Source organism: Mus musculus, chromosome 16 (genome assembly GCF_000001635.26).
Source record: "Mus musculus strain C57BL/6J chromosome 16, GRCm38.p6 C57BL/6J".
Taxonomy (NCBI): Eukaryota; Metazoa; Chordata; class Mammalia; order Rodentia; family Muridae; genus Mus; species Mus musculus.
This window is the reverse complement of record NC_000082.6, coordinates 22,270,058-22,342,146: the sequence shown is the minus strand read 5'-3', so window position 1 is coordinate 22,342,146 and position 72,089 is coordinate 22,270,058. Positions and strand designations below refer to the sequence as shown.

Genomic DNA, 72,089 nt, shown 5'->3' with positions numbered 1-72,089 from the left:
CCTGGTCTACAAAAAGAGTTGTAGGCAAACTAAAGCTACACAGTGAGACCCTGCCAACAAAAGAAAGAAAGAAAGGAGTGGGGGGCCCAAGGGAAAAAAGAAATATCTCTATTTACAAATACGTGGTTGTGATTGATTTTATAATAATGAAATATTGAAAATTGGGGCGGGCTATTGCTCATTTGGGAGGGTGCTTGTCGAGTTCACAATACTCTGGGTTTGATCCCGGTACCACATAAACTGGGCATGGTGGCACTTCTTGTGATCCCAGAACTTGGTGAGTAGAGATAGAAAGCCCAAAAGTTCAAAATCATCCTCTGAATTAGAGGCCTGCTTGGGAAAGAGTTAAAGTAATTCATTTAAAACAAAAACAAAAACACACCCCATCGATATATTTCCAATAACTTGCACAATAAGTTCAAGTATTTAATGAAATCTTTTGTTTTTGAAAAGTTAAATCAAATCACAGTTGGAACAGTAACTGTAGCAAACTTCTGGCAGCCAGCACGCCTCTGGTTGGCCCAGGCATCCTCTGCACACGACTGTTTTTATTAACTGGGATGCGGTCCATCTCTGTGTAACTTTATGAAATGTGTTTTGGCTTGGAGCACAGAAAACCCATTTAGACATTAATAGTCTAGTTGCGAGCTGTGTTACTCATTCATAAGAGTAACAACAGTGTGCTTGGATTTTTCCCCCCCAGCATTTCCCCTTAACTTTATTGGCTAATAAAAATCCAAACACTGAATCTTTTGCCCAGAAAGTGGCACCAAAGCAAAGCAGCTGCCCACCCAGGCCCCAAGGGACTCCCCTAAAAGGACCTGAGTACTGGATAAAGCCCAAGCAGAGAGAAGGCCTATTCTCCAGCTGTCAGGCTCCCCACAGGGTCAGCCAGGAGCTGTCTCCAGTTCCTCCTGGGGGAGGAAGGAAATCCACCCCTCCTCTCTCTACTCAGAATTCCTATCTGATATTCAAGATAGTAACATCTAACTGTAGAATGCTCCCTTAAAAAACAAAAACAAACAAACAAACAAACAAAAAAACGAAACGGTTACAGGAAGACACTTAATGATCTCACTTACTTTATAATCTCAAAAAGTTAAACCTATAGAGCCAAAAATGTAGTAATGACCAAAGGGGCAGGGTAAGAGGGACTAGGGAGTTACAGATCAAAGTGTCCATTTCTGACATAAGGGGTGAATCACGTTTGTGATCTATTGCACAGAAAGGGGAGGCTGTGAAGTTGTCTGTACATTATTTTTGTTTATTTTATTTTATTTTGTGTGTGTGTGTGTGTGCGTGCACATATGAGTGCAGGTGCCTGTGGAAGACAGAAGCATCAGGTTTTCCATGGAGCTGAAGTTACAGGTGGTTGTGAACCTCTCAATGTAGGTGATAGGAATTTAATTTGGATCCTCTGGAATGTTCACAAGCACTGAGCTGTCTTTCCAGTCCTATTAAGTATAATATCTTTTTGTTTTGTTTTGTTTTGTTTTGTTTTGTTTTGTTTGTTTTTAGAGACAAGATTTCTTTGTGTAGTCCTAACTGTCCTGGGACTGGCTCTGTAGATCAGCCTGGCCTTGAACTCACAGATATCTGCCTGACTCTGCCTCCTGAAAGATTAAAAATGTACACCACCATGTTCAGCCCACTATTAAGTACATTCCAAAGTTAGTAAGAGAAAAGCAATCAAATATTCTCAGCACACACACAACACTATGAGATGATGTAGCGTGTTGTTCCTACAACTGTGCTTTAAGCTCCAGGCAGACCCCACTGCCAACCCCGTCCATGTTCCCTTGGATCCTTGGATGAAAGAAACACACACATTAACTTATTTTTGATATGCTTTAGCTCAATGACCAGGCTCTTCTAAGCCTTCCTCGGCTAGCACTCTCTCTTTTCACTCTCAGCACAAGACCTCTAAATCTACCCTCAGCTTAATTATGTTTCTAATATCCCACCTGCTACCCCAGACCCAGTCAGGGAAGCGGCCAGTGGCCACTTCACCCTAGATCTCACATGGCTGGCGTCTCTTCCTTCCTCTGAAGCATGGTGAATCTTTTCTCTTCCCTTGTGTCTACTAGTCTGCCTGAAGGAAAACTGGAAGTCCCACCTAATCTGCCCAGCCATTAGTTACTAGCCTCTTTATTGATCGATCAAGAACCAATTGGGGAACAGGACCTTCAGTGTTCCCATGCAGATTCCCCATCAAAGCATCAGACCCAGCCCCTACAAGAGGTCAAGTATGTTAACTGTGTTTTTTAAATTGTTCCACAATGAATGCATATGTTAAAACATTGGGGCTAGAGAGAGAGCTCAATCAAGAAAGTGCCTGCCACACAAGCAAGAGGACTTTAGTTCAGATCTCAGCAACCATGTAAGAAGCCAGGTATGGTGGTCCACGGTAATCCCAACACTGGAGAGGCAGCGTCAAGATCTCTGTGTCTTACAGGCCAGCTCAGTTCTAAGTTCAGTGAGATGTTTTCATCTTTAAAAAAATGAGGAGGGCTTGTGAGATGGCTCAGAAGGTCAAAGTATTTAACAACCAAGCCTGACAACCTGAGTTCAAGTCCCAAAACCCACATAGTGGAAAGAAAGAACAGACAATGGATTCTCACAAGTTGTTCTCTGACCTTCACAACACACACACGCACACACACACACACACACACACACACACACACACACAATGTACATATACACATCGAAAATATAATTATTACGTGTCAATTAAGAATTTAAAACTTGGTGTGTGTCTGTTTCTGCTGCTGCTGTTTTTACATCTTTTGAATCAGGGTCTCACTATGTAGCTATAGCTTGCCTGAAACTTGTTATATGTACATCAAGTTGATTTTGAACTCAGAGATCCACCTGCCTCTGCATCTTAAGCCATGGGACTAAAGGCTTGTACTACCATGCCTGGCTTAAGTTTTTTTTTTAATTTAGATTAGCAATATGCCTTATTAAGTAAAGATGCCTACTGTATAAGCCTGGTGGCTTGAGGTTGCTCAGGGGAATCCATGCTAAAAATGGAAGGAAAGAGTCCACTCTGCAGTGTTGTCCTCTGACCTCCGCACATGTTGTGGCTCATCTGCCTGTCCCCATTATGCACACATGCAATCAATGAAATGTTTAAAATTAAAGTCTTTTTAGATAACTTCCCAGGCTTGTAGGTCACTCCAAGCAGAAGCTTGTAAAGCCAAGAGCTGAAACCTCAAGTCTCAGATAGCTACTCTACAGAATGGGATCTCTGGCCTGAGTGCAGAGCTGGCATTCTGAACTACCCAGAAGGCCACAGAATTACCATCTAGAGAGACTTCTAGAACAAAGACACACCATTGCCTCCTCTTCAGAGTTAATTTAGGTCTCTGTTTTAATGAATTTACAGCAGCTACATGCCACATGTGATGAAGCTAGTAAGCATTCTAGCTCAGAAGGGGAAGGGTTGCTGAGCTCCCACCTCTAATTGAGGAGGTATGGACAGTGGCTGGCTTCTGGCAGGAGTCAGTTTTCTTAAGGCTGTGGATCCTCATAGATTAACCATGCCCCAGTGGATGGCTGAAGGCATTTATGGTCGGCACAATGGGTTACTTTTTTTAGAAATAGAAAGAGGGCACAAAGTTAGTGGGTTAGGGAGAGGAGAGTAGATTTGGGAGGAGTTAAGGAACAAGTCAGGAGTGAATGTGGTCAAAATGTATGAAATTTTCAAATAATTAAATTATTTTTAGTTAATTGAGGGTCTAAAGTCAATCTCTGGAACACACAGAGTCAATGGAGAGGCCCTATTTCTCCCACTCCTGAAAGTTCTTCTGTGATACACACACACACACACACACACACACACACAGAGAGAGAGAGCATTAATAAGAAAGGAGCTGTGTATGAGTGTGGTGGTATATCCCTTTAATCCCAGCACTCAGGAGGCAGAGGCAGGTAGATCTCTGTGAGTTCAAGGCTTGCCTGTCTACACAATGAGTTCCAGGACTGCCAGGACTATGTAGAGAGAGCTTATCTCAAAAAAAGAGAGGAGAGTAGGAAGAGGGTTAATTCAAACGCACCTGTCAATCATTTGTACAGCTGTCTGTTCTAGGAACTATAGGAAATAGTATAGGGGCAGTAGAGATGGCTTGGCAGTCAGCAACACCGCTGCTTTCCAGAATATCCAAGCTGGGCAGTTTACAACCACTCATAACTCCAGCTCCAGGGACTCTGACACCTCTGGCCTCTGTAAATACCTGCTCATATATGCACATACTGTCCCCCATACCCACACATACATATAATTGAAATAAAATTAAAATCTTAAATATGTGTGTGTGTGTGTGTGTGTGTGTGTGTGTGTGTGTGTGTGTGTTTATGTATAGGCATGGTGGCATACTCATGAGGTAGAGGAGGGCAGATCTCTATGAGTTCCCACCATCCTGGACTATATAACATGTTCCAAACCAAAAGGATCAGATTCCCCTGAAACTGGAGCAAATCCAAGCCTGTGAGCTGACCAGCTGGAAAGCAAGCTCCCATCTTCTGCAAACAGCAACCCCTGAGCCATCTCTCTATCCCAAGAGCAAATTTCAAAGATCTGTGGGCTCTCGAGGACCAGTATTCTATGATCACTATTGATCGACCCTTCCTCTTCATGCGTATCTCTCTTGGCCATCTTTTCTCTTTCCATCTGCGTTAGGTTCCTCTTTGGGACTTCAGCAGCAGCTCAACTGCAGTGTGGGTATCCAGCACATGGAAGGCCCTAGGTTCGCTTTCCAACAGCACAAAAGAACAAGGCCTAAGATTCTTTCCCCCTCAACCCCCTTTTTACCCTCTATTCATTTTTGTGACTATGAGAAATCTTTTTTCTATCCGAGGTAGTTGGCCCACCAACAGCCAATAGTCCATAAAGCTACAGCAGGCATGTGCATGACAAAGAAACCTCAGATCTAGACACCTGTTTGTAACTGTGTTGCAAGCCACTGGAATGGGCCTGATTTGGAGATACAAAGTGAAACAATGCATCCAAATATCTTCTGGTGCTGGCCACCCACACACTTTCATTGTGAGCAGTCATGAGTCTGAAGAGGCAGGCTTGAGAGAAGAGTACAGGACCACCTTGGACTCGACCCAAATTCATCTGAGATTTTACTTATCTTTTTCCTGCTGTCAATAATTCTCCCAAATGTTCCAGTTTTATGGTATGGCTTTTAGAGGGATTAAATGTGAATGGCACAAAATTGTATAATTATGTCACAGCTCCATTGCAATTATCGACAGATCCAAGTCGGCTACACCATTATTAGGTAATAATGATGATGATGATGATGACAGCTCCTGTCCATACTCTGTTCACCATGTGCCAGACACAGGGCTAAGCAACAGCGGAGACAATTGGTCCACCCGCCTGATACTTCACATGCTCTACTTCTTCAGCATTAAAAAAAAAAAAAAAAATTCCAAAAATCTCAGAACCACAGAATCCTGAGGCAGATGAAGCATGCTTAGCCTCTAGACTATAGATACTGACGAATAGGCTCACGTGCCACGTGGCAGCAGCAAGCAGAGGCCCTAAAACAGGGCACTTCCTAATACACCACGGTCTACCCTATTAGGCATGTAACATGCCTGTCTTCTACGCATCCAATTATCCAGCCCCCACCCCTGACTTTATGCCTGAGTCAGGCATCTGCTATTACATGGCACAATGCTAGACAGAGTTAGCAAAGAAAAGCTGCTGTGGGCTGGGGAAGTAATTTTCCTTTGAAGATGTGGTCACTGGTGGCCCATGGGCACACAGGTAGCACTAACTGGAAGAGGAGGGGAGGAAAAGAAGATCAGGGTGAAAGAGACAAAGCACCTGTAGGACAGTGGGTCCAACAGAGTGGAAGGAGAAATAGGGGGTGGATAAAATTAAGATACATTGTATATATGTATGAAATTGTCACAGAATATATTTAAATATTTTTAAGAAGGGAGGGAGGGAAGCAAGCCTACGTTTCCCTAGCTGTTTGATAACAATTAAATCTTTCTTCTGGTAAAATCCTACACGGAGGTCCATTTCTAAACACAAAAGAAGAGCTCATCTGGCTGATGGTGGGGAAACTCCTGGAAGTACCACTAGATTCTGCTCTGTAGCCCATGGCACTTTAGGGAGTCTGGCAGCACAATTCTGGCCCTCAGTACAAAGTACAGAGTCCAAACAAGTAAAGAACAACCAACCTTAGTCACACAGCCGGTCAGAGGTGAAACACCAAATCTGTTAAAAAAAATTCAATGTACAGGGCAGCAGTGTTGCATGCCTTTAATCCCAGAATTTGGGAGGGAGAGTCAGGAGGATCTGTGAGCTGGAGCCTGATCTATCTAGAGAGTTCCAGAACAGCCAGGAATACATGGAGAAACCCTGTCCGTTTCTGAAAAAAAATTGGGACCAAGCAATAGCTTAGTTGGTGAAGTGTTCGTCGTTAAAGCATGAGCACATGAGTTCAATCCCCAGTACCTACATAAAGTAAAAACAAGTGTAGAGGCACACATTTGTAACTCCAGAGCTGGGGAAACTGAGATAGGCAGACCTCTGTGGCTCACCAGCCTAGATTACTTGTTGACAGTGCTAAAGAGGAACAATGCCTGATGTCCTCTGGCCTCCACAAGCACAGTTAACCATCTCTTTCAAGCCCCATTCATTATTCTATGCCATTAAAAAGCAGATACGAAAATTTGAGACCTGTGATGGTTTGTATATTCTTGGACCAGGGAGTGGCACCATTTGGAGGTGTGGCCTTGTTGGAATAGGTGTGTCACTGTGGGTGTGGGCTTAAGACTCTCACCCTAGTTGCCTGGAAGTCAGCCTTCCACCAGCAGCCTTTGGATGAAGATGTAGAACTCTCAGCTCTGTCTGTGCCATGCCTGCCTGGATAATGACATGCTCCTGCCTTGATGATAATGAACTGAACCTCTGAACCTGTAAGCCAGCCCCAATTAAATGTTGTTTTTTTTTTTTTTTGTAAGACTTGCCTTGGTCATGGTCTCTGTTCACAGCAGTAAAACCCTAACTAAGACAAGACCCAAAGTAAAACCCAGTTATTTATTAGGTCCAGTTACTGTGTTAATTTTGGGATTAGCCTCCTGGTTCTGTGCCACTTAGGAGCATGGCAGTGCAGGCTGGGGGATGGTTCAGTGGTTAAGAGCACTGACCCTTCTTCCAGAGCACCCAGGTTGTATTCATAGCACCCACATGGTAGCACAAACCCTGTAACTCCAGTCTCAAGGGATCTGACATCTTTTGGCCTCTGGGCACCAAGCAAGCACACATTCACAGACATATATGCAGGCCAAATACCCATACACTATAAAAAATAATAAATAAATCTTTAAGAGCAGGGTGGGATCCAAAGGATAGAGAGTTTGTAAAATGGACTTGGGAGTTGGGAACTACATCCAGAGAGCAGAGGAATTGTTAAAAAAAAAAAAAAAGTTGATTTATATTTCGACCTTAGAAGGGTAGATCTGCTGGCAAAGTGAAGCACAATTTAGAAGGAAACCAGATCCACAAGGAGTTTGGGCTGTTGACCTTCAGGGCAGGGTGTGGCTTGAACTTGGGTAGTAGAAGAGCGGAGGAATTTCAGGAAAAATTGAGGTGACTTGGCTACAGATCAGATGTAGGTGGTGAAGGACTGAGAGGCAACAACAGCAACTCCCTGGTCAGGGTTTTGTCTTAAATCAGGTAGCTGGTAGTGCTGTTTACTGAGTGGGTGAGCTAGGAAGCTGAGAACAATATGTCTGTGCCTAAAGGGCTTTAAGTGAGCCCTCCAGAACCTGCTTCACAGCCTACTTGTGGTGGTCTCTATAGTGGATGGCTCTGTCCTTATGGTCATCATCAAACCCCTCTCCTGAAGGGCTTGGTAATCATAAAAGGATTATTGAGAACTTTAAAGCTACATGAGAAAAACATACTGTGTGATATTAGGTAAAGTAATAAAAATGCAAATTAAAAAATCTATGCTTATTAAACTGGCAAAAATTTTAATTAAAATCTCTAAAATTGCAGAGGGTGTGGAAAAGCTGGCAGCCTCAGACATTGCTGGTGGCAATATAAACTGGTACAAAACTTTTTGGAAGGAATTTGGCAAAATGTATTCAGAACCATAAACCAGTTTGTATCCTGTGACCCTGAAATTCCACTTCTGGAAAACTATGCTAAAGGTTTGACTCAAAACAAGGGAAAAGCAGTCTACATACAAAGATCTTTATCTCTGCAGAAATTAGAAATAGAAGCAATGATAAGACACTGACTAAGCCATGGTGAATTTATTGGCTAACCTCTTTTACATCATGAAAACAATAGCTATAAATGCCAAGGACCAGCCTTGGCTTGGAGAGGGGTTACTGAGAGAAGGGATATTTGAAAGTACAACTCAAAGTCAAAAGATGGGGTTCAAGTTGACAGCCTTGTACTCTGCTCAAGATGGCTTCCTAGACAGCTCTCTGTCGATAGTTCTTGGTTTCTATAGTCTGCTTGAAATAGCCTTTTGCTCAAGACAGCTCCTTGCTAGAGACAGTTCTCTCAAAAAAATTAGAAAAAAAATTTAAGAGCTCTGTGGATAGCTCATGAGTTTTCCTACCAAAGTCAGAAAAGGCTAGAAAAAAAATTATTGAATTGTCTAGAAAAAAAAAATCTAAAAGAACTGTGTTTGCTCTCCAAGCAATTTTCTCTGGGTAGCTGCTAAAAAAAATTCTAAAAGAGCTGTGTTAGCTCTCTAAGTAATTATTGAGATTTCTGACCATGGTCAGAAATCCTGTAGGAAAAAAAAAACAAAACAAAAAAACAAAAACAAAAACAAAAACCCTCTAAAAGAGCTCTCCATGGATTTCCGACCAAAATCAAAATCCTGTTAGAAAAAAATTGTAAAAAATAACTGGTATCACTTCCTGCTAGCTCATCTCATGTAGACCAAAAGCCCAGTTTTATACCTATCAATTCAGTCATTTACTCCAGGTTCCTCTTGACCATCCCACAGACCAACATGCCATGGCCTCAGCTCCTTACTCTTAGGAGAAGGACAGCAAGCACATTTTTTTAAAACATTGCAAATGAATTCAGATATTTGCCTGCCTTTGTAAGCATAGACAATAAACTAGCTAGGTGGGATCCCACCCTGAGATTACCATTCCAACTACACCTGAACCTAAATTCACTCTGCCGCAGGCTGACCTTGAACTCAGGAATCTGCCTGGTTTTGTATCTTTCTGAAAAGCTGGTTCAAAGTGCAGTTGTCTCTGGTTTGTTTGTGTTTTTGTTTTTGTTTTTGTTTTGTTTTGTTTTTTTAGGTTCATGAAGCCCCTTATATAATTTATATTGCATCTTTATATTTTACATAGTTAAGAAATTGTGGGAGCCGGGCATGGTGGTGCACGCCTTTAATCCCAGCACTTGGGAGGCAGAGGCAGGCAGATTTCTGAGTTTGAGGCCAGCTTGGTCTACAAAGTGATTTCCAGGACAGCCAGAGCTACACAGAGAAACCCTGTCTCGAAAAACCAAAAAAAGAAAGAAAGAAAGAGAGAGAGAGAGAAATAAATAAATAAATAAATAAATAAATAAATAAATTATGGGCTGGAGATGGCTCAACAGTGAAGAGCACTGACTGCTTTTCTGAAGGTCCTGAGTTCAAATCCCAGTAACCACATGGGGCTCACAACCATCTGTAATGAGATCTGATGCCCTCTTCTGGGGTGTCTGAAGACAGCTACAGTGTACTTACATATAATAAATAAATAAATCTTATTTTTTAAAAAGAAATTATATATTTTTGAACTCATGTTTTCAGAGTTCTTTCCTACAGCCTTTAGGGCTATCTTGAAGGTCACAGTGCTTACCATTTGATAAGGACACAGTCACACTTCACCTCCCTGACTTGTGCTGCCTCTGCTTATCATGGGTCATTAACCTTGGTAAAGAGGACATTTCTCCGGAGGAGAAACATAAAGTAAAATATACAAACAAACCTTATAGCTAGCAACTGCCAACACTCTTGGAGGCCATGCCCTGCTGGCTCTATTCCAGAGGCAGGAACCATGTCGTATTGTCCCTTCCACATGGCCAGGCAGGACTTGGCATACAAATACTGCTCATAATGAAGGATGCTTGTGCTAGCATGATAAGTCTATGTGTACATATATGTCTACTGCTATATCAATTGTATAAATGATTTCTAAAAGAAAAAGGCTAGAAGGCAATGATATTAGTTATGAGGTAAGAAAATAAATCCACAGATAACTTCAAAGTTTTCCTGGATAAATTTTCCATTCTAAGTGTTTAAAAAGTTTATTTAATAACTGGGCACGGTGACATATATTTTGATTCCAGCACTCAGGAGGCAGAAGCAGGCAGATATCTGTGAGTTTGAGGCCATCCTGGTCTACCTAGAAAATTCCAGGCCAACCAGAACTACAAAAACCAAAACAAAGCAAAGTAGAAAATTGTATCTTTGTTAGTTACAAACAAGTATGTTAGTGGGGTGTGATGGTGCACACCTTTAATTTCAGCACTCAGAAGGCGGAGGCAGAGGCAGGAGGATCTCTCAGTTCAAGGCCAGCCTGGTCTATACAGAGAAACCTTGTTATGAAAAACAAAAGCAAAACAAATATGTTCATATACTCATGGACCATAAATGGGATGGAAAGTAAGTAAAAGAAACAATTTACCTGCTTAAAGAATTATCAAAATTCTCCACTGGAAATAAAATATTATTTATGAATGTATGTTTACTTCAATCCATTTCCTTAATTTTTCAAATCTTCACAAAGGCATGTTCATTTCTTAGGGCTTTCCTTGTCCCTGACCAAACACTATAGCTGCTTCTTTGTGCTACCATAGCACTTGGCTTTAGATCCTGACTAGTGGGTATATCACTGGTGGTGGCTGCTGGAGTGCACCTGACAGTGTGGGACTCAGGAGCTCTCGTGTAGATTCTGAGAATTTGAATGTCTAACAACTTCCCTAATGATGCAAATACTGCTGTTCTGGGGAACCTTGAGTTCTGTTTCTTTTTTGGTTGTTTTTTAGGGAAGTTAGTCTTTGAGAATTTCATATATGCATATGTAATGTGTTTTGATCAAATCCCTCACCCATTCCTTCCCTTCGGATCCCTCCCCTATTTCTCCTACTACTTTCCCTTACAACTTCAAGTGGGGTTTTTGTTTTTCTTTTGTTTTGTTATTTTTAACATACTGAGGCAATCAAGGGTGGCCTATATGTATATGGTATGGAACCAACTGGTGAAGCATGGCCTACATCCCTAAGGAAAATGGACTCTCCCAGAAGCTATCAATTGTTAAGTTTCTCAGCTAGAGTGGGACTTCATGAGCCCTTCCCTGATCCATGCTGGATTCTAGCTGATTTGTGCAGATTTTCTGTGCACAGTTACAGATGAACAGTTCATGTGTACAAGGGCCCTGTTATGTCCATTAAATACTGTTATTCTATAGGCCTCTATTCTCTTTGGTTCTTAAAATCATTACTCTTCCTCTTCCACAGTGGTCTCTGAGCCTTAGAGGGAAAGGCATTGTGATATAAATATCCCACAGTTTATTCCTCTATATTAATTGCCATCTCCTGGAAAAGAAAAAACCTCACTAATCAGAATGACAAAATGTATTAATCTATGGTATAAAGATAAGAACATATTGTCTTAGTCAAGGTCTCTATTCCTGCACAAACATCATGACCAAGAAGCAAGTTGGGGAGGAAAGGGTTTATTCGGCTTACACTTCCATGCTGCTGTTCATCACCAAAGGAAGTCAGGACTGGAACTCAAGCAGGTCAGAAAGCAGGAGCTGATGCAGAGGCCATGGAGGGATGTTCTTACTAGCTTGCCTCCCCTGGCTTGCTCAGCCTGCTCTCTTATAGAACCCAAGACTGCCAGTCTAGAGATGGTCCCACCCACAAGAGGCCTTTCCCCCTTGATCACTAATTGAGAAAATGCCTTACAGCTGGATCTCATGGAGGCATTTCCTCAACTGAAGCTCCTTTCTCTGTGATAACTCCAGCTGTGTCAAGTTGACACAAAACTAGCCAGTACACATATATAATTTATTACTGTATCTATTTAATAGAATAAAAGTGTTAGGTTCTCCCATGATGCCTATGATCTAGCTAGCCATGTGGTTTGGGACCAATTAAGGGTACTAGGCATCAGTTTTGTCTTGTGGGAAGGACTTAAATCTAATAAGAGAAAGGTTGGTTATTCCCACAACACGGTGTCACTATTGCACCAGTGAATGTATATTGGTAAGCTTGTTGCTATTGTAATTCACAGGGCTCACAGATGGATTTTTATTTGATAACCTATAGTGTTTACAGGGAGGCACTGCCCCCCCATTATAGGGGACTCCTCTATGTAGCCCCATCTAAACCCATTTTATATATGTCTATATATGTGTATGTATATGCATTTATTTAAGGAAACTACTGCAGTAGTGTGTTCCCATATCACTCTTTCAAAGGTCTTGAGTGCTGGGAACCTTAATATCATGAATGGAAGCCTTAATATCATACATGGAAGCTTCTAGCACTATGAAAGATATCTAGTAGTGATAAAGCCTCTAGTGAGCTTGATTTCTCCCTGTCCTGTGACTTATATATGTGGTGTCTCTAGCAACATAGTCTTACTATCAAATTCTGGATGGTAATAAGCAAGAGCAATATCATATAATATTTGGGAGAGAGGGGTGGCTATTGAACTAGTGATCACCAACTCAAGAAGAGGTAACATATTTGCCACTAGGATTTTTATTTGATAACCTATGGTATCTTCAGAGAGGCATTGTCCCCCATTATTGGGGGCTCCTACATTTAGCCCCACTTGCATCCATTTTATTTTTGTATACATATATGTGTATTATATGTATTTAATTAAGGAAGCTTCTGCAGTAGTGGGTCTTCATATGACTTTTTCAAAGGCCTTTGTTAGAGATTGGTTCTAATGCTTTGATTCAATCGGGAATCTGTGTGTCCATATGCTAAAGGTCCTTGTCCCCAATTGGTTTTTGATCATTCAATAAATATATCAGAGACCAATGGTTGGGTAAAGGGAGACAGGGCAGGATGCTTAAGAGTTTGAGGACTGGGACACAGAGGGGAGGAGAAGGAGAAATCACCCATGAAGCAGTAGGATACAGATGGTTGTAGAGGCTGCAGGAGAGAAAGCCAACCAGCCTTGTGAGATTTCGATAACTGGCCACTGGTCACTTCTCCAATCAGGGCTAAGGTAGCAAGCAGAAGATTAGAAGTGCCCAACCATTGAGCTACACTGCATATTAAAAGTAAGCTAATGTGTGTGTGTGTCTTTCATTCGAGGATCCAAAGATTCCCTGGGCAGGTGACTAGAAGTGCAACCTTCTGGAAGCATAGAACAGAGTACCTAAAAACTCACACAAGTCTTGAGTGCTGGGTCTTTCTCCCTCCTCCTCCTCCTCCTCCTCCTCCTCCTCCTCCTCCTCCTCCTCCTCCTCCTCCTCCTCCTCCTCCTCCTCTTCCTCTTCCTCTTCTTCCTCCTCCTCCTCCTCCTCTTTCTTTCCTTCCTTCTCCTCCTCCTCCCTGCAACCCCATGGCCATCCACACTTCTGTTCTTCCTCTTTCCTTTTTCATTCTACCTTCATTCTTTCCCCATCCCCTTGAAATTCCCCTATGGCCCCTTAGTACTTCCTTGTCATCTATGGATACTCCAATTTAACACACACATCCAGAGTGTTGCAAAACTAGCACCTGGGCTAGAGAGAAGGTTCAGCAGTTATAAGTACAGACTCCTCTTCTAAAAGATCAGGGTTTAGGCTGGAGAGATGGCTCAGTGGTTAAGAGCACTGACTGCTCTTCCAAAGGTCCTGAGTTCAATTCCCAGCACCTACATGGTGGCTCACAACTATCTGTAATGGGATCTGATGACCTCTTCTGGTGTGTCTGGAAACAGCTACAGTGTACTCATATAAATAAAATAAATCTTAAAACAAATAACATGTTTTCTAAAAAGAAAAAAAAAAAAAAAGACCAGGGTTCAAGTCCCAGCACTCACATGGCAGCTAGCAATATCTGTAACTCCAGTTCTAGGGGATCTGACACCTTCTTCTGGACTTTGAGGGCACTGTATGTATGTGATACACAGATAAAATACCCATACACATAAAACGAAAATAAATAAAAACCTTGAAAAACAAAAACTGGTGTCCATATACAAAAGAGAACATACGGTGTGGTCATTTTGGGTCTAGGTTACTTCACTTAAAATGATCACTCCAACTCCATCCATTTGTCTACAAATTTCAAAATTTTATTTTCTTTACAGCTAAGTAAGATTTAATTGTGTATATGGGCTTTATTTTTATTATCCATTCATCCACTCATGGACATCTAGGCTGATTTTGTTCCCTAGCTATTGTGAATATAGAATTAATGAACACGAATGAAGAAATATCTCTGTAAGTAGGATATAGAATCCTTTGGGAACATGCCCAGAACTGACATATATGATAGTGAATCATATGGTAGACTATTTATAGCTTTCTGAGGAAACTCTACACTGATTTCCATAGTGGCTGCACCAGCTTGCACTCCCCCTAACAGTGATTAAGTGTTCCCCTTTCCCCATATGCGTGCCAGCATTTCTTGGCAGTTGTTATCATTTTTAAACTTAACCATTCTGACTGGGTTAAGGTGAAGTCTCAAAGTAGATTTAATTTGCATTTTCCTGATGACTAAAGATGCTGAACATTTAAAAAATGTTTCTCAGCCATTTGTATTTCTTTCCTTTTTTTTTTTTCTTTTTGAGAACTCTCTGTTAAGTTCCATGACCCAATTTTAAATTGGATAATTTGTTTTCTTGGTGTTTAGTTTTTCAAGTTCTTTGTATATTCTAAATATCAAACCTCTGACAGATATATCTGATAAAGATTTTCCCCACTCTCTATGCTACTTTAACATTCAAATGATGGTGTCCTTTGCTGTAAAGAAGTGTTTTCATTTAATGAAGTTTCTTTTTGCTGTCACTATTAATGCCTGCCTTACTGGACTCCTGCTCTGAAAGTCCTTTCCCACCCCTGCAAGCTGAACTGATTCCATACATTCTTCTCTGTCAGACTTGGGGTTTCAGGTCTCATGCTGAGGTCTTTGATTCATGTGGAATTGAGTTTGTGCAGGGTGAGAGGTAGGGATCTAGTTTCATTGTTCGACATGTAGCTATACAGTTTGGTCAGCCTCTTGTTGAGGTCTTTATCTAGTTTTTTTGTTTTGTTTTGTTTTGTTTCTTTATCAGAAATCAAGTGACTGTAGAAGCATAGTATACTATAACTCAGATTTATGTACGTCTGGGTTCTCGATTCTATTCCATTGGTCAACGTGTCTGTTGGTTGCAGTATCCTGCTGGCATTGTTACTAAATTGAAATAAGGCATAGTGATACCACCAGTCATTCTTTTATTGGTCATGATTGCTTTGTCTATTTTCTTAGTTAGGGTTTCCATGACTGGGAAGAGACACTATGACCAAGGCACCTCTTACAAAGGACAACATTTAATTGGCTCTGGCTTAGAGGTTCAGAGGTTCAGTTCATTATTATCATGACAGGAAGCATGGCAGCACGCAGGCAGGCACGGTGCTGGAGGAGCTGAGAGTTCTACATCTTCATCCAAAGGAAGCCAGGAGCAAACTGTTTCCAGACAGCAAGGAGGAAGGTATCAAAGCCCACCCCCACAATGGCTTGCTTCCTCCAACAGGGCCACACCTACTCCAACACCTCCTAATAGTGCCACCACTGGGCCAAGCATATTCAGACCAACACATCTATCCTTCTTCTTTTGCATTTTTCATCTAAAACTTAAGTTCAGTGTTTTGTTTGTTTTTCAACTTCTGTGAAGAATTGTGTTAGAATTTTGAGGGAGGTTGCACTGAATGTATAAATTGCTTTTGGTGTGATAGCCAGTTTCAAAGTATTCATCAGATGGATCCAAGGGTATAGAAGTTCTCTCCATATTCTGATATCTTCTTTGATTTCTGTCTTTGGTTTCTTAAAGGTTTCACTTCCTTAGCTAAATTTACCTCCTCCGCCCTTTTTTTGAGGCAATCTCACCATTGTTTCCCTGATTTCTTTCTGATTGGTTTATATTTTGTTGTTGTTGATGATGATGTTGTTGTTGTTGTTGCTGCTGCTGCTGCTGCTGTTGAGATAAAGACAGTGCATCGATTTTTGTGAGCTGATTTTATATCCTGATACTTTGTGAAACGTACTTATCAGCTGTAGAAGATTTCTAGTGAGGTCTTTAGATCCTTTATGTATAGAACGGCATCATCCGCAAAGATGGGCACTTAGACTACTTCAGGTTCTCCTTTTGTATTTGCTCTTCTCCTCCCCCGCCCCTTTTTTCCCTCTCTTCATTGTTTTAACTAAGTAAGACTTCATGTGCTACATTGAACAGGAATGGAGAGAGTAGACATCCCTATCTTGTCCCTGATTTTAGTAGAAATGCTTTGACTTTTTCTGCATTTAGCATGATGTTGCTGTGAGCGTGCTTTATAATGCTTTTATTATATTAAAGTATGTGCCCTGTATCCATAAAATCTCTAAGACTTTTATCATAAAGGGATATTAGATTTTGTCACAGGCTGTAGTCTCTCCTCCCCCAGCCTGAAACCTGCTTGCTCAGAGGTGGAGCTTCCCCTCAATCTTTCTGCCACGCCTACTGCTGGAACCTGCCGCTTTGCTGTTCTGAAGCCATCACGTGATCACCCTGCTACTGGATTCCAAGATTATTTGGCGGGAATTGGGCCCCTCCCCCTTCCTTTATAACTGAGTGCCAAAATAGTAAAAATTAAACCTTGAGCAGAGAGCTTTGTCTTGGTTCCTTCCTTATCTCGCACAGCCCAGCCCCTCTTCTCTTCCAGGTTTCTAAAATGCCTTTCCAGGCTAGAACCCAGGTTGTGATCTACTGGCCAGACACAACAACAGGCCTTTCCTATAGCTAATTAAATGATTATGTGGTTTCTGTCTTTAAATCATGTGATAGGTTATATTTATTGATTTGTGTTGAACCATTTCTGAAATGGTTCTTCATAGTAGCGGCTGATCTTTTTTATGTTATGTTATGTTATGTTATGTTATGTTATTTATTTATTTATCTAAGTACACTGTAGCTGTCTTCAGACATACCAGAAGAGGGCGTCAGGTCTCATTACAGATGGTTGTGAGCCACCATGTGGTTCCTGGGATTTGAACTCTGGACCTTCAGAAGAGCAGTCAGTGCTCTTAACCGCTGAGCCATCTCTCCAGCCCCTTGATGTTTTCTTGAATTCAGTTTTCAAATCTTTTATTTAAAGTTTTTGCCTCTTTGTTCATCTGAGAGATTTGCCTTTACCAATCTTCTTCTTCTTCTTCTTGTTGAGTTTTATCTGGTTTTGGTATCATAATAACACTGAATTTATAAAAATAATTTAGAAGTACTCTTCTCTTTTTATTTTAGATACTAACTTAAGGAATATTGATGTTAGTTCCTTGAAAGTCTGATGAGATTTTGTGCTAAGTCCATCAGACCCTGAGCTTTTTTCTTTTTCCACTTCTCTTATTCCATTGGTTGTTAAGCGTGTATTTGAACTTTGATAGATCATATGTATCTAGAAATCCATTGATTTCTTTTAGATTCTTTAGCTTAGTAGGAAGAGGATTTTGTTTTGTTTTGTTGAGGTTATACTTACATTATTTCTTTCTTCTGTTTCCTCCCTCCAAGGCCTTCCATATACACCTCTCTTACTGTAAAGGTTTGAATATGCTTGTTCCAGGGAGTGGCACTATTAAGAGATATGGCCTTGTTGGAGTAAGTATGGCCTTGTTGGAGGAATTGTATCACTGTTGGGGGTAGGCTTTGAGACCCTCTTCCTAGCTTTCTAGAAGCCAGTTGTCTCCTGTTTGTCTTCAGAATAAAATATAGAACTCTTAGCTCCTTTAGTGCCATGCCTGCCTGGGTGTTGTCATCCTTCCCAGTGTGATGATAATGGATTGAACCTCTGAAGCTGTAAGCTAGCCCCAATTAAATGTTGTCCTTATAAGAGTTGCCTTAGTCATGGTATCTCTTCACAGCAATGAAAATTCTAAGACGCTTACTTTCTTTCAAATTCATGACCTTTTTCTTATTGCTTTTACATGCATATGTGTATATGTATATTGAGGTCTTGTCAGCCTTCTCCCATCCACTTTGGCATATCTGTTGTCTGACATCCCGCCCCCACCCCCCAGCATAGCTGTAGCCATTTTGTTCCATGCCTGCTAGTCATTAACACAGAAAAATAACTTGTCTCAGAGCAAGGTTATGTTGATCACATATCAATTTCTGTATGAAGTTTGTTAATCTTAAGAAATTCCATCAAGTTAAAGGTCAATATGAACTCTTATGGCTTGAGTCAGAACTGACCACCAGACAGAATTTCCTGCACTTGTGTATGAGCTCAATATGGGTTTTGTGGCTAACACTGAAGATTACTACAAATAAGCCAAAAATTATGATTATAATACTCATGCTCTGCTATCTCAATATTCAGAAATTACCGTGTTCACCATCCACCCACCATTCCGGTTACCTTACTCAGGACCAATCAGCTTAAAGGTTATTTGATAATGCTTTATTTAATTAGCCAAAATGTAATATTGCTCCCCTGTTTGCCTTTTAAACTTTTGAACCTGGGTTTTCCAATGATAAGCCTGCTCTGAGAAATGTCTGATGTCACAGTTTCAACCCCCGATCTGATCTATGTACTTTGCCTGACCAGTGCTAGGATGTGACTTCAACAAACCATCCCTGCCTGACTACAATTGATGTTTGTATAGTTTGTAGAGCAACTCCTAGGCCACAACAATGTCTGTTGGTGCCTTCCTTGTTCAGCTCTTGTTTAGGCAGTCATGTTTATGAATGTAGCTTCTGACATCAGTAGGAGACATTCTCACAGCAAACACCTTGATCTTTTGGCTCTTAGAATCTTTCCACTCCCTCTTCCACAATGTTCCCTGAGCCTTAGGTTGGGGAATGTGTTGTAGACATATCCACTGGGACTGGACTCCACAACTCTGCATTTTGACTGGTTGCACTTTTTCTATAATGGTCTCCATCTGTTGCAAAGAGAAGTTACCCTGATGAGAGGTGAAGACTACACTTATGTGTGGATATGAGGATAACAATTTAGAATGTTGTTAGGGATTGTGCTGTCTTAATAAAGTGGTAGCTGTAGGCTCTCCTCTAAGATCAATGACTTCTCTAGGTTCCCAGTACCAGGCATGGTTTCCCTCTTCTTGAATGGCTCTTAAGACCAATTAGAGAGTTGTTGGTTATTACCAAGGTATGTGTGCCACTACTGCACACCTAGGGTATTGTGCCAGGCTGGTCGCTGTTATGGCTCATAAGTACTACATCTGGGTATGGCTGTAGTTTTCTTCCTTCTTCTGGAAGCTTGCATGGCACCTTCTGTTACCACAAAAACTAGTCCTTAGGGAGGTGGTGGTCAAATCAGGTCCAGTTCAGGGGTCTCTGGGCTCTGTTTCTGAAGTTCATGATATCTTCAGCAATAATGACTTCTACCTTTGGGAGACAACCAAAGGCAGTAGCAATAATCTGTATTTTTGGGAGTCCCTTGAAAAACTCTGACCAACAACTCAAAAGGGCTTCTAATGCCTGGTACTGGGGGCTTTATTGGGTCTGTAGTCTTTGGTTCTTGGAGGGGCCTTGCCATCCCAAATGAGAGAAATTCATTTAAATTATATATGTATATTGATATATAGAATTATATGTATTATAATCTTTTTCAGATATCTTTATTATTATTTTACCTGCCTCCCTCTTTCTGTATTTACCTCTGTCCTTCTTCCCTAAAGTTTCCCATTTTCCACTTCTTCCCTAAACGCCTTTTCCCCACTTCCCTAATCATATTACTTGTACCCAATTATAGTTTATAAATTTTCAATTTCATAATTCTCTGAATTTCCTTAGTACCTATTAAAATATCTCCTTTTAATCTCTAGTTTCATTAATTTGAGTCTTCTTTCTCTTTCTTTTGACAGTATTAGCAAGAACTATTATATTCTCAAAGAACTTTTGTCTCCTTGGTTATTTGTATTTTTAAATTTCTGTATCATGAATTTCATTCCTGATTTGGTTATCTCTTCCCATCTACTGTTGTTTCTTCCTGTTCTCCAAAGCCTTCAGGTGCACCATTAAGTTGTTAATTGTTTGGGTGAAAACCTTCCTCTTAGAACTTTGTTGTGTTTCATAGGTTTTGGTATGTTGTTTTCATTTTCACTCAATTCTAGGAATTTTTAAATTTCCCATTCAATTTCTTCCTTGACTCAGTTGTCATCTGATTGCATGTTGTTTACTCCCATGAGTCTTTCTGTAGTTTCTTTTTTGGGGGGGAGGGCACAGTTCGAGACAGGGTTTCTCTGTGTAGCCCTGTCTGTCCTGGAACTCACTCTGTAGACCAGGCTGGCCTCGAACTCAGAAATTAGCCTGCCTCTACCCCAAGTGCTGGGATTAAAGGCGTGCACCACCACACCCGGATTTTCTGTAGTTTCTATTGCTATTGACAGCTCTCTTTATTCCACTCCTGTTCAATAGGGTGCAGGATGTTATTTTAGGTTTTCTGTGTGTGCTGAGACTTACTTTGTATCTTAATATATGGTTAATTTTGGAGAAAGTTCCATGTGCTGCTGAGAGGAATGGTATTGTTTAGCCTTTTAGTTGAATGGTCTGTAGATATCTGTTAATGTCGTTGTGTTATTATTGCTGTGAGGAAGCACCACGACTAAAAACAGCTTGGGGAGGAAAGAGTTTATTCTGCTTATTCTCCAGACCCTAGGGTACTTTCTTAATTAGTAATTGGTGAGATAAGGCCCAGCTCATTGTGAATGAGAATACCCCTGGGCTGGTGGTCCTAGGTTCTACAAGATAGCAGGCTGAGCAAGCCACGAGGAACAAGCCAGTAAGCACCACTGTTCTCCATGGCCTCTGCATCAGCTTCTACGTCCAGGTTCCTGCCCATTTTGAGTTCCTGTCCAGACTTCCTTGGATGATGAACTGTGATATGTAAGAGTAAGCAATTCTAAGACTTCACTTGCCTTCAGTTGCTGTAGATTATAATTAGAACCCTATTGTCTGTTTTAGTTTGGGGGACAGAATCTCATGTCATTCAGGCTGGGCTCAACTTGCCATGTGATGAGGGGAACCTTGAACTAATGACCCTGGCCTTCTCCTGCTTCTCCCTCGCAAGTGCCAGGATTACAGAGGTATACCTCCACATTCCACTGGACCCCCAACTCCATTCCTCTACCCAGCCTCCAATCAGTGGCTCCAATGGGGTCCTGTCTGAGATGGTCCAATTTCACTGTCCTCTTGACTGGGTTTAGAATTGCCTGGAAGAATGGCTTCTGAGAGCATTAACCGAGGAGGAAAGGCCTGCCCTGACTGGAATGGAAAGGGAAAATGAAGGCAGCAAACTCTGTAGCAGCGTTCAGCTATCTCTGCTTCCTGACCAGGGATGAGCTGTGACCACGCTTTATAATCCTGCTGTCGCAGCTAGAGCTGCCAGTGCTGCCACACCTTCCCCAGCACGGTGGACAGCACCCTCAGACAAGAAGCTCAATAAACACTGTCTTCCTGAAAGTACTTAAGTTGGGCCAGGAAGCTTTCATGAACCCCAAAAGACCACCAAGTAGCCAATTCGGATACGATTACACTGGGGTCTCTTTATTTACAAGTTCAGGCTTGGGCCACACTGCAGTCTCTGACGCAGCAGAATGGGAGGGTGCAGCCTCAAGCCCAGTTTTAGGGAAGCACTTACAGAGGCAAAAGGGGGTATCTAGCCTGGCACACATCTGATTGGGGGGGAGGAGGGGGATAATATGGAATTTTGTTGCCCTTTAACATAATCGGCTAGTGCTGGGAGCCAAACCATAAACTTAACTTCTGTTTTCCTCCTGATTGGTGATTGTTAGGACGTGAAGTGCCAGGGGCAGGCTTGCAACCTAGAGATGCAGATTTTGGGGGAAATAACCTGGAAACTGGTGCTAGACACAGGTTTTATTGTGGGGTAACCTGGAAACTGGTGCTAGATGCAGGTCTTGTTGGGGTAACCTGAAAACTAGTGTTAGGTATGGACCTATTAGTTAGCTAGAGTTCAACCTTAGGCCAGGTTCTCTAAGATGGAGTTTGAACCCATGAGATCTGGTCTCTCACTTTCATCATGTAGTTTGTCAGAGCAGCCAGGAAAGCACCCAAGATGCTAGCAATAGTTTAAGAATGGAGCGAGCTCCTTCTGCCATTGCTGCAATGGGTTGGCTCAGAAATGGGCACATAACCTGATAAAGAGAGTAGAACATTACGAGGCTTTTTGCTAATGATCCTGAGACAGAAATAATTACCCAGTTTTCATTAGACACAAACTAAGTAGGTAGCCTAGAGGAGCTAGGGGCAACTTATATTCACAAAGCTTGAGGTTAACTGAAAATAGAGTTAACCCAGGAAAGGAAGAGCTGGGTCCAGAGCCCTCCTTACATATCTTGCATGAGCCATGATCCCCAGGACTAACCAGTTTACCAGCCCTGTCTCAAGTCCTATATTCTGACAAACCCTTGTCTCTGGTAGAGCCTGGGGCTAAGGAGTAGAAAGCCAATGATTAGCTAGTCTGAGTTAGCCTAGGCAGAGGCTAACAGGCAATATCATAGTCTGCTCTCTGGACTATGGCATAAGACTCCAGCTGCCTCTTTAATTCCCTGGCCCGTCAAAATGGGTCTATGTGCAGACTTTCCCTAAGAACAAGGTAGGGAAAGCTCAGGATGGTCCTTCAGAGGGGTCCTGAATATTTTCTCCAGATAGACAGAAGAGCACTTTTTGTTCTTGGGAAGCATTGTGGGGGCCCAGCTTACCTGAATTCCTCCCTTTGCTACTCAGTGAGTTAGCTTGACCAATCAGCATGGAAACAGAAGGGAGAGAGTCTGTCTAGTTACCATGGAGGTCAGTAAGCCCAGAGTCCTTGTCTCCAGGTCTGCAGGCCTCACTGTTAGTAGAGATCGTCAGTACCTGGTCAAAATGCAGGTCTTAGCACGCCACTCAGAATTAACACTCTGGGGACATTTGGACCCGCCGTCACCCAGACCATTGCCTCTCTCCAGGCCCACTTCTCCCAGGGGTACTAACAGTCCAGGGATAGCGTTCCTGGAGATGATCATTCCAGTCAGCTGTCTGTGTGTCCGTGTATTTTTCTCACATTGTTCCTCTAGGCTGTATCATATTCCTATCTCTAACTTTCCAAAACCATCTCATAAGCCAGCATCTTCCCAACCCATAGATCCCTGCATTCCACTCCACCAATGATCTTCCCTTCTGAATGCCTACGGCAGTTTGAGGCTATCTAGGTTATATCTGCCACTTTTACCTAACTCCTACACAGCCTTTAATGTTCACTGCCACAATCACCTCCCCCAGAAAGCCCACCCTGATGCTCCCAGACTTGCTAGAACCTATTAAGCTTCATGCTTTGGGTATGACTTTTGCGCAGTAAGACCTCCGTGTCAGGTTCAATATCACAATGAGTGTATCCCAGATGATCTGCTGTTATGAGATATAACGCGGTGGCTGGTTGTGGATACCTGGTGAGCTAGGCCAAGGTGTCTCCCTGAAAAATCATGCCATGTGACAGACCTGGTACAAAGGAGGTTTATTTGGGGGAACAAAGGGGAGTGGGGGCCTGGAGAAAGGGTAGAGGCAGAAGGGAGCAGAGGCATGAGGGCAGAGAAGGACAGAAAGAGAGGCGTGGGGGGTCATATGGAGAGAGAGGGGGGAAGAGAGAGAGGAAGAGAAGAGAAGAGAAGAGAAGAGAAGAGAAGAGAAGAGGAGAGCGAGCTGAGGAAATGAGCAGTCCTTTTATTTGCTGCAGCTGGAGGAGCCCATCAGAATGACCTGTGAGCCACTATCTGCCACATAATGCAGACAAATGTTGTGAGTGTCATGACCAGTTTTTACTGTCAACCTGACTACATTTGGAATCTCGTCCCATTCCTGGGAGTGATTGGACATCTTTACAGGGAGCTAGACTGAAGAGGAAGATACCCCCCCCTTGAAGGTAAGTGGCACCAGGTTATATCTGGGGTCCTAGAATGATAAATAGGAGAAGGTGGGTCAAAGGATAACATTCGTGACGGTGGATGCAGTGTGACCAGTGTACTAGCTAGTTTTGTGCGTCAACTTGACACAGGCTGGAGTTATCACAAAGAAAGGAGCTTCAGTTGAGGAAATGCCTCCATGAGATCCAGCTGTAAGGCATTTTCTCAATTAGTGATCAAGGGGGAAAGGCCCCTTGTGGGTGGGACCATCTCTGGGCTGGCAGTCTTGGGTTCTATAAGAGAGCAGGCTGAGCAAGCCAGGGGAGGCAAGCCAGTAAAGAACATCCCTCCATGGCCTCTGCATCAGCTCCTGCTTTCTGACCTGCTTGAGTTCCAGTCCTGACTTCCTTGGTGATGAACAGCAGTGTGAAAGTGTAAGCTGAATAAACCCTTTCCTCCCCAACTGCTTCTTGGTCATGATGTTTGTGCAGGAATAGAAACCCTGACTAAGACAACTAGTAAAGTAACTAATACAGTAAACTTAATTGGGCTAAAATGCTTGCCAACTGGGACAGTTTCTTAGAGACAGACGCACTCACGGGGAGTAACTACCCACAATGAGCACAGAATCAGTGATCAGTGTCAGTGATCCTGACACAGGCCTAAGCTCAGCCGACTGCTCTGGATCTTCCCTGGCATCATGGGAGTTTGTCCCATCAGCTTGAAAAATAAAAATAAAAAATTAAAATAACATGCTGAACAAGGCACTTGGCACTAGAAGGTGCATAATTATGAATAAGGCATAGTCTTGTCTCCAGAGCCCTTTATTGGCACACATGAGTGCATTACATAAGTCTCGGACACTAAACCAATGGGGTGTGTGCTTTGCCTGGAGGGGCTGAGGAAGGCTTTGCAGAAGAGGCAGTATTTGAACCTGGTCCTCAAGGATGATAGGGAGCCTATGGGGCAAAGACAGACGGGAGGCAGTCTGGGCAGAGGGACCGGAGTAGGCAGGCTAGAGTGGGTATGTTATGTCACATCTGCAGGTTGGCATGGACCTAACTGGCTGGCACTAGAGTCTTCATAGAAATTGAAGGATGGCGTGAGGAGAGAATGTAGTGTGGCTTTTGGGGGAGGGGCTTTAACACTGTGCTAAAGGTAACACTTTGATTTAATAACCATTGGAGAGGCTTGAACAGCTATCATAAAACTGGGATCAGTGTTTAGGACAGATAAGAGGACAAGGAGATGTATCAGAAAATAGAGTTCTGGTTGGTGAAGATAAGGAGGACCTGGCCAGGTTTCTCAGCGAGAGGAGGGGAAGAGATGGCTTGAGAGACACTGTGCAGGTGGGAGAGCCAACCCCTTCAGCATTTCTGAATCCTTCCAAGTCTCTTTTCCACACTACCCACATGGTCGCCCGCTCCCAAGCAGATTCTTCTTCCCTCCTTGGCTGTCAAGTTCTAAGGCAAGGCCGTTCCAAATGCTGACTATGTCTTCCTTGGCCCTTCTCAGCTTTTGGCAAATAAATTGGTGCCATTCCCCAGCAAGCTTTTCTCAAACTTCATAAAGTTAGCAAAGAGAGAAGTGTTAACAATATGATCTGTTCTAATCCCAGCCCTAACACTAACCCAGCTTTTTCACTCCCTCGTGTGCTGCCAAAATCAAAAGAGAAGGCCTGTGCCAGACGCCAGTGATTTCAGCTGAACAAGCACTCCAAGGGTCACAGAGCCGCTAAGCTTGCAGAATGCGCTGCCATTTCGGAACTGGCTTGGGGCTGTTGGTGGAGGTCCTCGTGGGTACCACAAAGGAACCTGCATAGTGTTTTTATTTGGCAAACAAATAACAGACTGTTGATTTGGGATTAAACCAGGAGGCAGACATCCTCCATTCAGAGAGAGGGGGGAAGAGGGAAGGTGTATCTTGGACCATTCCCCTTTTAACAAGAGGTAGAAATAATGTCTTACCAGCAGCTCAAGAAAGACCAAGGGCCGAGGAACACACACAATGTGTATTCTGGGTTCACTTCTTTAAAAACACTATTGTGTTTAATTCCCCCCAAAAACCTATAAGGCAGGTGTATTCTGTTGGCTTCCCAGATGAGAAAACTGAAGTGTAGAAAGAGGCACTTGCTCAAGAGAATGTGTAAGCAAGCTGTGCTGAAATACTTTCTGCATAGACGTACCCTTGCTATTTGACACCAAAGTGGTTTGCATCTGTACAGCTTGCAAAGGACGGTCACAGCCGTCTGTGCTCAGAATGGCTGTGAGGGAGCTAGCAATACGCTGCTGAGGTGTGGGGGAACTGAGAGTTCCCAAGGGATTTGACAGCTGGAAAGCGAGACTTAAACAGAGAATAAGTCCTGATCCAGTTTCTTCTTTGTGGGGGGAGGGGGCGTCTGTAAAAAGCAAGGGTGAACATAAGAGAGAGACGGGCATTCACAAGGGCAAAGACCCGGGTGGAGGTGCCTAGGTGTTCGGGAAAAGGGAGTAATATCCACGCAGACAGGTTGCTCTGAAGTGCAGCTTCTCTCATGGTCATATGTACCCATTCTGGAGCCGTACTGTCCAGACCTCAACCCACATTCTGTCCTGCTACCCACCAGGCCTCAGTTTCTTCTTCTATAAATAGGAACAAAAGTAGTACGTTCTTCAGGTTTAAGCAAGAATATGCAAAAGCTCTTTGGAAGAAAGGACTTTGTGATGGCAGACAGGGGGATTAACAGAAAAGTCAGCGTTGATTCCAAGCTTGTACTCAGGCAAAGTCCCTGTGAAAAGTTAGAAGACAGGGACTGGAGAGATGGCACAGTGGTTAAGAGCACTGTCTGCTCTTCCAAACGACCTGGGATCAATTCTCAGCACCCACATGGCAGCTCTCAATTGACTGTAACTCCAGTTCCAGACAGATCTGACACTCTTATCCCAATGCACATAAAATAGAAGTACATTATTCTAAAAGATTAGAAGACAAGGGCTGGAGAGATGGCTCAGCAACTGACTGCTCTTCCAAAGGTCCTGAGTTCAAATCCCAGCAACCACATAGTGGCTCACAACCATCCATAATGAAATCTGATGCCCTCTCCTGGTGTGTCTGAAAACAGCTACAGTGTATTTAATAATAAATAATAATATAATAATAAATGTAATAATAAATAAATCTTTGGGCCAGAGCAAACAGGACCAGAGCAAGGGGGTGGGGGGGGGGCTGACCAGAGTGAGCAGAGGTCCTAAAAATTCAATTTCCAGCAACCACATGAAGGCTCACAACCGTCTGTACAGCCACAGTATACTCATATACATTAAATAAATAAATAAATAAATAAATAAATAAATCTTAAAAAATAGAAGATCAGTCCTGTAAAGTTATCATATCAAAAAGAAAAAAAATTAAGAAGACAAACCTGGTTGTGGTTGTGCACACCTTTGCTCCCAGCACCTAAGAGGCAGAGGCGGGCGGGTCTCTGAGTTCAAGGCCAGCCTGGTCTAGAGTTCCAGGACAGCCAGGGATAGACAGAGAAACCTTGAAACCCTGTAGGGGTGGGGATGGCAGGGGATGGACATATATACAAAAAAGAGGAGGAGGAAGAGGAGGAGGAGGAGGAGGAGGAGGAGGAGGAGGAGGAGGAGGAGGAGGAGGAGGAGTGTTGTACCCATGAACCTGTGGTTTTCTGCTCAAAGCTTGAGTGAAGTCAAGCCAGTGAACATTCTAGCATGGAGTGAAAATAAGCTCACACCCCTAACTGAGAAGTTATTAAGGATAGACGGCTTCTGGGGAGGGAGTTGGTTTTCCTTGAATTCCGTGGAAGGCACCACATCCAGGAGTGAGTACATGAGCAACACAGCTTGAAGTCAACAGATCACTAAAAGTAAAATGGATCGGAAGTTAGGGGGCAGGAGTAGAGTATGAATATAATCAAATAATTGTATGAAAGTTTCAAAGAATTAAAATTTGTTTACAGTGAGAAAACAGGCTGGGTGTGGTGGCTTGAGAATTTGGTCACAGCACAGGAGGAAGCAGGTTAGTTACAAGTTCAAGGCCACCTGAGTCCACAGAGCAGATTTTAGGTCAGCTATGGCTACATAGTGAGACACTATCTCAAAGGGACAGGAAGAGGAGGAGGAGGAGCAGGAGAAGGAAGAGAAGCCAAAACAACCAGAAAACAGAACAAGGTGCCCTGTGAGAGATTCGGCCTTGAGTTGACCCTTGTTGAATTTTAGGAGCTGCTATCGAGGAAAGTGGGGAATGCTGGGTACGTGGAGGAAGTGCTATTAGCCAGGACAGGAAGTCAGGAACTACCAATTTCTCCAACCGGAAGGTGGTGAGCCTGCTAGTCAGAGAACCATAGAGCTGAGACGATGGGCTAAGGGTTTCACAGAACAGTCTTTTCCCTTGTGTTTTGTTGTTTGTTTGGGTGGGTGGTGGGTTTTTGTTGTTTTTTTCTTAAGCAGACTACACATAACTTGCAGCCCTCCTGCCTCCTGCCTCAACCTCCCCAACTGTAACTAAAGCCACATGTCCTTGAGCCCAACAAACATCCCCTTTACCACACATTTGTTCAAGTGTCAGTCCCGTTTGATGGAAGGGTAAAGGGATGGTATGTATATGAGATGTCCTGAGCAGCTGGGCTTCCAGAGCTGTTGATCACAGCCAGGGAAGGCAAGCTGAACTCCAACTTCAAACAAAGAAATCTCTCCTCCCCTCCCCCCAGCATAGCTGATGCTGGCCTCAAAATCATTGTATAGCCAAGGATAACCTTGGGCAATCATGCACTCTAACATGGGCATGCACTCTAGCATGGGCAATCATGCACTCTAACAACTGAGCTGCATTCCCAGCTCCCAAATGTCTATTTCTTGCCAAAAGAAGGCCCAGAAAGACTACACTGTCTACCCTGTCCCCCATCAGCCCCTGGATAAGATCCAAGCACACTGGAGTCCAGGCTAGCCAAAAGCATGAGAGCCACTTTTGGAGAGAGACAGCAGAAAAGCTCCGATTTTCCTGTTAAATCCCCCCATTGGCCTCAGAAATGTTAAAAATAAACTTTCACCTGCATCTGATTTCCTTTTGTTATCTCGGCCATTGTTGAACAAAGAGGTAACTGGGGCCTCTCTGGGCAGCTCATAGAGGTCACCTCTGAGCCCAGATGGGAGGGACACAGAGGATCAGCAGGAGTGTCATTAGAAATCAAAAACTCTTTAGAACTTCCAGGTTCCTGAGCTTGAACCCAGGCCCTGCAGCTTGAGCCAGCTCTGCCAGCCCTATCCGGCTCTCAGGTTTCCTCCTATGCCGTTTGCTATAGAATGGGATCCTTGGATTCTTTCCTCTGTTAGGTTTGCAACTTAGACCCCCAATCTACAGAGGGGTGATTTAAATAGGAAGAGAAAGCACAGCGTAGGCACTGAGGAACTAGTCCCTCACACTGGAAGCAGTAGATTGCCATGGACAGGATTTGGGCTAGAGAGTTGAACAGTCAGGCTCACTCAGGATAGTTACTTTCAACCTTGTGACATTATGCAAATTACTTGACCTTTCTGATCCCTTTTTCCTCTTTGTAAAACAGGCACAACGTGAATTGCCCTTAGTTGTATGGAAATTCATTTCTGGTTCAAATAAAGTTCAAAGTAGGTATTTCTAATCTGTGGGATTTTTTTATATTTTAATGTTTACCATTTTCAATTGTGTGCGTGTGCACAAACACCTTAGTGCAAGTGCCTCCCGAGGAGGTCCAAAGCATCCGAAGTTCTGGGCTCTGGAGTCACGGGTAGACTAAGCTGCTCAGTGCAGGTGCTGGGAATTAACTGGGTTCCTTGGGAAGAACAGCACACATTCTTAACTAATAGACCGTCATGTTAGCCCCTTAAAGAGATATGCTTGTTTATTTATTTAATTTATTTATCTCTTGAGTTGGGGCTGTTCTTCGACATGAAGTTTCTGTAGCTGGGGCCACCATTCCCTAAATGTAGTTTTCTGTGAGCATCAGTACATGGTGAGGATGAAGTAGCATTGCAACAGAGCTAAGAGCTGTGCACAAGCCTAGAAGCATCCTGCATCACTTCTGGGGTTTTTTTTTGTTTGTTTGTTTGTTTTGGTTCAGTTTTGGCTTTTTGAGACAGGGTTTCTCTATGTAGCCCTGAGTGTCCTGGAACTCACTCTGTAGACCAGGCTGGCCTCGAACTCAGAGCCCCCGCCTGCCTCTGCCTCCCAAGTGCTGGGATTAAAGATGTGCACTGCCCTCGCCCGGCTCCTGCATCACTTCTGATCGTAACTGGAGCATCTGTAAGTCGGCTACACAGCTGCAGTTCACTGCAGAATGTACTAGGAAATGAGGCCCAGCTGCGTGCCAGGAAGAGCAGGCATCGTCTCCCCAGTCTTTGCCACACACATTAATGAAGAAAAAGAAGAGGCTGACCTAACTGCAGACAACAGATGTGTAGCTGTTGGGTGACTCCTTCCATCCCATCAGGGCCAAGCGCTTGACCCTTGTAATGACACAGACAGGAGCTACAGCTGCGCAGCCCCTGCAGCCCCACAGTCACAGGCCCACACTTCCCTATTGCCAAAGAGCAGGATCTGTCACCCTGCTCTGACTCCTTCCCCTGATCAGGACATTTCCCACATGATACCTACAGTGTCAGGTCACGAAGTCCCTACTCTGCCACCAAATCAACCTGCTCAAGGAGGCAAGCCCTAATGTCAGGAAGCCACCATCTTAGGAGTTGCCAGTGTTAGGGTGCTGTTCACACCCAGGCACCTGGGGCATCATCCCCACCTCCTCCCTTTTGTCCTGCATCCTTCATGGGGCTCTGTGGCTCTTAAGAGACTCTGTGCTCTGAGCTCATGACACCCTTTGTCTACCCTGAAGGCTTGTCCTCCTGACTCCTGTGTAGGCTGTGCTGGATTGAGGCCTTGCAATAAGCTGTTCTTTTTCTACTTCCCCGAGTTCCACACCACAGACAGACGGACAGACGGACATAACATCTAGTTTAGTGTCAGACCCAGAGAAGGTTCCAAGGTTACAAGTCTGTAAACTGATCATGGAGGTGATTGAGAGCATAGAAACAAGAGACCTGAAGGAGTTATGCCCCACATAACTCCTTTGACTCTATCCCCACCCCAAAAAAAGCCCTGAAAAAAAAAATCTACCTGGACCGAGGTTCTGGAAACTTTGTCTCATCTAGACCTGCCCTGCCATCTAGTGGCAAGCACCTGGAAGGTGGGAAGGATTAGACACAGGAGTTAAGGCAATGGGAAGGTCAAGATTGGTAGGCAGGTAGGGGGTCACAGGTCAGGGCACATCAAGACTCAGGGTGGTGTGGTCCATGAAGGAGCCTGGGGAAGATTGGTCCAGTTTCTCCATTGCTTCCTTCTACAAGTACCACATAAAGGGTTTGTCATCCTCACTGAGTAGCTCTGTGGCCTGTGGCCTTGAACTCACTACATAGACTAGGCTAGCCTGGAACTCACAGAGTGCAACTCTGAGTGCTGAGATTAAAGGAACCACCACACCTGGCCATCTTCAAATGTCTTCGATTAGTGTGTGAAGTTCTTTTCCCTTCCTGCTGTATGAGATAGATGTGCCTAAAGTGGGTGTCTCACCCCCTCTGTCAAGCTCAGTTGAACATTCTAAAAGTACTCCTGCTTTCCTACAGCAGTGGGAATTGGCCAGTGACTGCCCCTGCCTTGTCCCAGACAGGAAGAGCCACTCAGCAACCCGCTGACCTGAGAGTTAGTTAAGGGACAGCAGTTCCTTAACCCTGCCTGGACCACCCAGATGAGGAATGAATCACCTATTCCTAGCTTGGTTTTGGTCCCCTCACCACCACCACCACTTTGGGGCAATGCATCTAGGCTCAGTTCCTGTGTGGAGTCCTTTAAAAGGCACCAAGGAAGACAACAAGCCTCAGTGTGATTTCCCAAGAGCTGAAATCTGTCGTCAGAATGCCTGTTTGTCATCTTGAAGGCCTTCTAGAATCAGATCCCAAGCCACGATCTCCTTCCCCGAAGCACTACCACGCCTGTTCTTGCTCAGCCACTCCCTGAAGTGCGTGTAACTTGCCTCAGAGAGGTTGGGGTTCCCTGCCTTTGCAGAAGTAGACCACCCCTCGCCCTTAAAGTTTGAGTTGCTCGTTTTTATCAACCCAACCATCCAAACCTTTATTTCTCTCCTCCTTTTTTTGTGACCTTTGGAGACAGAGTCTCATGTATCTTAGGTCGCCTCAGACTTGCAGTGTAGCCACTAACTACCTTGACCTTCTGATCGTCCCGCCTCTATCTCCTGAGTGTGGGGATTACAGGGTGCATCACTGCCTTAGATAGGGTTCCATTGGGCTACCTATCTGGGGTGAGTAGAAGTGGGTATTGTATCTCCCTAGGAAAAGTTTTGTCATACAACACCTGCTGTCTCAGCACTTGGGAGGTGGAGGCACAGGAAATTCCAGATCAGTCCGGGATATGCGAGATCCTGTCTCACAAGAACAAAACAAACACAAGTCACTCAGCGCCAGGAGAACAGCAAATAAGACAATTAAGTGTGGGATGGGAAGCACTAGCCCACGTGCGATGCGCAGGGACTATGAGCTCTTCTTTCCTCATCTCCCCCTGTCCGTGCCAGGCCTCAGCCCCAGCTCCCTGTCCCCAGCCTTAGGAGATGTTCCAGGTTTCACTAGGAGCCAAATGGTTAGATGGCTTCTTCAGCTTGGCTTGTCATAAATGTGACCAAGACCTGAGAGGGCACCATATCAGCCTGGGCCAATGGACCACTTAAGTAAGAAATGCACAGGAGAGAGATATCCACAAATGCACCCCAACACCAATGCTACAACATGGGTTGCAGAATTTAGATGCAGGGCAGCTGATAATCGAATGACGATATAGTGGATGGGCTAATAAATGGATAAGAGCAAATGCTCAATCTTGAGGCAAAACTCAAGAGGTTCTTAATGTTTTGGTATGGTTCTTGGCTTTTTGAGGCAGGCCTCAGGCTGTAGCCTGGTCTCACCTAGAACCTAGTATGTAGTCCAGATTGGTCTTACACTCTAGGCAGTCTACCTGCTTCAACCTCAGGGTGCTGGGATTGCAGGTATGTGCCCCTATGCTTGGCTGAATTTCATAACTAATGCATATGCTTGTCCACTCAATAAAACATTCTTCAGAAAGTTCTATAGAAAGATTTTTTTAAACTTCATAAAATACAAGTTTGATTTGGCTCAGTTTTAAAGGTTAAAAGGCCAGTGCATAACGTAGGTCTTTTAGGCCAAACTATATGTGGATACATGGTCCTCAAGTTGTTTTTAAAATTTGTGCCCTTAGCTGGCCAGTGGTGGCACCTGCCTCTACTCCCAGCACCAAGGCAGAGGCGAGCAGATCCCTGTGAATTCCAGGCCAGCCAACACTGCACAGGGGAACCCTGTCTTGAAAAGACCAAACCAAACTGAGCAAACCAAACACTTGTGCCCTTTAGTATCTATGCCTACCCCAAGGACTATGTTCTCGCGAGCCATTTGTTTGAATGTATTACTCTGGTGTACGCTTTGTGCATACGAGGGTGATCATTTTAAACAAAATACTAAAGGTGACAAAACTTCTAAATGCTCTACATCCATCCTGTCACTGGTGAGACAAGAGGGGGAGATTGTCCATGGGAGCCACAAAGGCTTTTCTGCCTCAGGTGTGTACGGCCCAGAACTAAGGTGGCAACAAAAATCAGTGGCCACCAAAGCCACACCAAGCCAGGAGCTTCCATGTCCTGTCTCTCAAACCTGAAGAATAAACATTTCAGAAAATAGAAGGGTGAATGTGGAGAGTTTTATTCTAGGATTCTATGTAGGAGTTTATGAGAAGGAGAGAGGGAGAGGGAGAGGGAGAGGGAGAGAGACAGAGAGAGAGAGAGAGAGAGAGAGAGAGAGAGAGAGAGAGAGAGAGAGAGAGAGAGAGAGAGAGAGAGAGAGAGATGCCCATTGAGCTGCTAGTCTAGGGCTTTCTACAGGACAAAAACTAGGCAAGCATTGAGATATGGCTGGTCAGTCCAGCTGACCTTCCTGCAAGGTGTCCAGGTGCCTCTCACTCGTGGTCAAATCTTCACTCACAGTTTCTCGGTGCTCATTTCGGCTGTATCAAAGGCAGGAAAGATAAGGCCAAAGCAGATGAAGAGCCAGAGCTCCCTCCTGACATTCTTGTCCTCTAACTACGACAAAACCAAGGGCAGGTCAGGCTTCTAGTCAAAAGTAATTATCAGGGACTGAGAAATGGCTCAGCAGGCAAAGGCTCTGCCCATCTGAGTTTGATCCCTGGGCCCACAGAAAGGACCAGCTCCACAGAGTTGCCCTCTGACCTCCACATGCTCTGTGGCAAGTATGCCCATGCCCACACTAATATTAATTTAAAAAAAAATAATTAGAGCCGCTGGCTTTCAGGGCCCCTGACCTAAGACTTCGTGGCTAGTTTCTACTTCCTGTTCTCATCACTAGGGCAAAACTCTGCCCAGTATCTTCAACCATCTTCTCAAGTTATGATGGTTTGGAAATTTTTATGATGGCATAAATATATACAACTCAAAACTTGCCATTTCAACTGTACAATTCATTGGCAATTACTACATTCACAGTACTATGTATCTGTGGCCCCTGCTATCCACTTTAATAGAAACTCTGTAACAGTTAGGCAATGACTCATTTCCTCCCTGCCCCATCTTGTGTCTACCTTTTCCACCTCAGGAAAGTTGCCCATCCAGATAGTTCTCCTAACTGGAATCATGCAATATTTATCTTGTTGTGTCTGGCATATTTCAATTAGCTCAACGCTTTTCAAGCTCAGCATGTTGGAGTATACACCAGTATTTCATCCCTTCCTAAGGCTAAATAATATTTCATGGTATGGAAAACATTTTGTGTAGTGAGAATTTTGGTTTCTTAAGAAACCCGGTTCTGTTATGTGACTACGTTTTTGTTTTAATCCTACATGTGGGACATGGGGCTGCTTCAGATTGCCCACAGCCGCTAACTAAGATTGTCTTGTGCTCTATGAGGGGTGTGGTTTTTGCCAGCTGCAGATAGTTTGCTTGGAATTCTGGGGACTCTTTGAGAGGGTATACATGTAAGAGCCCCCGAGAGGGCCTGTAGGGGCTGCTGCCCCCTCTGCTGCTGCTTTTGCTATTGCTGGATTGCTGGTTGGAGATATCCTGACAATGGACATTGGACTCGCCCTAAGGAGCCCAACAAATGCCCCTTATCAGCAGGAAATAATCTAATGCATCCTACACCCCATTTCCCTTCTTTCTCTCCTACCTAGCGTGGGTGGAGGAAGGGTTGGAAGGGCGATAGCCAATACAACCCAATAAATAACCCCAAAACAGTACAAACGCCAGCAGTTTTGTTTCTCCATTCATCTTTTGATGGTCACTTAGGTTGTTTTTAATTTGCTGAGAGTTTTGAGATGCACTTGAGAAAACAGAGCTGCTAAGGAAGTTTATGAAGGAGATCCCTCATTCAGAAGAAACCTGACTGACTCCCATTTATATTAAGGGAGAGATGCTTCAAGTACCTCACACCAGCCGTGTAATTTTAAAGGAACCCACGCTTGTTCCAGCTAGTTGCCAGCATTGACGGACTCGCCCATGCCCCATGGCTAGCTCTAAGCAGCCGTCTGGCCCTGGTTCCCATGGTTGGTCTACAGAATGCCAGCCATCCTGGTCTCACTCAGCTCCCTCTAGCCCTATGAAAGGAAAACACTAGAGACTTATACCAGTCAGATTCATATAGGTAAATCTCCAGCCCCAATATGTTTGTGCAAAGAACACACAGCTCAGTATAAGCTCAAGCTGCATGCCTGGCTTGGGCAGATATACTACACACTACTCTATTGCCCAGCTATGAAATCCCTACCTACTTGTGGCTCCTCCAGGCCATGTGGGTCTGCTCAGTCTTCTACCTCTTCTTCCTCCATTTTCTTCTCCCTCTGTCTTGTCTCGTCTTCCTTTTCCTCCCTCTGTCTCTAAAACTTCTAGCCTTGCCTTTCTTACTCTTCCACTGCCCAATCACAGGATCTCGCCTTTATTCGACCAATTAAGATTTCACCTGAAATCATCTCAGGGCAGCTCCTCTTGAGGGAGCAGAATTAGCATCAAAGTACAAACTACAATCCGCAGCACTTGGATGTTGGAGAGAAAGAACTGGAGAAGGCAATGTACTCTGGGACTTCTCAAGTCACCAAACAGCTCTGCCACCAGTAGTCACTAGCTGGAAAAATTTAAGAGAATCAGAGTTTTGTATCAAATATCCCTGGAGAGGAGGGGTAGAGAACCCTCAGATGGTGTGATAATTCTCCCCCCCCACCCCATCCCCCAACCTAGCTGCTCTGTAAAGGGAAATATGTTGCAAGGACTGGGGGATTGGGAAACAGGACACCTTGCAGCCTCAATGGCTGAGGCTCTTCACATGCCTTGAAAGGCTCTCTGGTTATCTGAGATAAACTGACTGAAGCTTATGATTTGGGGGTTTAGATGGTGGGTAAGTGTTGCTGCTTGTATTATGAATGCTAATTGTGTTCCCCCCAAAATTGTTTGTACGAGAATGTCTGCACGGAGCTTCTGTGAACCTGCCCCCAGTTTGTTCTGATTGATAAATAAAGATGTCAACAGCCAATGGCTGGGCAGGGCAGACAGCGGCTGGATTTTAGGATTCCTGGGTTTGGGGATGGGAGGAAAGAGATGATCTGCCCCACTGGAAAGCACCATACCTAAGAAGAGTGCAGGATTGAGAGTCATGGCCTCCATGTGAAGGAGCCGGGAGAGCGTGGCCGCGGCCCAGAGAGCTGCTCAGCTGGGTCCAGGGCAGCGAAGACGGAACACAGAGTTAGTAAGTAATAACTTGGGATTATTGGTGAGAGGTAGAGATCAACATCATGGAAGACAGGCAGTGGCCCAGCTATTGTGCTGGTTAAAGCATATTAAAATGTAAAGTGTGTGTGTGTGTGTGTGTGTGTGTGTCTTTTACTTATGAATGATAAACCTTGAATTATTTCAACAGGTATGCTTGATGTCACAGTTGGGCTTCATTTGAAAGAAATGAAACATATTGGCCAATTCCTCTGCTCCAGGGAATCCCAGCCTCTCATCAGCTTCTGGGATGATCTTTTAAGAATAAGGAAGAAAGCAATAAATGTTACAGTTTGCACTTAAAATAACTTTGAATATCCATTTTAATAATGATGCAGGTTCATATCCTTTAACTTCAAAATCTGAAAAACTCTTCACGTAACTATCACACAGTTTGTCAGGAATCTGATGAGCTAACTGGGTGGTAAATTCTGATCCAGGCTATGTGAAACTATAGGTAGCCTTTAAGTGTGGCATTCCATGGAAATAGGCAGGTACTTCTTTGCAGAGATGTTGATGCATTTGGTCACAGGTTCCAGCCGCAGCCCTAGTTGGTGATGTTACACCCATGTGCCAGCTGACAGACACTCAAGGCTCAACCGTCTGAGGTCCAGGCATCTGGATAAGGTAGATCTGAGCATCTTCAGAGTGCTTCATCTCCCTTTCTCCTGAGATCCCCCAGCAGGCCTCTGGGATAGTCTACCTTGCTGGCTCCACACGGACATTGGTTCCCATCACGCTGACTCTTTACTCAGGGGCTATTCTATCCATTTCCTCCTCTTTGTGATTAGTTATGGTTTGTTTTCTCTCTTCCATCCTTCTATTCTCTGCCAGGCACAAACACTGGCGCACATCCCATGCTTACTGACACCTGCCTGACACTAACTAGATGCATACCTGCCTCGACTAAAGAGACGGGCATCCTCTCTAATAGCTGACTCAGTACAACCTGCCGTCCCTCAGAGGTGAACTGTGACCTTACTGTACACACACACACACACACACACACTCCACCAGTGTGGGTCATGCAGGAGTCCGCTCTCTCCTACCAGTACAGGGAGCTGACTACAGGGACTCAAGCTCCGGCCACCATGGCTGGCATCAATTGTCTTCCCTCAAAGCCACCTCGCTGGGCCTCCACGTATTTTTAAAACAATGAGTGAGAAGTAACGGTGCATGGGAAGCCAGGACTGTGGCTTGGTCTGAGAAGCCTAGCTTGAGTGTCCCTGACAATGAACTTCCTCCAAATTCAAAACAGATTTAAAAAAAAAGTGATAGTCGTATGCTCTTTTCCTCCAACACAGGCTCTCTCTGCAAAGCTCTGGCTGTCCTGTAACTCACTCTGTAGGTCAGGCTAGCCTCAAACTCAGAGATCCACCTGCCTCTGCTGGGATTAAAGAAATGTACCACCACCCCCAGGCCATCACAAGCCATTTTTAGTAATAAAAACTCCATTCCAGCTCTTGAAGAAGAATCTCTGTGAGTTGGAGTCTGGTCTGGGCAACATAGCAAGTTCTAATCCAGCTTGTCTCAAAGGGAAAACAAAAAAAAAAAGGAAAAAGAAAAGAAAGTTCAAGAGCAACATACATGCCCATCAACAGAATTATAAAACTTTATTATATTAATATATTTGAAGAACTTTAGCAAAATAGGAGTGTTCATAACATTGAATGAAATGGCCCATTGAGTGTTGCTTTAATATATAAATATTATATATAAATATATAAAAATAATACATATTACATATAGTAGAAAATAATTGGAAGAAACTAGCAGGCCTTCTTATTTCAAGAGATGAAATTAGGTGGTTTTTATCTTCTTTTTAATAATGGCCTCAGTTACTGTTATAAGTGTTTGAAAAGATAAGGGCTGGAGATTAAGAATGTATGCTGCTCTCGCAGAAAACCTGAGTTTAGTTTTCTGCCTTCCTAGAGCCCCTGCATGTATGTGCGCATACAAACACATGCCACACACAGACACACAAATTTTAAAAACTGTATTTTAAAATTAGAAAAAATGTTTAAAACTTTGAGTTTGGAAACAGAATAACTTATGTAGGAAGCATGGGGGGAGGTGACTTAAAGGCTGTCTCTAAGTCACATTGTCATCTTGTAACTATGACAACTAGCAAATCTCATAAATGGTGATCTATTACAGGTTTTTAAAGATTTTTGAAATCTGTTCTCTTGAAACTCATTTTCTGAAAGAGCCGTGCTTTCTCAGCAGTTAAACAGACAGTTCTACCTGAACAACGAATGAGGGTTTGGTGGACTTTGCTTAGCCTGAACCATCTGTCCCATAGACTCCCTCTGAGCGGACAGAGAGGTTGGCCAGGTTGGAGACCAGAGTGTACCAAACTGGGCGGGCTAGAGCACCACCTGGTGGCCACAATCAACACATTGCCTAAGCATTTTGCTACCTGAGGGCAAATCCGGGCTTGTCTTCCAGATAGATACACAGAACTTCTTGCCTGTAATGACCTGGAACTTCAGGTGCCATAAAAGCTTTAACTGCAGTAGAGAATAAATCAATGTTCCAAGAACTTCCAGGGAACAGGTATCTGTCTAAAATTCTAGGAAGTTCCTGAACCATCCAAAACCAGTCCTGTAAGAATGAATACACCAGGGAGGCAGAGGCAGGAGGATTTCTGAGTTCGAGGACAGCCTGGTCTACAGAGTGAGTTCCAGGACAGCCAGGGCTATACAGAGAAACCCTGTCTCGAACCCCCAGGGTCCCCCCCCAAAAAAAAGAGCCGGAGTCAAGACACTTTCTTTTGGGGTTGGATGTTGGGACACAATCTCATTCTACTCAGGTTACAACTCACAAAAACCCCTCCTTGTCCCCAACATCCTGTGTGCTGCAATTACAGGTGTGTGAGCCACGGTGCTGGTGTGGTAATTGTCAATTTGACTCAATCTAGAATCACCTAGGAAGTGCATATTAATAACAGAGATCTTGAGTAGCTTGGTCTGAGGGCATGCCTGTGAGGTATTTATTATCGTAATTGGATCAACTGAAGTAGAGGCTCACGCTGAATGAAGGTAGGCAGCCACTTTCTGGGCTGGGACCTGGACTGAATGAGAAGGAAAAAGGCAGCTGGGCCCTAGCACGCATGCATTAATTGGTTGCTCTCTACTCCAGCAATGTTGGACTATATCCTGGAGCTGTGAGCTAAATGAGCCCTTTCCCCTTAAGTTGCTTCTGTTGGGGCATTTTTTTTTTTTTTAAATCACAGCAGCATGAAACAAAACTAAGACACCCTGCATAGATCAACTGTCTCTTCAAGGACTATACATAACTACTTGAGACTTTTGTGAGCCGTAATATTGCAACTATTCAACTCAGTTGTATGACCAGATCTGTCCCCATCCTCACCAGCACCTACGTGGGGAAATGACACCAGTTCTTCCTATTGCCTGTAAAGAGCTGTCCTTGCCACACACCAGATGCCACCTATAAGACATAGGGCACTGTTGGTCAGGAGTCTTTACAAATCCATTCTTTCTTAAAAAGACTTATTATTGATGTATATGTATGTGTTTGTGCATGCATTTGAGGGTGCCCAAGGAGGGCAGAAGGGAGTCGGGTCCCCTGGAGCTTGAGTGGTTGTGAGCCTCCCAGAGTTGATGTGGGGAACTGCACTCCAGCTCTCAAAAGAAGAGCAAGACTCTCAACCACTGAGCCAACCCTCCACCCCAAAACCCGTTTCTTGTGCGAAGCCTCCTCTTGGCACTTACAGGGAAAAAAGTCTGGATGGCACAGTTAAGGACTGGATTTTGTGTTCCAATGTCCCTCCTCCCTTCCCTTGTACTCCAAGTTGTTCCAAGGTAACACTGGGCACAGAGTACTTGGTGTGTCCCTACTGTGTGCTGAGCATTAAGGTAGACTCTAAATATATCCTGTCCCATTATTACAAGGGCACTCTGAAGTGGGCACCAGAGCACCCGTCAATCTACAATCCAGGAAGCTGAGGCTGAGAGACTAACGCACCTTTTATTCCCTGCCCCTACCTGAACCTGCGTCCCCAAATCAGCTGTTAAGAGCTGGTGAAGGGGCTGGAACAGTGTAGGTGAAAAAGTTTACCTTGCTTGATCTTTGGATTCTAAATTCCTCCCACACAAAAGCGATTTGTTTTACTTAACAAGCGAATTAACATTAAGCCAGGGAAATAAAGCAATAGGGAAGGTAAAGATGTGTCAGAGTGGCACCTTCTCCATTTGTTTGACAGTGTGAGCTCCTCCTCCCCAGAAGCCACTGGTAAAGCTAATGACGTAATAGATCAATGGGATGTTAACCTAGGTAGCCTCCTGTGATCCCACTGAATCACCAAAAACTCATCGTTGGAGCCAGGCATGAGGGTGCCTGCCCGGACACTGGAATCTGAGGCAGGGTGTTTATTTCATGCTTGAGGACAGCCTGGGCTACTTAAAGAACCCATGAGATGGCTCAACAAGTAAAGGCCAGGAAGCCTAAACCTGAGTGTGTCCTGTGAGACATGTATAGTAGAAGGTGAGAACTAACACACACACATAGGATGTGGCTTGTGCATGTACATGAGTGTGTGTATGTGTGTATGTGTGTGTGTGCACGCGCACATGTGCGTGCACCACTAGATAGGTTAAAAAAAAAGAAGAAGGAAAAGAAAAAGAAAGAAAAAATCTGTCTCAAACAACAAAAGAACTCACCTTAGTGTTCCGTATGTCCTTCCCCGAAATCCTGGACAAAACATCAGAGTACTGCTGTATTGTTAGAGTCTCTGCACTGAGGCCCACAGCTCTGCCTATATACTCCTCTGGAGAAGCAAAAATGCTAGAAAAGACTGATGTTAGAGATGACTCTCCAATGTCAGCTACCGAGACCCATTCATTGGTACATCCCCCATGGACAGTGCTGGTCTTACAAAGCCAATCAAAGTAGTGTCAGCAAAGCATCAGCAGGTCCTCCGCCCCACGCGAGTGACTTCATCAAATCTAAAGGAGCCGTGTGAAAAGCAGCTGTGGGGGCAAGAGGTTTCTGAGGAAGTATCCCTCCAAAGGCATGGAGCTCACAGAAGGAACTGTGGTTGTTGGCTCTCACAGGGTTGGTACAAAAGGCTGTGGTTGACTAGTAAATGTCAGCTCTCCCTGTAGTAGAGACCAGGCTCAGGCACACCCAGTGCTGCAGCCTGAATATTTGGGAACCCTGGACGGGAGTGGTCATTAACTCTTTACCCAGGGTAACTCTAACCCACAGATTGCAGGCTCTATGTAGTCTGTGCTGGAGCAGGCTGAGGACCTGTCTCCTGGGAGATTTTGGTTCCTGGAGACTAACTCTGATGATGGGATCCTGTCCCTGTCAGCTTACAGCACATTCCACTGGGCTCCTCCCAGGGACCTAGCAACAGTTTATGCCGCTGCCAGGTGTGGGCAGTGTATGAAAGGACTGCTCACCAGCCCAGCTCACATTCTCTCTCTCTCTCTCTCTCTCTCTCTCTCTCTCTCTCTCTCTCTCTCTCTCTCACACACACACACACACACACACATATTCCCAGCCCATCCCTCCATTTCTGCCCCTCCTCTCTGCCCCTCCTCCCTCCCCCTTTCTCTGCCCTCGTGGCTCTGCTCCCGTCTGTCTGCCTCTACTCCTTCTCCAGGTCCTCACTCTCCTCCCTTCCCCCACGTAAACTCCCTCATTACCAGAACTGTTGCATGGCATAATTTCTCAGGGGAACAGCTTTGCATGGGCCCACCAGGTACCCCCTTGCCACATTATAATTTATAACAGTCCTCGCCTGCTACAGTGGGTCAGATAAACTTGCTAGGACTCTTGGTCATCTTGTTCACCTTTCCTAAGAGATATGGAGAAACCAAAGCTACGGGATACAGGGATACATGTATCTGGAAATATCGGCATGCGGTGGGGGTGGGGTGCATTCCATGCCAAGTCCAACCTTGGCACTTTAGGGTGAGACTGCCACAAGGAAGTCTAGACTGGTTTGGTGACCCTCAACTGATCACACAGAGCCTAGAACACCAGCGTGTCCTTTGAAGGGCAGCAGGAAGGGGGTAAGGAGGGGAACAGGAGCGAAGCAGGAGGTCTGCATCCAGCTTGTTCGTGGACTTTGATTGCAATCTGGCATTTACCTCATCTCGTGACCATCAGAGGTTTTCATGGGCTTCCAAAAGGTAAGAAAGTTGTTGACATCACCTAGCAAGCAATGCTGGTCACAGGAACACCAACGGACCGGAAATCCTCTCCACTCCCCCTTCCCATCGAGGTGCAATGCCTCAGCTTGCCCCCACACAACCCAGTCATGTTCTCCAATCTGCCCTGTACCATGCGTTCCAGGCCCAGGTGCTTGGCAACATCTGCCACCAGCTTTCCCTAATGGACAAAATTAAAACCTTGGCACACAAATACACATTTGCATTTTTCCTGATGCCTGCACACCATTCTGTGGGCAAAATGAAGGAGTCCATACACAAGTACGTGTATATCCTCTCTCCTCTCCTTCCCTCCCCTCTCCCTACACCTGGCTTGTTGATTCTCACTTTTGGTTTTAGTTCCAAATGTCCAACCCTCCATTCTCCCCCCTTCTCCCTTTCGCCTTCCTTTCTTCATGTTGCTTTCTTGCTTTTACCTAGAAAACCTCATGTAGCCGCAGCCAGGAAAGGTGAGGCTAAGAAGTGACGGATAAGCCTGGGTTCAGGTTTCATCTGAATCGGTAAACTTCAGAATTACAATTCAGGAAATGCTTTTAAAGGCGGTGTAGGCAGGGTTGGGAAACGGGACCCAGTGGCACAGACCTGAAGTCCCAACTTCTTGGGAGCCTATGGCTGGAGGATCACAAATTCAAAATCTTCCTGGGTGGCAGACTGGATTCACCAGTAGCTTGAACAAATTGCTGAGACCCTGTCTCAAAGGAAAAAAAAAAAAAAGATTAAAAAGAAAGAAAGAAAAAGTCTGAGGGTAGAGTCCAGTGACAGAGAACCTGTTACACCTGGGTTTATTCTCACCACAAAAAAACATCAGGATTTTAACTACCCCTCCCAGAGCTTAATACTAGGACACCCCAAAATTAATGCAGTAAATAATAGGTAGCCTGCCCAATTCAGCAAACTTTCCCAAGACAGGTCTGTCCTATATTAACTTTTCTGAATTGTGTCACTTCTGCAAATAGCTAATGCCATCCTTAACTTTGTAAAAGCTTAATAAGCTTTTCAAATTTACACACACACTCACTCACTCACACAGGGTGGGGGGAGGGGCAGGGAGAGGGGATTTTCACAAGAGGATAGAGCCTATAATTTAAAAGAACAGTTCTGGGCTGGAGAGATGGCTCAGCGGTTAAGAGCACTGACTGCTCTTCCAGAGGTCCGGAGTTCAATTCCCAGCAACCACATGGTGGCTCACAACCATCTGTAATGAGATCTGATGCTGTCTTCTGGCACATCTGAAGACAGCTACAATGTACTTACATATAACAATAAATAAATCTTAGGGTGAGCAGGGACTGAGTGGCCAGAGTTGACCAGAGTGAGCAGAGGTCCTAAAAATTTAATTCCCAACAACCACATGAAGGCTCACAACCATCTGTTCAGCTACAGTGTACTCATATACATAAAATAAATAAATAAATCTTAAACAAACAAACAGTTCTTGGCTGGACATAGGGGCTCACGCCTATAATTGCAGCATTTGGGAAGCTGAGACAGGAGGATTGCTGTAAGTTGGAGACCAGCCTGGGCTACCGAATACAAAGCCAGACTCCACAAAACCAAAACAAACCAAGCAAGCAAGCAGAAGCCAGTTCCCTGCCCCTACATGCTGATCAATGCCCTGCAAAGGAAGCAGTCACCTCTCTTTCAGCTCCTTAATTCTGGGACAACATTTACATCGCATGCCTCAATTTCTTTACTCAGCTGACGAGTAGGTTCCTAACAGTGAACACTTAGCATCATCTCTCCTCTACTGTCTTCCTCTTACACACAAACTTGCACACAAAGCTCTCTTCTACTAACGTGCACAGGCACAATCTGCCTTCTCCCCAATGCACTGCCATGGTGTGACCTCTGCTCAGTGTGACGCACTGTAGAGCTGTGTGAGTCACAGCACATTTTACGGGTGTCCTTACTTCCCCCACAAGCTCCTCCTTCCCTGGAACCGTTACTGGATTTCCCTGCTTGCTTATTTCTTTTTCATTGTACCTTTTACTAACTCATCCCATATTCTCTGCTTGCAGTATAAATACACTGCTCATGTTTTTTAAAAGATGTATTTATTTGTTTTATGTATATGAGTACACTGTAGCTCATCTTTAGACTGTAGCTGTCTTCAGACACAACAGAGGAGGGCATCGGATCCCATTACAAATGGTTGTGAGCCACCATCTGGTTTCTGGGACTTGAACTCAGGACCTCTGGAACAGCAGTTAGTGCTCTTAACAGCTGAGCCATCTCTCTAGCCCCACTACTCATAGTTTACCTTCCCACGTGCTATCCATGTAACTTCAGTGTATGTGGAGTGTCCCCGCCCTCCACCTACAAACAGTACTCAGTGAAGAAGTTAATGGCTGGGTCTATTAGGCAGTTCTCCTCAAATAGCCAAGTTCTTAAGCTTTGAACAGATGCCATACAATCTTAATTTTACCAACACAACCTCAGCAAGTACTTAAAGTGCATAATATCTCCCAAGTCCCAGGGTGGATGTCATGGGGTAAGGCTTACTTTGGGCACCAGACTAAGACTAACACAAACAGAAGTAGGTCTGGAGAAGAGGAAGGGACTTAAGAAGGATGCTCTGGCTCCCACCTGACACACTTCCTTTCTTCCTTTTTTTTTTTTTTGCAGAGGTGGTTCCAGAAGTTGGTCACCAAAAAGGCTCCATGGTCCCTTTTGAGGCCTCTTCCACAGATGCAGAGTCATCCAGGTCACATCTGACCAACTCACTACCAAGGTCCCAAAATACTCCGGCCCTCTGCTAAGTCACATCGCTGGTCAGTACTCTCAATGTGAATTGTTTGTTCTCAGAATGGACCTGGCCACTGAGCCACCCTGCAAGGTCAGGAGAAGAGTCCCTGCAAGGTCAGGAGAAGAAACACAAGGTCAGAAAGAAGGATCAGTAGAAGACCCCAGCTGCACACAGAGATATTGCTGAAGGAGCCCCTTGTAGAGGCACCATGGGTAGCTTTAGGCATCCCGTGGCTTTTAAATTATTTAGAAGTACCTTTGTACCAGCCACAGGAGGGAGAGGAATAGGAGAGGCTGGAGGAACAAAACAGGTTACATAATCCTATTCCAGACCCCACAAGCCCCAATTAAACAAGGGTAATTACATTATTATGCTGGCATAGATATAATGTTGTGGGTTTTTAAAAAGTTTTAAATTCTCACCCCTCTCTCCAATTATATTTAATATTTAAGTTTTATTCAATTTTTCCAGTGCTCAGGGTTAACCAAGGGCTTCACTTATGCTCAGCAAATGGTTTTCAATAATAGCCGCATCTCCTCAAGCTTCGTCTATAGTTATAAAACATTTTGAAAATTTTTACAAGTTTTGCTTCTTGTTGTTGCTGCTGCTGTTTTGCCATCCATGGCCAAATGTTAACAGGATCATGTAATCAGATCCTATTGTAGCAAGATCTAATCACCTAATTTATGTTTTCTGAATATTATAATATATGCCAAAGTGACCGAAGACCTCTCCTGGATGGTTCTTTTTTTTTTTTTTTTTTTTTGTATGATGCTTTATTGTATGCTACAGCCAGTGTATATAAAATAGTTAAACCTTGTGAGACAGAAATCCATGAAATTCAGAGAGGTAGATGTTAAGGACTGACGAGCAGAAGATAGTGTATTATGGCACGTGTTAAAGAGAAGCTTTTGTACAGACTTCAAATTTAGTTCTCTTGAATATTCACTGGTTCATGAAAAGTGGTTTGAGAAACCTCAAGATAGCTGACTACAAAAAGGAGCAGACTTTCTGGGGTCTGAAGGGATTTGTACTTGAAGACACTCCAGTCAGCAGAGGGTCATGTTGAGCATTCTGCAGACAGAACTGTTTCAAGTCTGCAGCTGCCTGGGAAACCTTCACGCGGTTGAGCCCAGCCTCCAGCCGGAGTTGCTGGACCACCTTCTTCATGGCGGCGACGCTAGAAGAACCCGACATGGCGCTCGGGACAGCCGGGCCGACTCGTCAGTCCGGGCAGGGGGCGGCAGGTCCTCCTGGATGGTTCTTTGCACCTGCCTACTACCCTGGGAGGCTAACCCTTTTGGATTCTGTCTATGTTTGTGTCAAGTTGACAACCCAACCAGCTCAACTAACCTCTTGTCAATAGTCACAAAAATACATCACTATTAAACTATAACCTCTCCTTTCTTGTGTATCCCCAAGATCTCATAGCAGTATCAACATCACAATATAAAACACATTCCAGGGCTGGAGAGATGGCTCAGTGGTTAAGAGCACCGACTGCTCTTGCGAAGGTCCTGAGTTCAAATCCCAGCAACCACATGGTGGCTCATGACCATCTGTAATGAGATCTGACACCCTCTTCTGGTGCATCTGAAGACAGCTACAGTGTACTTAGATATAATAGTAAATAAATCTTAAAAAAAAAAACACACATTCCAACTTTTAAATGTCCCACTATCATTTTTTTTTAAGATTTATTTATTTTTATACATAAGTTCACTGTAGCTGACTTCAGACATACCAGAAGAGGGCATCAGATCTCATTATGGGTGGTTGTGAGCCATCATGTGGTTGCTGGGATTTGAACTCAGGACCTTTGGAAGAGCAGTCAGTGCCCTTACCCGCTGAGCCGTCTCACCAGCCCACCACTATCTTTAAAAATGAAAACAAGTTAAAAGTTTAGTCTCTTTAAAACATCCAAAGTCGGGGCTGGAGAGATGGCTCAGCGGTTAAGAGCACTGACAGCTCTTCCGAAGGTCCTGAGTTCAAATCCCATCAACCACAACCATCTGTAATGAGATCTGACACCTTCTTCTGGTGTGTCTGAAGACAGCTACAGTGTATATAATAAATAAATAAATAATAAATAAATAAATCTTTAAAAAAAAACATCCAAAGTCTTTTCAAAAGTTCAGTCTCTATAAAATATTATGAATCTCATAACTGTGGGTTTCTGTAAAGTCAAACACACACACATTTTCTGACTTCAGGGCACAGTTACATTTGAAACAAAACTGAAGCCCAGCACTGTTATACTCCATGTGAGACATTCTGGCTCCAGGTTTGAGCGGCTCCTCCTCTCAGAGCCTGCCATCTGCACACAGTGAGACTAGACTCATAGTGCATTTCACAGGTGCAGGCAAGGCAGCCTCCTCTCCACTGCTGCTGCTGTGCTTGGTGGTCATCTCAAAATGCACCTTCACCCAGAGCCTCTAGGGGGCGCTCTTCTGGAACTCTGACCTGGGCACATAGTGTCAAGCTTCAACTTTTCTTCATGACCTTTTCAATCCTGGGGCTTCAAACTACAACTGAGGCTGCACCTTCACAAATGGCCTCTCCTGGCCTCTCTCAGGACTAAGACCACCTTGGAGAAACTTATACAATACCAAGTTTGTCTACCAGCATAAGGTAGAGCCTTGACCCCTGTGGGCCACAGCTTTTGTGTGCTGACTCTGAGAAAACATTTCAAAGAAGATTTCACCTCAGTGATGCTGGTCTCTCCTTAATCACAGAAACACAGAATTTTCCCCCCAAAACTGGGTTTCTCTGTTTAGCTCTGGTTATAGACCAGGCCGGCCTTGAACTCAGAGATTTGCCTGCCTCTGCCTCCAGAGTGCTAGGAATAAAGGTATAGTGCCATCACTTCCCTTTTATAAACCACAGATTCATAATCCAAAATATCAGGTGGCCCTTGATATTTGCTCTAAGGGACTCCCAAACTTCCCTCTGAAACTTCACAAGACAGGCTTCCACCATAAGCACTATTCTCAACCGTATCTTCTAGATTCCCATAACATTCTCTAAACTCTGAGAACTCAATAGTTTTTCTAGCCCAAAGCGTCCAACTCCTTCCACAATCCTCCCCAAACCAAGATCAAGTCTGTCATGGTAATATTCCAAAAACCTGGTACCACTTTCTGTCATCACCCCCTCCGCCCCCCCCCCCCCCATTCTCCCATTTATTTGGTTTTGTTTGTTTGTTTGTTTCTCTGTATAACCTTGGCTGTCCTGGAACTTGCTTTGTAGACTATGCTGGCCAGATATACTTGCCTCCCTGGTGCTGAGATTAATGGTGTATGCCACCACCACCTGACTTGATAAGAATTTCTCTTGCTGTGATAAAACACCATGACCAAAAGCAACTTGAGAGCAAAGTGTTTATTTCATCTTACAACTTTTTTTCTTTTCAAGACAGGGTCTCACTGTGTATTTCTGGCTGTTCTGGAACTCACTCTGTAGACCAAACTGGCCTGGAAGTCACAGAAAACCATCTGCCTCCTGAGTGCTGAGATTAAAGGTATGAAACACTTTGCCCAACTAGATCTACATTTTAAAAAGAATTATTTTTATGTGTATGAGTGCTTGAGGCCAGACGAGGGTGTTAGATCTCCTGGGACTGGAGTTAGACATAGTTATAAGCTGCCACTAGATGGCTCATTTTATAAATTTTTAAAATTTTTGTTTGTTTTGTTTTGTTTGTTTTTTGAGACAGGGTTTCTCTGTGTAGCCCTGGCTGTCCTTATAGACCAGGCTGGCCTCGAACTCAGAAATTTGCCTGCCTCTGCCTCCCAAGTGCTGGGATTAAAGGCGTGCGTCACCACTGCCTGGCTTCATTTTATAATTCTTAAGGTCACATTCCACCACCAAAGGAAGTCAGAGCAGGACCTCAAGGCCAGGAACCTGGAAGCAGGAAACAAAGCAGAACAATTAAGAAATGCTGCTTACTGGCTTGCTCTTCATGGCTTGCTCAACTTGCTTTCTTTTTATCTGGGTATTTGAGGTAGGGTCTTATAGTCATCCAGCGGCCCTGGACAAACCGAGTTTACCTGAAACGGGGGGGGGGGGGGGCGCAAAATGAAAAGGACAAGGGGACGGGTGTGAGAGAAGAATGAAGCCAAGACAAGGTTCTGATCAAGGCTCCAAGTTTAATATTCAGCACTGTATTTACATAGGGATGAAAGCCTATCCTTTGTTTCAGCCGGATTATGTTCCAAAGCAAGCTCAGTGGACAGTCTGTTCTTCTAAGTTCCTTTAGGAAGTTGCATGTGCAACCAAGGCAGATGACTCCACCTAGGTCATTAAGGCCAACCTGGCAAACATTCAAGGTCTGCTCAGCCTGCTCAAGGCTGGAAAGAGCACAATTCCCCCTTTTTGTTTTTTAAAGATGAGCAGTACCAGTAGCTGGACGGGGGCACAAGATTGACTTGTTTTCCATAGTCCTGTCTAGGGTAAAGAGTGGCCAGGCGACTGTGCCTGTCTTAGGTCGGTGTCTATATTGCTCCTTCTTACCCGTCTACCCATCATGGAGGACAAACATAGCATTGACGTATGCCTCTGTCTTAGGTTGATAGGAGCTCAAGAACACTCTTACCCATCTCTGACTACCGGCCTTCTATAGCACACTCTTTCCAATTCAGACCAAAGCCATGAAGGACTTATGAATATGCACTCAATGCGCTTCTTCATAGTGATGGATAACTGCCATGGTGAATAGCTAAGCTTGCTGAAAGAGATCCTGTGTGACGACAACCAATCTTTTTAAGATACAAAGTCCAAAAGTTAAAAGCAACAAGATTATACTCAGTAGTCCAAGCAGTGTAGAAATTAAAGTTGTAAGTCATGGGGAAGTGGAGAATCAGGATTTAAACCATCCCTGATTCTGTCCTTTTTCTCTTTTCCTTTTGACTAGTCCTTCTTGAACTTTAGCCATAGAATCCTTTACTACACCTGAATGATCGATGTAAAAGCAACATTCTTCATGGAGGGCTGCACATAGTCCTCCCCGTTGAAGGAATAAAAGATCAAGTCCTCTCCTGTTTTGAAGGACTATCTCAGACAAGGAGGTTAGAGATTTTTGCAAATGGGAAATAGAGGTTTCTATCCTTTCTATATCTGTATCTGTTGCCATTCTTAAGAGCGCATAATTTTTCCTTGCAAAACCAGGGCAGAAGGACTAGTCGCTTCTCTTCCTACACTCAGAGTTCCTTGGCATCCAAATTTTAAAAATTTTAAATAAAAAGCATTATTTAAATAATTTTGTGGTGTATGGGGCTATAATTCCCACTTTTTTGTATTTTTTTATGAAGATATTGTTGTAAAGTTCCATGGGCCTGTTCCATAATACCTTGTCATTTAGGATAGTAAGGAAATATGGGTAACATCCATTTGCCATAATTGATTAGGTACAAGTCCTCAAGGATTAACACCATATGTGGTACATAAAGAAACTGAGGACACTGAGAACAAATCTTTACAATTTGATGTGTATATTTTCTAGAAATACCAAACTGTTATTCCAAACTATTACTATTTTGAAAGATTCAAAGTCCTAACTTCTTGTATTGAAGCAGAGAAAAAATTTTTTTTTTACATAACGTAAGGCTATTAGCCATTCCTTGAGCAAAACTTTCCAATGATATGGTTTCATGGGCTCTTTTTTTTTAATTTCAAAATATTATATTTTATTTTATTTTTATTTTCATTAGATATTTTCTTTATTTACATTTCAAATGTTATCCCCTTTCCTGGTTTCCCCTCTGAAAACCCCCTATCTCATCCTCCCACCCCCTTCATGGGCTCTTCAAAATTACAAGCAGACACACTAAATATAAACCTATTACAAACATCAAGATGTAAAAGAATAGTATAAAAAACAATCTTTTAAATTTATAGTAATTTTATACCTATGCTTTGGAATGGCAGCTAGAGAAGGTAAACCAGGTTGTGATGCCTCTATAAGTTCCTAGTTTCATTAACCTTTCACAAATCTTAAGTTTGAATTTTGTTTTGGATTAATGGAATAACCAATCCCTTGGAGGTTAGTGAATACATCAACTCCAGTGTCTATTAATCCTTCAAAGCTTTTTCTTCAATTAGTGACTTAAGGTTAGGTCTCTAATTAGTAATAGATTGAATCCAGTATACATCAGAGGAACCAAAGCCACTTTGTCATCTCTTACTCTTAACAAATTTGGAAAGTAGCAGATGCAAGGGAACTAAAAATAAGTTGAGAAATTCTGTTATTAGCAAGCACAGCTTTAATGCCATGGCGGTAAGCAGCCATAGCTAGATCCTGATTGTATGAGGGTCCAATTTCTGCACAAAGATGAATGTATCCAGATAAGTCTGTCCTTGCTTTGTATGGCCGGATGGTGGCACAGCAGGCTGCATTAGCATTCTCATAAGCCAATTGTGTAACAAAAGGAATTCCTGTCTGAGAGTCTCCAAAAATTCTCCAAGATGCTTTTAGCAGTTCATCAGGACCCTGTTAGATAATCTCCCACTGAGATCTCCTTTCCAATCTTGGGGTGTTAAATTTGCTTCTAGCACTGAATCCAATAAAGCTTGTGTAAAAGGGGCAGCAGGCTGGTACTGTGATAGAGCTGTTTTTAATTCTTTTATTACTCTAGCAATCATCTCCTTGCTTGATTTTTTTCTTAATTACAAATATGAGTGAGTTAAAAATACTAAGCCTGTGATCAAACCACAAACTGCAGCCAATGGAACACTGGCAGTTTAATCATAATTTTTAAGTTTCCCTTGAAACACCAGAGCACAACCATAACTTTGTTTGTTTTTGTTTTTCAAGGCAGGGTTTCTTTGTATAGCCCTGGCTGTCCTGGAACTCACTCTGTAGACCAGGCTGGCCTTGAACTCAGAAGTCCACCTGCCTCTGCCTCCCAAGTGCTGAGATTAAAGGCATGCGTCACCATTGCCCGGCCAACCATAACTTTGGAAAGCAAAACTCAACCTCCAACAATCCAGTCTCTCCAAAAACACCAAGTAAATCACACCCTGCTACAAATCTTTTTGGCTGCCAGTTCCTGCACACGACAGGATGGTGCAGCCACCAATACCTCAAAGAGACACTGTCCCAAATCCTAGTCTGATTTCTAGGATAAAGATTACATAAAATATTATCCAATTTAGAAGTATCTTTAGAGACCTGTTTTCCTGGGTTGGCTCCTGCCACGTGTTAATGTTTAGAAGACTCCAACCCTGAGTTACCAGTTTTAAGCTCACTTTCTGTTACCAATGTTACAAATTTTTAATCATACCCAATAACTTATAAGCCAATACTCTATAGCCAAGACATGTAGAACATATTTATACTTTTAAAACCAGTCAGAAACAAAAATGAAGTGGCCGCACACATCTTATATATTTAGATCAAACAACATTTTCTTACTTTTTCTAGCTGTAATTTCAAGGGAGGAGCGCCTTGTCACCTGATGAACCCGATAATCAGTCACAGAGAGTTTTCTAGGCGACCTAGCGGGGCTTCTCCCGCTATACTAAACTCCTAACTACAGATGCAGAGCTCCAAAGGCCAACTGAGACTGCCTTTTTTTTTTTTTTTTTTGAACCGAGTTAACAAGGGATGGAGATGGATGACCAGCAGATAAAGTTTTAAGCATTTTTTTTTCTTTTGAACATGAAATGTAGAACAACAATCATTCAAACAAAGAAGCAAAAACAGACATAAATTGACAAACATGGACAGACAATAAACACAGAGGGAAGAGAACTTGATGTCCCAAAGGGACCTAAAATATCCTACCTAAGGGACCTAGAACTAAAACTAAGGATATCTCCAGTAGGAGCCAGAGAGGAAGCAGGTCATCTCCCAATTTCCTCCTGTCCCTAAGAGAGCTCTGAAATAGCTTTTAGCATCCCTACTTCTGGGAACCATGGACAACATAAATCTACTTGAACAGAAAATTTTTGTAACATCTGTTTTTTAAGGCCTGCTCCTCTCACCTGATGCAGCTCTTGGCCATGGACAAATGCCTGTTTAGAATTCCCCTGTCCCATCGCGCTGTCACCCCTAAGTGAAGTTGGCATCGGGTCAACACCTCTTCAACCTAGCCTGTATCCCCCGTTACCTCCTACAACAATAGCCTACAAAAAATAAAATAGTATTAATGCTGTTTGTTGCTTACCATGTAGGATACTGTTACTTTTTCTTTTGTATTCTGTGGAGCTCCACCCAAAACAGCATTTCTCAGTGGGTCCCCTGTTTTCAGGCCCCTCATTTGGGCACCACCTGTGTCCTGCAGTCATGGACAAACTGAGTTTACCTGAAAGGGGGGTTGGAAATGAAAAGGACAGGGGGTAGGGGGCGAGAGAAGAATGAAGCCAAGACAGGTTCTGATCAAGGCTCCAAGTTTAATATTCAGCACTGCATTTATATAGGGAAAACCCACAGACCCATCTTTTGTTTCAGCTGGATTGTATTGCAAAGCAAGCTCAGTGGGCAGTCTGTTCTTCTAAGTTCCTTTAGGAAGTTGCATGTGCAACCAAGGCAGATGACTCCACCTAGGTCATTAAGGTCCAACCTAGCAGTCTATTCAACCTGCTCAAGGCTGGGAAGGAAATAGGGTCTCATTATGTAGCTCTGGATAACATGGAACTAGCTATGTAGATCAGGCAGACCAAAAGCTCACCAAGATCTGTTTTGTATAGTTTTATGCTCTTACCCACCTTTAGCTCCAGGAAGTTACAGCACTACCAGCCCCTCCCAGCTTCCCTTGAATACAAGGATAAAACATACACACACAAATTTTTTCCTTTTCAATTTGCATTATGACACAATTGCTGGCCGTTACTATATCCCACCTGGAACAGCATGCCCTTAATATTTTTATCTCTGCTTCTCCCACCTGCCCTTAACTTCAGTGGCTAGTCCCACCTAGCCCCTGCCAAACATCCCTGACCTTTAGTAGTGGCCACAGGACCCAGCTCCTCCAAAGACTTCACATGGGTGCTGGCTTTTTCTCCCTCCTAAGCATGGCAAAAAACCTCCCCTCTCCTCCCTTGAGTACGCCTTTTCCTCCTGGAACCCAAAAGTCCCACCTGTACCTTCCACCCAGCAATTGGCCCATGGCTTTTTTTACTTTCAGATCAAGAACCAATTGGGGAACAGGACAGACATTAGCATCATAACCTCTCCTCATACCTCACCTTTTCTCTCCAATAAGATATAATAATTAAAGAAACAAACCTCTTCTCCTGGACATAAATTGAACAAAACCATAACAGTCATGCAAATTACACAGTATTATATACAAATGATATCCAGTCCATAATATTTGTCAATTAGATAAAGCACTCTACCATCATTCCTATTTGAAAGAATTATGATTCTATCCCTAGATTATGTTAAGATTTTAACCTGTAACACCATCTGAAAACCATATCTTGCACACTATAATCTCTCTCTCAATATTAAACAACTTGAGTTTGATTATAAGACTAAAACTAGTCTTCAACCCCGTCAGATATCTGAGAATGACTTAAACACTGGGTACTAAGAAGTACTAAACACAGCTTCTCAAACTTATACAATCGTAAAGACACCTGACTATTTGGACAGCCCCCTATTCCTCAAAACGTTGGAGCATCAGTCTTTAGCCTTCTGGTCCAGGATCATATAACAGACCCCTGCAAAGCAGAATTATTAAGGACTGCTTACTCTGTATTGGAAGAGCCAACAGTCGAATATCCTGCATAATGTGCCCTTTTCCTGGAAAGTATTTTGTCTGCAGATGAAATAGTCAATTTCCACCCAGTGGCTTCCTTGCCATGATAAATGACCTCGCTTGGAGGTGAAGATGCCCAATATCTTCTTTGAACTAAGGGGGTGCTGTCAGGAGCAGATATGTCTCACTGTCAAATGATTAACCTTAAATGCCACATTCTGTGGATTTCTGATGTTTTTGAAGACTCTCTCTCTATATATAAGGTAATCTGAACTGTTAAACCTTGATTAATCTTAGCTATTTCTAATTGAAATACATTGAAAACACTCTTTTATAGTTAAATCAGAATCTAACATAACCATAAGTTTGCAATCTGGCTCTTAACTTATATTGCCTAATCATCTAAAAACAGCTTGTAATAGAAGTTATGGAAGGACTGAGTCTAGGTGTTGCATTCTTAAATGAGTTACATAGGCACAATGCCTATCTAAGAGTAACAATATTAATCACAAATTTTGTATCAATATAAGAAATTCATACCAACAAAAACCTTAAATCTCTATCAAAATAAATTCTGTGTCAATGTAAAAAATTATAATTTCAACTTTCCATCAGTTATAAAGATTTCTACCAATTAAGATATGGCAATACAATAAAACCCACCTATTTCCCTCCTGCTCAAAATTATTACCATTCCCAAATTATCCCTTAAATGACAAATTTTCTATAATTTGTAAAATAACTCCTAATAGACCCCCAAATTCAGGGAATTGGGCTGACAACTCTTTATAACTTCTTCCAGCTGAACATTGGGTGACAAAAAATTCTTTAAAGTGGAGGGGAAGGGTAGGAAAATTAGAAAATTTAAGAACTTTAAGAAAGCTAACTTTGGCAATTGTTATCCAGTCTCTGTATGCTTAGAAGGCTCAGAGCTTGACTGAAGATCTGATTAGATCCATCTGAAAGGTTGAATGAGGCATGGACCTGGATATGAGACAGGGAGACCAAGCAGGTTAGTTCATTATCTCTGAGGATGAATCTCACCAAAGCTGTATATACTGTAATATATAAATCTCACAAACAAAATTTTAGTACCATTAAGATATCCGTATGGATTATTCAAGGTGCACAGATTAATTAAAGATGAAATTCTGCTCCTTGTTTGAGCATGTGAAAGACGGCTGTCTTTTATAAATAACCAATTATAACCAGTCTTCATTCATGTCACGTGAGAGATGGCACAAAGAATCTTTACCCATCCTGTTTGATTCTCTTAAATTTTTCTAGTTCTTCAGGGTGTCTCCCCCTGCCATATCTGATCCATATCACTCTGGAAGAGGTCCAGAGCTATTTCTCCTTTCCTGTCAACATAAATGCAGAGCCTTTCACCCAAAATAGCATGTCCTTGGTCCAGTAACAGGAAATCATTAAACCTTTAGTTTGACCTCTCTCCCAGAGGAATTTTAATATAACCAAACTCAAAATCATACTCATTTTGATAATTAAAATAATTCAAAGCAAATAAAGCAGTATAAACAAATATTGTCTGTTGAGACAGTGCTTCTACTATCCCCTGCCCTGCCCTTCCATGAGGTCAAGGCCTCCCTCAATTATTAATTTAATATCTCTGTTTATATACTATATGAGCCTATTTCCAGGCTCTCTAATTTTCAAGGTCTAAATTCCTACTGTCTGGGATAGGCTAGGCACCCTAGCCCCTGCTTACTATATAAGCTTATTCTTAGGTTTTTACTCTGTCATGCCAGGAATATTGACCCCAAAATTCACATGGTGCCCACATTCACAGAATTTGAGTATATCTTGACAAACCTTTCCTTAAAACATTTTCCATCCCATCTCCCTTCTATCTTTAAGAACAATTAAACCAGCAGGGCAGTGGTGGTGCATGTCTTTAATCCCAGCACTTGGGAGGCAGAGTCAGGCAGATTTCTGAGTTCAAGGCCAGCCTGGTCTACAGAGTGAGTTCCAGGACAGCCAGGGCTGTACAGAGAAACCCTGTCTTGAAAACAAACAAACAAACAAACAAACAAACAAACAAAAACAATTAAACCAAACTTTAGAATTTTATCTTTTGATTACTTGCTTGTAGGAAGCAGGCAGCTTTTATCTGGCTCTCTGCCTCAGAGCAGCCATCTTGTCTCTTTGCACAGCAGGGGATCTCAGTGTCTGTGAGCTAAGACTCTCCCTGTGTTCCTTTGTTTAAATGTCCTGTGCACTGGAACCACCACATGACTCACTTTGCTCCCCTCCATGAGAAGCTAATTCTTCTGTCTTCCTTGACTTGTGTGTGTGAGAGATCAACCTGAGAATTCCTAAGTTAATACTGAATTCTCGCCTTCCACATTATGCATCATCTATTGCTTGCAGTTTTACACTCTACCACCTTTATCTCTGGGAAGTGACCATGCTACCAGCCCCCACATGGCTTCTCTTGAACCCTCAGAAAAAGGACACACACACACACACACACACACACATACACACACACACACAGTTTGTTCCTTTTCAACTTGCCTTAGGACACAATTTCTGGCTTCTTCTCCCTCCAAAGCATGGCAAAACACCCCCCCCCCCCTTTCCTTGCATCTGCCTATTCCTCCTGGGACCTGGAAGTCCTACCTGTACCTTCTATCCAACAATTGGCCCATGGCTTTCTTTATTGACAGATCAAGAAAAACTGGGAAACAGGACATTAGCATCAGAACCATCTCCTACAGAGATCCACTTGCCTTGCCCCACACCCCCACACCTAGTGCTGGAATTAAGAGCATGCAACTCCACACCTAGATTCCCTCTATCCTCCCCTGGAAGATCTTGTTAAATGCCCCAATACTATGTAGCCTAGGCTAGCCTTGGACTTCTAATCATCTTCTGTGTCAACCTCCTGAGTGCTGGAATTACAGGTCAGTGTCACATTCTCCGATTGTTTGTTGCTTTGGGGATTTTGTTTTTATTTTGTCATTGTTGAGACAGGGTCTCATGTAGCCCACAAGAGCTAAGAATCATGGGACCTGATTAATACTTGGATGGGAGAAGAAATGCAGAGAGCCAGTAAGTATTTGAAAAAGTGTTCAACATTCCTCGCCATCAGGGAAGTGCAAATTAATATTGCTTTGAGACTCCATCTCACCCCAGTGAGAATGGCTATCAACAAGAAAACAAATGACAACAGATGCTGGAGACAGGATGTGGGGAAAGGGAACCATTACATTCCATTGGAAGGAATGTAAACTGGTGTAGCCACTATGGAAAACAGTATAGAGGTTTCTCAGAAAAGTAAAAATGGGGCTGGTGAGATGGTTCAGCAGCTAGATGTACTTACCAACAAGCCAGATGACCCCAGTTCAGTCCCAGAGATCCACATGGTGGAAGTCAAGAACCTACTCCTGCAAGTTGTCCTCTAACTCCCACAAGCAGGCCTTGTGGTATGGACATACTGACATGCACACACAGAGATGCATACATGAGATAATTGAATACATAAGTAAAACTATATTTGAAAGGAAACTAAATGTAAAGTTGACCCGTCCAGCAGGTCCAGTTATTCGAGGGTCTCGAGGGGACCTTCTCCTAAGAACCAAATTGGGGGGTAGAGAGAGACGAGAACCTTGTGCGAATAATGACACGGAAACATTCTGAGTTGCATCAAGGCCCCAATGTATTAGCCAGGCCCAAGGTTTAAATGCACAAGCAAAAGGGGAAGTGCCTTTCAGCAGGAAGGATGGGGCAGTAGAATTGCACAAGTAAAAGGGGAAGTACAGGTACTTATCAGCGGAGGGGTGGGGCAATAGAATTGCACATTCTTTAGGCAGTTATACGGGGAAGCAGGAACTTGGCGGTATCAGGGTGTGGTCAGGACATCCGAAATGACTTAGGGCTGGAACATTCTGTGGTTGTTCTCGGAAAGGTGTGTCATGGCCCTATTTTGACCCCCTTTTCTTCTGGTGGGGGGAGAGGCCCAATTCAGAGATCAGGACAATTGTGTTGTCTTAATGGCTCCCAACATAAAGTTATCATGTTACCCAGTTGTACTACTACTCAGTAAACATCTCAGGGACTCAGTCAACATGCTTTGGAGACATTTACACATCCATGTTTACTGCTGTGCTATTCACTTACACACACACACATGCATGCATGCATACATACACAGACACTCACAGGCACAGAGACATGCACACACATACATGTAGTACATGCACACACTTGCACACACATGCACAGGCATGCACACAGATACATGCAGCACATACACATGTGAACACATAAGTGCACACACAGGCACTCATAGGCACACACATATGCACATGCTCAAGCACACAGACATGCATACATGCATGCACACACACACAGTAAAGATGATGGGTAAATAATTGGTAAATAAGAATGTATACTAACATATGTATGAAAACAATGCTGGGAAACCCAAGACAAATTTCTGAAGTTCTGTTTTTTAAAGTTTTTGGAGAACTGGGGATGGAGTGCCATTGGTACTACATGTCTATTTTGTCATTGAAGAGGAGGGAGCCTTGTTGCAGGATATTTGATCACATTGAACCCCAAGACTGTTATTTATTGAAAAAAATTTTTTTCTAGTTGTGGTGTGGCTTGGCCTAACATAGCACACACTTTTAATCCCTCTGGCTGGAATACAGACACACCCTTAGTACATACCTTTAATCCCAAACAATGAAGGTGAAATTAGTTGGTAAAAGGAGGTACCCATGTTTGAAAGTAATATCTAATTGAGTGGCAGACAAAATAACTAGCGAAAGATTAAACGGAATAGGATATGCCCTATTGCCAGAGCTTTTGTCCCCGCCGGCAAGAACACACTCAGGACAACCAGAATCTTCTGCGGCAAAAGGCTTTATTGCTTACTTCTCAGGAGGAAGACCCCGAACCCAGAAAATGGCGCTGCTTATATAGCCCGCAGCATGACGTTTCAACACCTGATGTGGCGTGACAGCTCCTGATCCATTGCTCGCCCATCACCCCATTACTACGCCCCGAGATGGGCAGTGACTAGGCATGAATTCACACTTGCACTTGCGCATAAGGCTTGTTTACTAGTTAGGCGCAGTGGAAGCCAGCGCCATCTTATAATGGCGATTGCTCACGGCATGGCTCTCCACATCTCCCCCTTTTTATTTTATTAAAATTTGAGGCTGGTCTAGGCCTCTGCAGTCATGTCCATCTGCTGTGGCTCCTGTCTTAGCTCATTCCTCCAATGTCACAGCCTTTCCTGTCATAGGGTAACCCTATCGCCACCGGGTCCTGTGTCTTAGGTTGGTCTGTACATGAGGAAAGTTGCCTGTCTCTGGATACCGCAGTACTGTGTGACAGTAACTGCCAAATGACCTAGGGTGAACTCTATAAAAGAGGCCAGCCAAAAAACAAATCAGTAAAACTCAGCGAAGTGCAAATGCTGATCAATGAGCGTTGAGTATCTCTCATCCCAGTGCAATGGATCCACAAATCCGTGGGACACAAAAACAGAGAACTCAGATGCCATTTAAGTCTTAAGCATGGATAGCCAAATTTCAGGGGAAGCCCCTTGTTCAATGGCTGCAAGTGCCTGAGTAATAACGACCTTGTCACGGTTTTGTTGGGTTCTGAGCTTACAAACCAACCAGAGCATAAACACAAGTCCACAGCAGATGGCAGCAGCAAATAAAACTACCCCCACCCATTCCTTAAAATAAGAAAATGTATATGAAATCCAGGAGGAGAGACCCTCTGTCAAAGACAGGTCCACTCATGTCGAGTTGATCTTTAGAACGGCCACTCTCAGGGCCTCAAGGGTCTCATCGAATCTTTCAGACCAATTTCCTGCAAGATACAAAGAAAGCTGCCTAGACAGATTAGACAGAGGTATAGAGAAAAAACAGTCTTTAATATCTATGAATACAATCTTCCAATTTTTTGGTAAGGCAGAAAGCAATGGCAGTCCTCGCTGAACTGGCCCATTGTCCGTTTTTAGGATTGTGGGCTTGCCCCAAGCACTCCAGGCTTCTAGGCAGTGCTGTATAACATGAGAGGCTTTTTCACCTGTTAAAGGTGTGGCAAACTCTTACACGCGTTCTCGCGACCGGCCAGGAAGAACGCAACAAACCGGAATCTTCTGCGGCAAAAGCTTTATTGCTTACATCTTCAGGAGCCAGAGAGCAAGAGAGCAAGAGCTCTATTGCTTACATCTTTAGGAGCCAGAGAGCAAGAGCAAGAGAGCAAGAGCTCTATTGCTTACATCTTTAGGAGCAGGAGAGCAAGAGCCAGAGCAAGAGCGCAAGAGCGCAAGAGCAAAAGCAAGAGAGAGAATGGCGAAACCCCGTCCCTTTTAAGGAAAATCATCCTCTGCCTAGGACGTGTCGCTCCCTGATTGGCTGCAGCCCATCGGCCGAGTTGTCATCACGGGGAAGGCAGAGCACATGTAGTGGAAAAACTACCCTTGGCACATGCGCAGATTATTTGTTTACCACTTAGAACACAGGATGTCAGCGCCATCTTGCAATGGCGAATGTGAGGGCGGCTTCCTACAGCAAACATTACACCAGAGCAGGTGTCAATAGAGACATGTAAATATTGATTTCTCCCAAAGGAGGAAATATGCTGACATCCATTTTCCAGCTCAAAGAACGGGAGCTAATAGTGGAGCAGGACTGATAGCCTAGCCCTTGTAAAGAGTGTGATGACTGAGTTACTGGCCAGGTTTTTGGCCACCAGTGAGAAGAAATAATACTTTTGTCTGCTCCTGTATCTAAAATTCCCTTAAATTGTTTCCATTCTATAACTAACTCCAAGGATGGCCTGTAATCTAAAGGCATTATTAAGTAAGCAGAATCATTTCCAGTAGAACCAATCCCTCTGGGTACTCGAGGAATACCAGAGGAGGGAAAACAGCCATGTAGGCTTGGCAAAATTATTAGTTGAGCTATTCTATCCCCTTGTGATATAGAAAAGACACCTTGAGGGCAGGAACAGAGAACCTGAAGTTTCCCTTTATAATCCTGATCTACAACTCCAGGGTGGACAAGAAGGCCCTGTAAGGTGAGGGAAGCCCGGCCCAAAATTAGGCCGACACTTTCAGACGGCAGAGGCCCCCCATAATCAGTAGGAACTGGTTGCACTCCCAGCTGAGGCATCAGCATGAATCAATTGGAGGCATGGAGGTCCAATCCAGCCGAGCCTTCTGTTGCCCTGCAGGCCGTTGTGTCCACTTGTTGCCCATCGGAGTCCCATATGTTTTGGGGCCCTGGGACCTGAGGGCCCTGTACTGGTTTTTTTGAATGGTCTCATTATCTACTGCTTAAGGGAATCCTGGCTGCAGGGGCCTGCCTCGAATGTCTCTGACTGAAAGACAATCACTAGCCCAATGATAACCTTTTCCACACTTAGTACACAGTCGTGGCGCTCTCCTTTTTATAAGGGCTCTACAGTCCTTTTTTTAAGTGTCCCGATTTGCCACAATTAAAGCAAAGTTTGAGCTCCGCTGAGTCCAAGCGCCTCCGCTCCTGCAGAATGGCGGCTGCCAATCCAGCATTAGTAAGCAGCCCTCCAAGCTCACGGCAAACCTTTAACCAGTCCTGTAATCCCTTACTCTTTCTAGGTGTGATTGCTGATCTGCATTCCTGCGTAGCTTGTTCATAAACCAGCTGTTCAATTAAAGGCATAGCTGCCTCGGGGTCTCCAAATATCCTCCCTGCTGCCTCCGTCATTCTGGCCACAAAATCTGAGAATGACTCCTGTGCACCCTGGGTGATTTTTGTCAAATGTCCACTCACCTCCCCCTTCCTAGAGAGTGCCTTCCATGTCTTAACAGCGGCAGCTGAGATCTGAGCGTACGCTCCCCAATGATAATTTGTTTGGTTAGCAACATGCTGCCCCTGACCTGTAAGCAATTCAAACGTCCATGTTCTTTGGTCCCCTTCCATGGTGGCATTGGCCCTTGCCTGCGTCTGGCAGGAGTCCTGCCACAAGGCTTTCCACTCAAGATACATTCCCATACTGGGGGCTGCAGCTTTTACTACAGTCTGCCAATCACCAGGAGTCATAGCGTGATTCGCAAGCCTTTTGACTTGTGCCATAGTGAAATTAGCGCTGACTCCATAATTGCGGACTGCTTCTGCAAGCTCCTTAATCTGTATATACTCTACCAGAGCATGAACACGCCCACCCTCAGCTCCCTCAAAAACTGGAAATGCCTGTTGCATTTTCCTCTGTTCTTCTTTTGGAATGAACGAGTCTGAATGGTATCTCTGCACATAAGATTCTGAATGGAACCTCTGCACATAGGGCGGAGGTGCACTAGGACCCTGAAGCCGACAGTCCGGAGGCCAAGCAGCAAGCTGGCTTCCGCCAGCTGCTTTTTGCCTTTTTCTGGACTGAGTAGCTTGCATTTTATCTTGCTGGTACCTTCCTCCCTTATAACGAACTGCTTCCTCCTCCTCCAAGTCCGTTTCTTCAAAGGAGCTAAGTCTGTCATCTGATTCTGAGCTACTAAGAGCTAGCTGCTTAAACTCATCTAGTGACGGGTATCGGCTCCTTCTCCTAGAAACCTCCGCTGATTGATCTTTTTCCTTCTCCTTCCTTCCAAACTCTCCCCAGGTATTCTTCCCTGACATGATCTTTTCCTCAGGTTCGAGACCTGTGGAAAGGCCTGTATGCTTAATTGGTGCACCATGTTTCCTCTTTGCTCCTGCTCTCTCTCCCTGCTTTACCTCTGATAGACTGTTTTGAATTTCGTCCAGAATTCTCTGCCCTGCCTACCACTTGTTGACATGTGAAAAGGAACAGAAAGGCTTCTAACGCTGGAGAAAGTTCAAGGCCAGACATACCTCGTAAAGCTGTAACGTGTCCCGCAGTTCTGGTTCCGCCCGCGAACGAGGGATCTCCCTTGTGCCGGTGTGATGGTAGTTCCCGGATTTCGGCACCACTTATTGCCCGAGCTTTAGTCCCCGCCGGCAAGAACACACTCAGGACAACCAGAATCTTCTGCGGCAAAAGGCTTTATTGCTTACTTCTCAGGAGGAAGACCCCGAACCCAGAAAATGGCACTGCTTATATAGCCCGCAGTGTGATGTTTCAGCACCTGATGTGGCTCAAGATTCGTTACTCGCCCATCACCCCATTACTATACCCCGAGATGGGCAGTGACTAGGCGTGAATTCACTCTTGCACTTGCGCATAAGGCTTGTTTACTAGTTAGGCGCAGTGGAAGCCAGCGCCATCTTATAATGGTGATTGCTCACGGCACAGCTCTCCACAATACCCAACTCTCAGGAGAAGAGAGAGGAATGGGGAAAGTACTTAAGAGAGAACAGTGCAGACAAAAAGGAGGCAGTATGACTGGGACAGTTATAGAAAGACAGACTGCAGAGAAAGAACAAGGTAGAAATAGGTGAAAATAGAACAAGCCAGAGTCTGAGAAGGAGCCAGAAGATTAGAATTTATTGCCAAAGTTAGTATGAGACCAAGCAGAGCAAGTCAAGAGAGGTCAGATTGAATCAGTCAGCTTGGAGAGGAGTTTGAGCCAGAACAGCTGAGTTGAACAAACTAGCCGCGGGTAAGTTTTTCAGCAGCAAGTCTCAGAGGCTGAAAACATTCTAGACCTAGATAAATTTGTACAAAGGCTAGAAGCCTCCAGGACTAGGCCTAGGTTAGCAGATGGAGGCAGTAAGCCACAGAGACAACAATTACATCAGGAGAATAAAAGTTACATTTACAGAGCCTTAGTTGAGAAAATGCTTCCATGAGAGCAGGGAGGGCCCAGCCCATTGTAGATGGTGCCATCCCTTGGCTGGTGATTCTGAGAAAGCAGGCTGTGGTAAACAGCACCCTTCCATAGCCTCTGCATCAGCTCCTGCCTCTAGATTCCTGTCTGTTTGGTTTCCTGCCCTGACTGCCTTTGATGATCAACAATGAGCCAAACACACTCTTTCCTCCCAAGTTGGTTATGGTTTTTCTTCACAGCAATGGTAACTGACTAAGACATCTAGCTTGCATAAAACCCTGGGTTTAATCCCCAGTACCACGTAAAACTGGGCATGGATAGGACATGTTTGTAATCCCAGCAACAAAAGGATTGAAGCAGGAGGATCAGTTTAAAGTCACGCTTACACACTAAGGTGAAGGTCAACCTAGATTACAAGAGATCTGTCTCAAAAGCATACAAGGGGGGTAAGGACAAGATGTATCTGCAAGAAGGATCTCTGAGAAGTTTTGAGAATTGTAATAGAAACAAAGTTTCGCCTTTAATCCCAGCACTTGGAAGGCAGAGGCAGGCAAATTTCTGAGTTTGAGGTCAGTTGATCTACAGTCTTCCAGGACAGCCAGGGCTACACAGAGAAACTCTGTCTCCAGAAAAACCGAAAGAAAAAAAAAAAAAGGAAAGAGAAAAAGAAAAAGAAACAAAGTTTCAAAAGAAAAAAGTTGGAAGTAGGGCATGGTATTGCACACTTGTAACTCAGTGCTCAGAAAGCAGCAGCAAGAGGTTAGAAGTTCAATGCCAGCCTCAGCTACATTGCCAATCTGAGGCTAGCATAGACTGAGAGCCTATCTCAACACAAGACAAAAAGTACAACAACAAACAAACTAAAAAGACATAAAATTAGGACATTGCCCACATTGAAGGGTGTTGAAGAGGCAGAAATTTCAACATGAAAATGTGCAAATTATCTTAGAAAATAAAAGTCTCCATTCTGCTTTTCTTTCACTTTTTCTTCGTTTTCTTTCCTTGTAACTTGTCTCTCTGGCCATGCAAAGCTTGTTTTCTACTGTGGAAAGACAGGTCAGAGGTCAAGTAGGGAAAGGAGCCAGTTGATGACTGGGTGTGGAAACAGTGATATCTGAGTGGAGCCCTGAATGCTGAGAGGGAGAAAACAGAGGGGGTAACAAGGAAAGACCTTTCCAGGCTGGGGGAGCATGCACAAAGGCTCCAAAGGATCTTATGTTTGAAAAATCTCCAAGGAAGAGCCACAAAGTAGCTCCATAGATAAAGTTCTTGAGGCTAAGCCTGGGGACCTGAATTTTATTCCCTGGATCACAGCCTACACAATCCTCTCATTTCACACATGCACACAGAGTGTAATAAACGTCTTAAAAGAAAAAGAGTGAAAAAGAAAGCCTCCTGAGGAGGAGGTTGTGGGAGGACATTAACCAAGACTTCCTTCTCCTTGTGGAAAGAGGCACCACATGCTGACATTTTCAAAGGGATCCTTAAGAGGCTGGGAAGAGAGGCTTGCATTGATTAAAGATGGCTGAAGCTGCCTGGGAAGAGTGGAAAGGAGAGGTTACTGAAAAGGCACAGGCAGTCACCCAGGTAAGAGAGGCTTCTCACCTGTACCTGCATCTCACCTCGTGGAGGTAGTGGTCAGGCTCTGCATGGTTCCTGATTCCCGCTTGCTTCTGCAGTTTATCCAGCAATTACTAGCAAAGGTACGCCCACACAGAGCTCAGTTTCAAAAGAAACTTGCACCAAAAAGTTAAGGCAGTGATGGAGGAAGACAGATTACCAACTGAAAGACCCACAACGTGAGGACTCTCCCATGTTCTGACTCAGGAGAGGCGACACCCCAAAATCACCCACAAGAAACAGTCTTGCTGCAAACTGCAAGAGGATTTTTTATTCAAGAGCGCTCTCGGGCCCACGGTCATACACCATGCAGGGGTAGAGGACCGTGGCGCCCCGAGTAGCTGAGTAAGGGGGTATTTAAAGGAAGAAACCACAACTCAAGGAGGTGGGAAGGGTGTTGTTGGAAAATACCAAAAATACCAGTTAAGAGTCACAAGGAAGTGCAAAGTTACAAGAGTCATGAGGGAATACCTGGTAATTGTGAGGGTTATTTCTCAAAACAGTTTCTAAGAGCCCCTAACAAAAGCACATTTGCATAGCGGGTTCCAGCAATGGTCAGGGTGACTTTCTTTGAATGAGCACTCTTTGAACCCAAGAAGCAGGTAGGTAGAGGAATGTCGCTATCTGTTTTATGATTAGCATACCTTTACAAAGGCCACATTCCCAAGCCTGGGCCTAAAGGCCTAGAATTCTGTTTTCACTTTGTTATACTTTCACCAACCATCCTTATTCTTCTAAGGTAGCTCTTACAAAGTAAGTCAAGACAACCTGCTCACAGCAAAAACACTAAGCACAAGATGCCCTTCAGTTTATTCCTAGGGGTTGTCTGTTCTGTTCACACTGTGGGCTGCTAGAGTTAAAATCCTGAAGTCAGAAGAGTGAGCAATGTTAGCATACATTTGAAAATGCCAGGACTATACAGAGGAACCCTGTCTTGAAAAACAAACAGAACAAAAACAGACTTTTTCTTTTTTTTAACCAAACACTATGATCGTTTTTCCTGTTGGCCGTGTTCTCAGGCAAAGAAGGAGATAATGGAGAGCTGACCAGCAGAGATAGACAGGGAAGTGCAGTTTCTTTCCTAGCCTGAGACTTACAAGCTGGGGCATCACACCCCCTTTTCCGGGCCTCTCCCTGGTGAAGCTTTCTTGTTCCCACTAACTCATTCACTCACTCTGACTCTGCAATTTTCCTATAATGATTCAGGGGAACAGTGGGCAGGGTACTTGTATATTCCAAACCCTAGAAAGAGATCTGCACACACATAATCAAGCGGCCTGTTTGCTCTGAGTTAACACTCTAGCCCAGCTAGTACTTGAGGAGTGCAAAGACCCAGGCCCAGTTGTGTAGGCATAGATTTTTCACAGTCTAATTTTATAAGGGTTCAACCACCCTTCTAGCCCACCACCCACCAGTGGTAGTGGAAAAAAAGGTTATTAGGATACAGGGGAAGTGGTTCTGTTTAGAAATACTTCTTTGGTGATATTCCAATCTTTGTTGTTCTCAGTCCAGTCTACTAGCAAACACCAAACACGAATCAGCAGCTGCAGTCCAGTCCATTTGGCAGACACCACACATGAACCAGCAAGGGCAGTTCAGTCCAGAAAAAAACACAAGGTTCGCCAACCAGCCAGAGTCCAGGAAGCAGCAAGAAGCCTTAGGAACCTCGGGAGAAGTTCTTTGGTGAGTTTCTCTCTATGAAGTTACCGCAAGCGAAGCTCAACAGTGCAATGTAAGGTGAACCAGTCCATGCATGTCATCAGTGGAGACTAGTGAGGCATAACAAGGCAAACCAATGCTTCAGCTCCCACTATCTATGGGGTTGTATTTATATTCATTCTAAACATCATGAGTCCTTTCCCCTGTATGCCCCAGCAAAACATCATTTGACATAGCTGACTTTCCAAAGAAACCAGAAGTTTCCACTTCTCAGTTGTCAGGAAGTGCCCGAGTCTAGACACCTAGGAACAAACACTAAAACCAGCGAAACCTCAAAAGGTTGTAATAACTGAGGCACAGACATGGGTAATTTCAGGAGTGTGAGCACCACCTGCTCAGGGTGGGAGCAGTTGCTCTCAACTAAGAATAAGCTTTGAGGGCAGTTTCCTTAAGATATCAGCCTATAGGGGGTTGGGGATTTAGCTCAGTGGTAAAGCACTTGCTTAGCAAGTGCAAGGCCCTAGGTCCTGCCCTCATCTCTGGGGGATGGGAGGGGGAGACAAAAACAAAAACAAAAACAAAAACAAAAAACAAAAACAAAAACAAAAAACAAAATAAAACAAACAAAAAAAGATATCAGGTTGCTACCTTCTCATATCATCCTTTGAGTACAGCTCAACCTGGACTCCATCCTCTCCCTTAGCAGATGTCCTCACTACTCTTCTGCTCCACCACTTGCTGTTCCTGGTCTGGATCAGTGAAGAGGCTATTCTGTAAATAAGTAAACTTTACAAGAGCTAGAGAGTTGTCTCAGCCAGAAAGAGCACCAACTATTCTTCCAGAGGACAAGGGTTCAAGTTCCAGTATCCACAATAAAACTCATAACCATCTGTAACTCAAGTTCGAGGGGCATCTGATGCCCTCTTGTGTCCTCTGTGGCACCAGGTACACATTGTGCTCAGACATACATACCGGTATCACACCCAAATACATTAAATAGCTAGACAAGCATTTGTTTGTTTGTTTATAACCAGGCAAGTATGCTTAGTACATACTTGTAATCCCACACTCAGAAAACTAAAACAAGAGAGTCTGAATTTAAAGCCAGTCTGAATTACATAGTGAAGGCCACCCCTCAAAAAAAAAAAAAAATCAGAAACAGGACTGGGGAGATGCTCAGTGGGTAAAGAAGTGCCTGCTGTACAACCATGAGGCTCTAAGTTCTGATCCCTAAACTCACTTAAAAGTCAGACATTGGGCTGACGAGATGGCTCAGCGGTTAAGAGCGCCGACCGCTCTTCTGAAGGTCCTGAGTTCAAATCCCAGCAACCACATGGTGGCTCACAACCATCCGTAATGAAATCTGATACCCTCTTCTGGAGTGTCTGAAGACAGCTACAGTGTACTTACATATAACAATAAATAAATCTTTAAAAAAAAATTACATTTCTGTTAAAAAAAAAAAGTCAGACATTGGTGGCACCCCTGTAACCACAGTGTTGGGGTGGAGACAACACATGCATGGGATTTACTGGACAGTAGTGGTGAACTTCAAGTTCAAGAAGAGACCCTGTCTCAAAACATAAGGTGGAGAAAGGGTTGGAAAGATGTCTTAGAGGCTAAGAGCACTTGCAGGGGACCCAGATTCAATTCTCATCACCCATAAGACAGCTTACAACCAACTCTTCTGGCCTTCACAGCCACCAAGTACCATATGGTGCAGACATACATACAGGTAAAAGTGTGTGTGTGTGTGTGTGTGTGTGTTTGTGCGCGCGCGTGCGCGCGCGCATGTGCACATACACATACACACTTCAAAAACAAAGGATGGTGTTTTGACACATACTTTTAACCCAGCATTCTGAAGGCAGAGGCAGGAGGATCTGTGAGTTTGAGGCCAGACTGGACTACATAGAGGACTCTGTGTCAAGCAAGCAAGCAAGCAAGCAAGCAAGCAAGCAAACAAACAAATGAACCCTGCAGTACCGAGGAAAGGTTGGTGGGTCCTAGGGGGAGAGGCACAGAGACCTGCAATGTTTGGAAAGGGTTGGAGGCAGTCATTACGAGAGCCGACCTGAAGAGGACGCTGATGAGGTAGTGCAACTGTCCTCTGAGCAGCCCAACAGGGACAGCAATAGTCTGTTTCTGTGAGACATTTCCTCCCTCCCTCCCTCCCTCCCTCCCTCCCTCCCTCCCTCCCTCCCTCCCTCCCTCCCTCCCTCCTTCCTTCCTTCCTTCCTTCCTTCTTTCCTTTCTTTTTTTAAAAGATCCATTTATTTATTATATGTAAGTACACTGTAGCTCTCTTCAGACACACCAGAAGAGGGCATCTGATCTCATTACAGATGGTTGTGAGCCACCATGTGGTTGCTGGGATTTGAATTCAGGACCTCCAGGAAAGCAGTCAGTGCGCTTAACTGCTGAGCCATCTCTCCAGCCCTTTACAGCAATTTTCTGTTTCTGTGAGACATATTCTTTTCAATAATTTATTTTTTTATTCACTTTACATCCTTATCACAGTCCCCACTCCCAGTACCACCCTTACAGACTTCTCCCTCTACTGCCTTTTTCCCCTTCTCCTCAGAGAAGGGGGGCTTTCTTTGGGTACCACCCCACCCTGGGACATCTAATCCCAGCAGGACTAGGCACACCCTCTCCCACTGAGGCCCAACCAGGCAGTCCAGGTAGGGGGAAGGAATCAGAGGCAGAGAGCAGAGACAGAATCCCCCTCCACCCCTACTTGCTAAGGGACCCACGTGAATACCAAGCTGCACATTGAGGCCTTCTTAAGGGATGACCACACCCTTTGTGTGGCCCCTCCCCCTCGTAAAGTTCAGCTGGTTTCTGCCATTTACTAGACTCATTCTGATTCTGCAATTTTTCTCATGGAACTTACTATGTGGCTGGCTTTGAACTCATAGAAGCCTGCTTTTGCCTCCTGAATGCTGGGATTAGAGGCATGCACCATAGCGTCCAAGAGTTAATTTGTTTTGAGACAAGGTCTTGTATCCCAGGCTGGCCTGGAATTTGGTAAGTAGTTGAAAATGACTTTGAATTTCAGATCCTCCTGCCTCTACCTCCCGAGCATTGAAATTTTAGCCATGTTGTTATCATAAGTGAACTGTGGTTATAATATGAAACAGAACTTTAATATTCTCAAGGAAAAGATGTTTATAAATGAGAGGCGTCTCTTTTTACCCCTTATACTCCGCTTCTTTTCTTCATAAGCCTGTATTGCCAACATGTGACAAGCATGTATGTGTATTTATGCATTTACTGTCTGCTTCCTCCTTCTCTAGAGCGTTTGCTCCCGAGGGTACCATGTTTCCTCCTCCCAGAGTACCCTAGTGTCCAGCTGTACCAGCAAATATGAAGTTCACAGTACATCATTGTTGAAACAATGCATGTATAACAGATGGATAGTACCCAAGG

The 72,089-nt window shown here is 43.9% G+C and overlaps 1 pseudogene across 1 annotated transcript; it reads right to left on the bottom strand.

Annotated features, from left to right (window-relative positions):
- Positions 1–46,668: 46,668 nt before the first annotated feature.
- On the bottom strand, positions 46,669–47,159 carry Gng5-ps (G protein subunit gamma 5, pseudogene; annotated as a pseudogene). Its single transcript, NR_153764.1, has one exon. The product of NR_153764.1 is annotated as a G protein subunit gamma 5, pseudogene (transcript).
- Positions 47,160–72,089: the final 24,930 nt, after the last annotated feature.